At 43.2% G+C, this 72089-nt stretch overlaps 2 protein-coding genes across 3 annotated transcripts; both read right to left on the bottom strand.

The window, feature by feature from the left end:
- Positions 1-14242: 14242 nt before the first annotated feature.
- tfap2b (transcription factor AP-2 beta) lies at positions 14243-24362 on the bottom strand (the record flags this gene model as incomplete). 2 transcript variants are annotated; one of them, XM_084031124.1, is made up of 7 exons in its annotated part: positions 14243-14671; positions 17903-18044; positions 18830-18948; positions 19256-19475; positions 20352-20403; positions 21636-22094; positions 24241-24362. In XM_084031124.1, the coding sequence occupies 7 exons, from the start codon at positions 24286-24288 to the stop codon at positions 14383-14385; spliced, it is 1329 nt and encodes a 442-aa protein (XP_083887250.1). In that variant the 3' UTR covers positions 14243-14382. The 2 variants fall into 2 exon arrangements, with proteins under 2 accessions (XP_083887250.1, XP_083887251.1); XM_084031125.1 differs by lacking the exon at positions 24241-24362 and adding an exon at positions 22382-22408.
- Positions 24363-31236: 6874 nt separating this feature from the next.
- tfap2d (transcription factor AP-2 delta (activating enhancer binding protein 2 delta)) lies at positions 31237-44353 on the bottom strand. The gene is made up of 8 exons (XM_084030431.1): positions 44187-44353; positions 42870-43388; positions 40030-40090; positions 35204-35369; positions 33786-33904; positions 33555-33696; positions 32831-32944; positions 31237-31695 (listed from the first exon to the last, which is right to left on the bottom strand). The coding sequence occupies exons 1-8, from the start codon at positions 44223-44225 to the stop codon at positions 31479-31481; spliced, it is 1377 nt and encodes a 458-aa protein (XP_083886557.1). The 5' UTR covers positions 44226-44353; the 3' UTR covers positions 31237-31478.
- Between the last annotated feature and the right edge of the window lie 27736 nt (positions 44354-72089).

Below are 72089 nucleotides of genomic sequence, written 5' to 3'. Positions count from 1 at the left end.
TTACTGATACAAGGCTGAGACCATAACGGGAAACTAAAGTGATTTATGTCAAATGAGTCCTGCAGCAGGTTCTAATAATAAAAAAAAACACACTGCTTGGCAAACAACGCAGAATCAGACACATTAGCGATAAATGAGTGCAAAATCAAATAACGCTCACATTCTGCACATTCCTGGTAGATTAAATCTACTCAATATGAACTAAGTAGTTGTACTTGTTGCCTTGCGATTGCTGATTTGTATTATATTGCAGTGTCTTGTCTAGAACCTGTCACTCAAACACACCTCCCAGATCGTTTCACCTCTGTAAGCCATCGCCGTCCGTCTGTCAGGCTGTTTATATGCTACACTGTGTCCGGGTGTGTGCATGCGTGTGGTAGGAGGGGAGAAATTGAGTCTAGGAGTGTGTGTGAGTCTAATTAAAACGATGAAAATAATTACTGATACAGGCTGACAGACAGCCTCGCCCTCAGACATCCTCAGTAATTAGTTAATTAACCAAACGCAAATTAGCAGCAAGAATTAGTCAGCCAGGCTTAACGGAGAAGATGGTGAGCCTCCTCTCGCTTTCTGCTTTGCTACTCCGCTCCGCCTTTGAGAGAGAGAGAGAGAGAGGGAGAGAGAGATACAGGGAGAGAGAGAGAGAGAGAGAGAGAGAGACAGGAAGAGAGAGGGAGAGAGAGATTTTAAAAACTTAAGAAATAGGGCATGTCTGCTTTATTACACTTTATCACTACTTTGCATGACACAGTCGCAACATGGTTTGTCATATTTTTATGCCCAAGTCAATTCATTCAAATTACAAAGTGATTTCAGGATAATGAGGCAGTAATTTTCTCTTTTTTTTTTTTTTTGCCCAACATAACAGTGTTACACAGTGTGAATGTTTGTTTCTGTTCCACTTCAAATCCCCTCAACTTGCATTTTTATTTCAACTCAAAGCTGAAGTTTAGCCATAAAGTCATCAAGGACAGAGCAGATATTCTCTCTATTGGAAACAAAATATATAAAAAAATAAACAACTAATACTTCATCCCTCCAGCTCACATGATCCAAACAAGCCACTGTAGTTGGTCTGCAGCCCTGCAGGTCATAAGAACAAGCCCTCAGATCTACCACGCTGAAGTCAGAATGATTACGTGAGCGGGGATGAATATTCGCCCACTGTTGGTTCCAGCGGACCCGTCGAGGCTCAGTGCTGCAGGCGGCTGGTATCCCTCTTGTTAACACTTCCTTTGACTCGCCTGTGGGTCATTTAAGGAAGATCTGAGAGGAAACAACAATCCCCAATCCTGATGCAGCATGGCCACATACAGTATGTACATGTGAATTCAGGATCGGCCTGATATCACATATTTATTTCTTGTTGTCAACAAATCCCACCAACAGACCAAAGACTGTTTTGGTCTTTTTATGGGATTTCTTTTCCTATCCTTTGTTCATTCGCATTCAATTTTGCAGCCAGTGTTCGATCATTTTTAGGGCGACAGAAACATGATCATTCCACTGTTAAATTTCTGATTTTTTTACAACAGAAGTTCATGCCGTGGTCAAGCTGCAAGAGAGAGTGCTTTTAATGTTAACAGGCAGACTTCACCGTAAAACCAGGGCGGTGATTGAATGTTTAGGATGTCAAAGTGGAAATAAATTAAAGATAAAATCAAGTCTATAAGCTGTGTCTAAAGGTTGTTACTAGGGGTGTAATCGTACACAAAACCCCCCATTTTGGTGCGTACCTAGGTTACTGGGTCATGGTTCAGTACAATAGGGAGAAAATAACTGTATTTGTTTTGTTTTAAAAGAAAAAATGCATTGTTTTATGTTCTTGTTCCTGTAGCAGTTTGATCATATCACTGCTGTACTTAAGGTATCTGAACAGCTACTTTACTCAGATGAGGACCACTTCGCTCTTATTTTATCTGCAATGATATGTTGTGGTTTCTTTCTTTAGACAAATGTACTTATTGTAAGTCACTTTGGACAAAAGCGTAAATGCTAAATGTTCAACATTCAACAGTTGCTCATTGGACATAATTCTAACTTTAAAAGTTAAGGCACTCAAATACTGTCATATTGTCAATAAAATAAATAGCTCTCATAAATAAACAGCAGAAATGTTTAATGTAAATGTAACCCAATTGAAGTGAACATATTTGTGATTGTGTGATGCTACATCCTTAGACCCACTGATAATTCTCCACTGGGCCGGAGCTCATATGTTCATACGAGGAAGGAGGCACAACAGACTGACTGATGCTGGTGTGACACATTGACACTTTAACCATCCGTGCTTTAGTTCTGTAATGTCGACGATGGACTGCAGTCACATAACATCTCTTAAGCTTGTGTTAACCACGGGCCTCATGTCAGGCAAACCCATTCAAATAAGGAGGAGGGGGGAGCCATGTGCACATTTAGGTCACAACTGTCAATCATGTCCAATCTGTTACTTAGAAATGTATGTCCTTTATTCGTGGATGGGTTTATTTGCTATAAAAGTAAAGCATATAGGCTACAGTAGGAGATAATGATGTTTTTAAATCATGACTGTGCAGGATTTCAATATATATTTGTAAAGTTAAAAAACACATTAGAATATGAGGGTCACCTACCAACTGAACGCTGGAGATCAGACTGGAGACGTAACCACTTAAAAGACGGGTGATCAGTTGTTGCCTTCCGACGTTTTTACTTTTGAAACAGAAAACATGTTTAATATTGTGATATTTGCTGACATACAATAAGACAATATCAAGTAAGAACATTTCAGCCAGCTGCCAGCTTGTTTGGGTTTTTCTTGTGAAATGAAGAGGGTCTTAACGATGACGGTTCCTCGTCCATTGCATGCTTTCAAAGGAAACCACAGCATTTTGTGCATTAAATGGCGTGTTAAAGTGCTGTTATCCCAGCCAGTTAGAGTTAGATATTCAAATAGTAAGAAATAGTAAAAAAACATTTAATTGAATGGCAGTTTTATCTAATTTTGATCCTTACTCAGTCTTTCCAGAGATGTTACATCCTGTCTACTATCAGAAACTGCTGTATCATCATTTTATATGTAAGCCTTGAATGTAAATGATCTCCTCACCAAACCCACGATGCCTGTATGTGAGTGTTTGAGCACAGTGCTATTTCCAGTGTTGTTTACAACAGTCAGGGGTTTGCGTCCCATCTCCTAACATTCGTCAGTGTAAGCTTCTATAAAATTACCAAGTAGTTTTAGGTGCCTAAACTTTACCGTAAGTTAAACACAGTTGTGTCTTAGAATACACCGACAAATTGACATACTCTGTTGTTGAGGTGCGAGGACTTGTTGGACTGAATAATTGATCTAAGGTTACCTGTCAACTACATGATGCTGTTGGTTCACATCCACTTGGATCTTTTGTTTATGCCATCTTCCCTCTTTCCCATCTTTCCTGTCACACTCCGCCGCGTATCGCTTAGCAAAGCTAGAATCCCCTTAAAACAGTCTGTAAACAGCACGGTTTCTCTGGTGGGAACGTCTGACTGCATTTTCCATCCGCTAAGCAGCCAGCAGCCAAAGAGCTGGCACAGTGGGATTCAAACTTTTTCTCCAGGGACCCGCACTGGAAGCTCATCTACCCAAAACACAACACCAAAACCTAAAGTAATCATTTTTGACAGTAGCTAAAAAAAAAAAATATATATATATATATATATATATATATATATATAAAAAAATATAAAAAAAACCCAGGGGGAATGTGTGTGTCAATATTTTTTCTGAACGGTATGAAAATGATTTTGTAGTCATTTTTTTCTTAACTTTTGAACCAGAGGTGAGACGCACATGAAGATGAGGAATCGTATCTAGCACTGCGTTGTGTAGCTCCCAAACATGAACACACACATCTGACAAGGACCTCGAGCCAACATGTGAAACCACATTGGAAACGGTGTGTGGCGTTCTCTCCTGTCCTCACTTTCTCATGGAAATGATGACGTGCAGCTTATTTTCAACCTGCAGTTGTAAGATTGTGATTTGTTTGTCTTATGTGCTACTAGTGCCCTACGTAAGCTTAATTAATGATTGGGATAATGTTGTGAATCACAATTATTCTGGCCATTGTAACATGATTTCATCATGTTGCCCCATGCCTAACTCAGGGTGACGAGACTTCATCAAAAACAACTTTATTGGCTCTGCCGTCTGAGATTCATGACATTTCCATGAAATCATTTCTACCAGAAAAACAAATACTGAGAAGAAAACCAGAAATACAGGGTCAAGTGATGATTTGGCTTCACCGAGCACTAACTGCCTTCTATATGTGGTTATCCGTTATCCGTGAACAGCGAGCGCCGAGCCAATTTGATCTGAGGCTTTGTTGGCATGCTCAAAAAACTACATATAACTGGAAAATAGGTGTTAAAGTCATGTAGTGTGGCCATCTGAGAGGGCCTCTTCAATATAACATAGTTTCATTTCCTGTTTATTCAGCTTAGGTGGTGTGAAATATAATCGTAGGAAAACATTTTCATCCTCAATCTGGCAAATTCCACAATATTTCACATTTTTATCATCAAATTCCACGATTCCGTCTGCGTTTTCCGCACCAAATCATAGCGGGCCCTACCCTCGACTTTGCCCTAATGTCCGAGATACGCCGTGACCTGCAGGCATCTGTTCTCCTTCCCTCGAAGCTTCTCATACATACACCCATCATAGGCATCACACACACCTTTTTGCAACGCACACTCCCCACACCCCTGTCTTGTGGTATTTCTCGGGTGTCCTCGTCCTCTGTCCTGTGGTGTGTCTCCTGTAGAGGAGGGTATGTTTTGTTTATGGTCAGTGACATGCACAAGCACTGTGGGGCCTAACTGAATGTGAGCACTGTCAGATGAGATTAGAGCCGTGTGTGTGTGTGTGTGTGTGTGTGTGTGTGTGTGTGTGTGTGTGTGTGTGTGTGTGTGTGTGTGTGTTGGCTAGTTGACTGGTGGGGAGACACCAGTGCAGATGGGGGCTTCAGATGTGATGAGTGTCATGGCCAGGCCTCCTCCTGTCCTCTTGGTTCAGCATCAAGAAAAGCCCTGCTGCTGCCATCCAAACCAACCCAAGCAGCCCATCGGCCACACCAGCGTCCCCTTTGTCTCCTTGTCCCTTGTTCGTACACACTCACTCACAGACACACAGTTGCTTCAACTGATACGGGTGTTCAAAAAAGCCAAAACTGTAATTTTGAGACTGAGCCAGCGGATAGTTTCTGTCTTTATACCAAAAACCCAGATTTTTAAAAGGTTAAAAACAGATTTCCATCCAGAATTTACATTCCTAATGCTTCCCATACACTTATTTGTAGCCGCCCACCACAATATCAACAGTGACCGCTACATTTTAGAAATATACTTTTTTTTTTAATGCGAGTAAAGTGCCTGTTTGGAGTGCCAATGCAGTGTTTCCAAGTACCGCAGTTAGGAATTTCTTTGGTTTCTACCAGTTGTGGAAGAAGTACTCAGATCTCTATTTAAGTAAAAGTACTACAACCATGATTTAGTTTTGCCAGTAAAAGTGCTGCATTCAAACTCTTACCAAAGTTAAAGTATGCAACTATATAATCAAGAAAATGTATTTTAAGTATATGTACTCACTATGCAGCCAGCAGGGCCCTTTAGTTGCTACATTATATGTCATAATATTAGATTGATGCGGTAACATGAAAGATGCATTTTAATGTTGCAGCTGACTGAATATCTAATTTTACTCATTTTATACACATTTCATTTGCTCACTTATTTAATAAATATAGTGAAATCAAAAGTTTTGTTGACAACATAGACCTTAAAGAAAGACTTTTCACAAGCTGTCATAAAACATTGTTAGAAAGCGCAAGATAAGAGTTTTTCCAGAAAAAAAAGGATGTTAATTGCAGTTAGGGGTTAAGGCTGGTCTTTAAAAATGACGCTTTCAACCATTTTCTAATATTATGTTTGTTTTTTCATTTCAAAAATAAAAACAAAATGGTTGTCCGTATTTATATTGATAAACACTAATAAAACAAAATAATATGTATTCAAACAAATTGAATACCAGTACCCATCATATCTGAGCTGCCAGAGAGATGCTGGCCCTAACACACACACACACACACACACACATACACACACACACACACACACACACACACACACACACACACACACACACACACACACACACACACACACACACACACACACACACACACACACACACACACACACACGTGTTCTGAGGGTGGGCTGGGTTATAGGGGTGGAGGTTGGTTCATGGCCTTGCTCACTCAATCAGACTAGGCATTTTGTTCAGACACTGAACAGAGACCTCCATCGCCCCGAGGGCATCTCTCTCTCTCTCTCTCTCTCTCTCTCTCTCTCTCTCTCTCTCTCTCTCTCTCTCTCTCCCCCTTGCTGCTTGCTGTCTCACACAGTCTGTGAGCCAAAGCAGAATTTCTATTATACCTGTATCAAACAGACAATACGGTTTGTCTGTTTTCTCCCTCATCATCCCATCCCAAAATACATCACCCGCCTCCCTCGTTTCATCTTTGATCAGCCTTTTGTGTTTGCAATGCATTTACATCACGTACATAGACATCAAGATGCTATGAGATCACTATGAAGGACAAAAATGTACTTAAAGTGTAAAGTAAAAAGTATCCCTATTAAGTACATTTTTATGGCTGTTTTTTTTGCAAGGCTAATTGAATCTCACTCATAAAAACATCAATAAGCCTGTTTTGAAAATGTCAGCTGGAGAAAGTACAGATATTTGTTTTAAAATGTAGGGAGTAAAAGTAAACAAAACTGCAGTAAGTGCCTTATCATATATGTGTTCAGAGTTGACTCACATTTGATCCAAGGCTGTGTGGAGTCACTCAGTTATTTTGATCTGAAAAGAAGGACTAAGAAGATGCAGATGTAGCTTTTGAAGGTAAATCAATTCATGACACGAGTTGGATTTAATGGTATTCAAAGGGGTCAGGCGTGCTTCCTGAAAAGTGGAAACAATACTTTTGCTTTTGCTAATAGCATCATTAGTTGCCGTATTCCTCCTCCACTGTCTTCTCCTCGGTTGGTGAAGCATCTTTGACGGTTCTTGTGTTCGCTGGATTGACCCGTCTGGAAAATGGATGCGTTTTAGCCAAAGTGTTCCTCTTTCTCTTCCTTGACTTGAAATCTCTTTACGTCAGCGATCGATACTCTTGTCTTCATGTCTGACCTCCCACTGTGACACCGCCTCCCATTCACAGGTCAGGTGTTTGGGTCTGTCAGTGCTATGACCCAGCATGCCTCCAACAATAAACGCCAGTATTAATAACTGGCTCTCACAGGACCGTGGAGGTAAATGTATGGCACAAGTGTGAATTCAATAGTGTTGGTGTACATATAGAAATCCCCCCCTTTTCTCTGTAGCTGAAACCTGCATTGATTTGTCTCTTGGTTGAGATGAGATTGAACTACCAGTGTTCCCTCATATCTCTCTCCGTTCTCTCCAGCTTATCGTTAGCAGCAGATTTCATACCCACGGTGAAGCGTAAGAGGAGGTGAATTTCAAGGTCAACGTTAACGAGCACTACTGTACGATATTATATAACCGTGAAAATGTTTTTGTTTTTGGGCTAGTTTTAGAAAGATCTTAGGTCACAAAATGACTCGTGTAGAAATTTGACACTGTTATTTAAAAAGACTTTGTTTGGCACATTAAAGCGTGAAGGCCAGATGAGAGCTGTTCAACTGTTAACAAACAAAGCTACTCATTAACCGTTTTGTTGATCTGCTCCGGTTTGATGAAGACTAAAACTACTTGGCTATGTTTAACAAATGTGTGCTTGTATCAAGGCAACGAACACTGCTTGGTTTAGAGAAAGTTAATTGTCCTTGTGGTGTCAGTACAAGATGGAGTGCAAACTTTGTCTTCACGGTGAGGTTGCCAGGCAACCAGCAGAGAATCCAGGAAGTCAACAAAGAAATAGCTCGAAATACTCCATAATACCATACATTGATTTTACAACACATTAAATGAACAAGATACAAAGTGTTGATTCGTGAGCCGCTGGAATGTGTTGGCTAACTGTTTCCTGTCGTTATGCTAAGCTAAGTTAACCATCTCCCGGCTGTAGCTTCATAGTTAATTTTTTATTTAACTTCATAATAAATAAGCGTATTCCCCAAAATATCAAACGAATCTGAGCAGATGCAAAACACAAGAGGCTACGCGACAACCGCGCGGGGGAAAGTTCATATCGTTAGCCCTCTTTTAACACCTCTAGAAGCCGTCCGATAACCTGTTACGATGCAGTGTATGAACCCGTGAAGATCTCCACACGTGTTCGACCTCGGTGGCGAAGAGAGCAGCGCTTTGTATTCCTGCGTTTGCATGCGGGGTGTCTCAGTGTGTAAGCGAGAGCGAGGAGCTGCGTGGCGGCAGCAGGATTCTCCTCTGCGTAACCTTGACCCGTCTGGAGAGGCAGCCCTGCCTCAGCATCGGCAGCAGCAGCTGTGTCACTTCAACTCAGCGTCTTCAGTCCAACCTTAAGGGACCCGGACTGCCCGTGTCCCTGCCCACACATCCACATCCAAGACCCCCCCTGATAGAACAACCTGCCAGATCCCCCCCACCCACGCCTCCTCCTCCTGCCAGCAGCAAACACACATTCATGCACACTGCATACTGATAAACGTGCTCACTATCAACAGCGGCAGACAGTGGCGAGGATGCTTGAGTGCTGACAAAGCCCAGACTCAGCCTGCCTGGCCCTGTAGACACAAGAAGAGCGGCGGAGACAAACTCTGGCCTCCAGCCTCTCCCAGTCAGCTCTACATATGTCACATGCTAATGACATCAAGTCTGTGGCCACCCACAGACCGCGACATATACTTGAGGGCAGCGATTCCAGAAATGAAGTCGTTTCTCCTTGGAACGCCGGCCTTATTCTTTCGGTGTGGCATTCAGCGTCAGGACTCGAAGGCTTTAGCCCGTTGCATTGCTGCAGGTCTCTGGTCACCTTTCTCCACCTTCTCCAGCCACGGACAACGCAGTCTCACATGGTGGGGTTTGGTTACAGAGCGATTTAGCATACAATGTATTTGTAGAAGACAAATATATCATTCAAATATTTATGATACGTGTTTTTCTTCCTGTGAAATAATGAATATTTGTAGCCTCGAGGCTTCATCTGTTAATTAATTAAGTGAACTAGACTGAAAAGGGAAAGTAAAAGTCATTATTCTAGTGTCGGAGTTCATCCTTGTGTACATATTCAAATGTTTTATGGGAAAACTCAAGTAGTTACCCCTTTGTTCTTGTAGGGATTTGAGCTAAATAAAAAAAACAAATAAACGGGGGCTGTATGAGCCAAAAACACACATTCAACGCTGTAATCCTGATCCCATTAGTGGACTCCGGAGTGAGAGTATCGTAAAGGCAGCCATGCTAGACTCCTCCATGTGCAGAAAGGAAACAGCGCGGCGTCTTTTGTCAAACATGACTGATTCACGTTTGCCTTTTGTGTGTGTGGGAGCTTTGCCTTTCATATCGATCACGGTTGTGCCAACTGTTTGTTTTTGTCTTTTCATATAATGAACCCTGGGCCCTCGGTGAGGCCCCGGCGGAGCTTTGCTCCACGCTAAAGGGCTTTTTGTGAGACGGTGTCACGCTCCCTCGTTCCGGCGAGGCTTCGCGTTTCTTATTATTCATGGCTCTCTCCCCGTTTGTTGAGGAGGCCGGGATCAAACAGGCCGATTTGCCACGCCTGACACCCACTGCTGCAAGTGTGTGTTTTGTGTGTGTGTGTGTGTGTGTGTGTGTGAACTCGGCTCAGGCTCAGTAATGACAGGATTTGTTAAACAGTAAATTAATGAATAATGAAATATCCAACACGCGCCTGCCTTGCCTGGAGCACAGTGCCCCGAGCAGGAATTACTCCCGACCGGCACTCGGCTGTCTGCATTCTGGATAACCTGTGTGTGTGTGTGTGTGTGTGTGTGTGTGTGTGTGTGTGTGTGTGTATTTTGGATAAGCATTTTTACAGCCCATTGCGTGACAGAACGCTGAGGGGCTTTGCTGCTGGGGGCCCGCTCTCTCACTTCCTGGCAATAACGACAGACAGCCTGACAGAGACGCAGACATAACTGCATATATACGAGGAAGGACTCGCCAGTGCCGCTCCTCATACTGCACACGTCAGATATTACCAATGTGTTCATGAGCTCAGTCCATGTTCATAACCGGATTACCTTCCACCGGTCCCTCTCGTTGAGGTAACGACCCGTGACGTTTTTCATAAAAATAAAATTTGCCTCCCATTATCACCAATTTATCAAACGGCGGTAATTCGTGTTGCATCCAGCTCCCTGATGAACACTTCGCAGCTGGTGGACGTTTCCCCGGTGCACAGGAAGTGGTGTGTTTTCTGCGGGATCAGCACGATGGACCTACAAAAACAGGTGATCTCACAGAGCATGTTTTGTACATATTATCTGAACCAAAAGAAAGGAGGAAATGACGTCACCCCCGTTCAAAAGCCACATCATGGTATTCCATCACGGCTCACTGTAATGGTCTATAGAACTACCAGGGTCCTCCAGGGAGTAACCCACCCTGACCTTTTCTGCTTATCCTGCACCAGACATTTGGTTTCTTTTTGTGAGATTGCATCAGAAAAACTCAAGTGACTCCTGTGTGAGCCTGGATTTTTTACATTATGGCATTAGTTCTCTGTAGGCAGGATTTTGTGAGGTGAGCTGATGAACACACTTTTTTGTATGTGATTTACATGAGGTTAAAAACTTCCTGCTTGCGTTGATTTCTGGAATCAGTATCCGTTGAAGAGCTCCACAAGTTTAAAAGCATTTCTTTTAAAAGCGATACTTTTAAATCCTGTAGGCCAGGGTTTCGCAAACATTTATTGTCCTTCGTTGACTACAGGTGCATGAAACTAATCTATAAAACACAAGTGAATGCACAACAGGGTATCATCTGTTATTATGAATGAATGTCTTTGTATTGTATTTTGTGTATGTGACTGAATATGTCATATCTTTCATGACGGATACAAATCATACAACAGTATTTGTTGTTTGACATTTTTAAAAGCAGTGTCTTTTACTGTCACCTGTATCACAGATATTTTTTGTATATTTTTTGTTAGTTAGTAATTAAGTGTTAAATATATCCCGGCACATTCTAAGCCATATAACTTGGAATATTTTTGACCTTATGAAGAAAAATGGGTAAATTCTCCTTAGCCTTCCTACTAAAGTAAATTGTTAATAGCTTATTTATAATAACATTACCAAAACATGTAATATTTGCATGATCTTGGAAGACAACACCAGATATTTTCATAAATGTAGTCTTCACTACACAATGAAGATTTTCAAGAGTCCTGAGGCTCAATAAACAAAAATGAACTTGTTGAACTGTTGGCAAACGGACCATAAACCTGCACCAGATATTAGTTGGCCTACTTGTTTGGGATCTAAGTTTGAGGAGAGAAAAGCAAATAAATGAGCAGTCATAAAAGAACACCTGCCTATGAGATCATTGTTGTCCCACAAGAGGAAATACGTTGATAAACATCCCATCACTGCTACAGGTATAGGCTAATAGATAATAGTTCAGTAAGGAGAGGGTTTCCCCCATTCATTAATTGCATTTTGCTATCTATACTAAAATTTTGATTATTATATATATATATTTTTGTCTTTAACATCCCAATATCCATCTTTTTTCCTATCACTCAGCTGAATCAGTGTAAAAACTTGCCTCATTCATTTGGTATTAATTAGCTACACTGCCTATAGTGATGTTCCTCCTGTGAGTTTATTTTAAAACATTACACTGAGCCCTGCATGCTGTCTGACGGACCTACACGAGTTTGTATTGGTTGCCGACTTCTTTTTAAATCTATTTATATAACGACAGCGTCGCTCGTCCTCTTGATGAACGGATAGGTTAGATTAGTCCGAACGCGCGCGCTTCTCTCCCGCGTGTGTCGCTTTATTTCCTTCGGCTTGTTTGTTTTATTGTTGCAGCCAACCTGTCGTGGTTGTAGCCACTGATGCTCAGCAGCTTCCTGTCTTTGTTGAGCGAGAATCGCTCGCGGACATGCGGGTGCTGAACTCTGCACCTGCGTCACGCGGCGTTCCACTTCACGGTTCGCGCTGAGCCCGCGGGACACTACCCCCCACCCCCTCCTCCTCCTCCTCCTCCCCTCTTCTCTCTCCCCCCCTTCTCTCAAGCTCCCTATTTTCTTTCTCCCCGTCTCTCTTTCTCATTAGCTTTCTTTACCCGTCTCTCTCTCTCCCTACTTTCTCTCTGCGTGTCTCGCGCCGCTCTCCCGTCATTAGCGCACCGGCGGTAGCAGCAGCGGAGCCGCCAGGCACGATTCTATTCCCCCCGCGCGCGTGCGAAGAGAGAGAAGCCTCTCTGACTGAAACGAGGCCTCGCTGGCCGGAAAATACAGCCAATTATCTCCCTGGAATAAGGCAGTATCCATCATGGTGTGTGCGTGCGTGTGTGCGCGTGCGCGCGTTCATTCCAGTCTTCCCAAGACTTTACTACTGATATTTTAAAACTTACAAAGCTAAAATAGTGTTCTTATTTGTTTTTATTTTAATCTTGCACTATACATGCCATACATTTGTCAACAATCCCACGAGGCTATATCTTTAATTCCCATGTTAGAAATAACAAATAGGCATGCAGCAACTTTTGGCCTTGGTGATGTATAACTGAAAAGTTTGCTCATGCATATAAGAGTCTTGTTTTCGCAAACATTAAGTTTAACAAGCCCAACCAAAAAACACCAATGACTATGAATTAGTTATTTTCCTTCAATGTGACATAGTTTTTGTGTTTGTTGGTGGGGTTAATTTCTTTTTTTTAATTTCTTTCTTTTTTTTACATTGAATCAAAGACTGTTACTTTTAAATATCTCCATTTCTTACGACTTCCATCGACCTTCAGGAGGACGGAGGACTAGAATATTATCTCCTTCAGACCGCTGTTAAACTGTGTTGCTTATTTATAATGAATAAAACTAACTATTATTAGTCCTGTTTTGTTATTGTCTTCACAATGATCGGAAATGCTTTGTCTCTGTGAATAATGGGTTTAAATAAAAAGTCAAATTCATTTTTCTGTTTTTTTTTATGCTGTTGTTTGTCCATTAATTAGATCTTAATATTAATATGTGTATATATATATATATATATATATATATATATATATATATATATATATATGTATATATATATATATATATATATATATATATATATATTTACACTGGTAACAAACCAGGAAGACATTTAGATTTTGATGAAGAGACAGCAGTTATTTAAACACTAACTCACATTTCATTCAATCAGAATGACAAGCAAAGACAGCCGGCCAATACCATGATTAATAAATTACTAGTGTTGGGATCCAACTCCAATTTCTTTCAGAAAGTTGCATTTTCTTTTTAATTCCAGATGCAAACTACTTCCCTTTCATGTGTTCATTAATATATCACTGTAGTAAATCAAGGCAAATGCTCTGACGTCATGAATCTGACCCCCGAACCTGAGTGAGACTCTAGTGGAGAAACGGCGCAGGCTGCACACCTCACATAATAAAACACATGGTTTATTATCAATGTGATAGAAATGAAATCACTGGACAATTAGAAGCATGTCTACCCATCATCAGTACCATGACAACAGCTCTATAAGAACAGAAAAACACTGCATGAGTCCTGCACCCCCGCCGGCTCACAAAGGTCGAATCACAGAGAAATAGGCCTACTGCAAAACAGCTGGTGCACCTATTTACACAACCATCCATTTAAATTAATATAAATAAATATTTACACATAAATTAACACCCTCCCTCCTCGTACTCGTGTTAAGTAACCAGACAAACCTGTTTCACAGATAGAATGCTCATCACCCAACCCACAATGCTTTTTCTGTGTGGGGACACACACACACACACACACACATACACACACACACACACACACGCACACACACACACCCAATGTTGTTTGTTGGCCGCTCACAGCATCTCAGTCTCACAGGATGCAGGCAGGGGGAGCGAAATGGATGTAACACAGTAACCATCATGTCCTCGGGGGAATGAAAAGAACGTAACACAGATGAAACATCCCTCTGTGCTCTCTGACACTGGCCCACAGGTGTCTTCCTCTGCCTCTTTCTCTCTCCCAAGCTTTCCTCTTCCTCCTCCTCCTCCTCCTCCTCCTCCTCCTCCTCCACCTCAGCCCTGTGTGGCCGGTCAGTGGCAGTGGTGTAAAGCTAGAAGTAACGGTGTTGCCTCTGTCCGTTTGTCTGCCTCCCGTTCGGCTCTCCGCCATCGTCCTCCCCCCTTCTTCATTTCCGCTGCTTCTCCTCTTTGTCGGCCTTGTTGCCGCCGTCCCCGTGCCGGCTGTTGGGAGGGTTGTTGAGAAACATCTTGTCGAGTCCTTTGAGAGCCTCGGTGAGGTAGTTCTGGAGGGTGGTGAGCGCGGCGCAGATGGCGGGCGAGCCGAAGCCGTGCGTGATGAAGGAGAAGTGGGAGAGGCAGCTCTGGATGCCGGGCTCCAGGATGGGGCTGGGCCTCGAGTTGCCCAGGGGAGTCCTATCCTGGGCCAGCAGGTCTGTGAACTCCTTGCACAGTTGTCTGCAGGGGAGAAGACACAGCAATACGTCAGGGAGGGAACTTAGGATTTCCCTAAAGTAGTAATACCACTGCTGATAGGGGACATTCGGTGGAAGTATTCAGTATCTGTAATTTCAGTGTTTTAAACTCTCCGAAAACCAATAATTGTGTAACTTGCAACAAAAAATAATGCCTACTTGTTTGTAACATGATCCAAACAGCTCGTTGAGTTGCCTCCAGTCAATGTGTTAATTTGCAGAATATCAGATAAATATTAAATTTGTATTAAAATGCCTATAAATCCTGGCCCTGTCAGCAAAACACTGTAGCCTACAGTATGCCAGAGTTTCAGAAGTACAGACATTCTATACTCAAGTAGAAATACACTTATGTTCAAAAAGTCTCTGATAAAAGTAGAAGTACTGATTCAACTTCTTTATTCAAGTAAACCTGAAAAAGTACATGCTCTGAAATGTACTCAAAGCATGAGTAGCAAAAGTATCACTTTAAAGGACAAATTATAATAATTATGTCATAAGTATCCCTATATGAAGGACATTTCTACGACTGTTTTTTTCACATTATGTTAATAATAAAAAAAAAACAATTCCCTTCAAATGCATTAAAACTAAAGTAACCAGCCTGTTTTGAAATTTAAAGTAGAGAAATTAATAGATAGAGTGCAGTAACAAAGTATTTTACTTTGTTACTGCAAAAGTATTTTACTTTGTTACTTCCCACTCTGCAGTATCAGCAACCTCTGCCTATCTTAAGACCTCAGGACCACCACCATCTTACTGAGATGCCTCTGTGGTGAAACCGCCTCACGAGATGACGCTGAGTGATAATTTGCAGCATTAGTTTCCGACGTTCCTGCAATAACACTGAATGCAACCTATTGAAAAAACCTTACAAGGCAGGTAAAATATGTTCAAATCTCACACTTCACAGCACATTTCACCATTCTTTCAGATGGTTCAGCAGCACCCCACCCACCTGCTCACTGGGATGGGATGCTAATGCAAAAGTTTATAAAGTTTATACATTATAATTCCTTAAAAATACGTCATCTAGCTGAAGTTATGGTCTGTGAACCTGTGAAGACGTTTACACCTTTTTGTTGTGTTCCTTCAAAATCTAAACCAATTCTTTGATTCTGAAGGCCTCAACAAAGTTTCTGGTTCTGACTCTGCTGGCCACCCTCCCTCAATCTGTATAAACTCACTATTAAGTCATTTATGTTTATGTAAAAGCACAGCACTTTAAATGTAAAATACATCCATGTATGCTGAAAGCCAAAAATCACATAACATTTCAAAAGCCGCTGATATCTGGAAACTGAGATGAAGGCAGGAGGCAGAATGTTGTATAATGTGAGGCCTCAACATTAATAGCCAATCTGTTCGTGTTAATATGTGTCATTTGAGACACGAGGTCATCGAACGGATTTTCCTTCTTCACATGCAAAAAAACAAAAATCATAATAATGCAAAAAGAGAAAAACCTTGTTTTGCTTGTGAAATTTCAGCAAATCATCCTCCGGTTTTAGGCCCACATTTTATATTCAAGAGACCTCTCTCTCTCTCAAATTTGTACACACACACACACACACACACACACACACACACACTATGAGCGGCCTTAGGGCAGAGCTCCAGCAAATGAGTGACAGGCTGTGCAGGCCGAGCCCAGCTGGGGTTAGGGGAGTAGAGAGGAGAAGCCGCCACCCCGGGCTACACTCAAGGCTCTCGCTGTTGTTTTCTGACGACTTGAAACACTTCACTGCTAAATAATGAATTTCTAACAGGCAGCACCGACACACAGTATTGGAACAGGTTTGAATCCGAGCATCAAACATCCACCACCTAACACACCGCACATACTGAGTACATTGGGATGCACACACACACACACACACACACGCAGGGAGGCAGATGGTTTATGCAGCGCAGGCCGGCAGACAGCACTATTTATGCAAGCTAAAAATACAAGCTTCCTGAAGGGATCTTTGTTCGATAGTTTACAGCTCCGTTTGCAACCGTTTCATCTAGAAAAACTCATTCAGGGGAATAAATGAGCATAGAACAGGACTGCTCATTAATTGGCAAAAAAAAAAGAGGCTTTTTTGGTCATTGTACAAAAGAAAAAGAGGGGCAAAAATCCAAAGCAATCCTGCGATTTAATCCACATTCATACATCCACATCACCTCTCCTCCCCTGGTTTCTTTTAGAGAGAATCTTGCTCGCTTTGCCAAAAGTAATCAGAAGATCCTGGATTCAATTCCACAGTTTAACAGCCATAAAAAATGGATTAATATAAGTAACTTCAGGAGGAGAACCAGTAAAAGGGATCGCTTCTAAGACCAGAAGCAGCGGTCAAACACGCACTAGAAACCTCCGAGCTCGTATTTAATCACGTCTGTGAGCCATATAGACCGCATTAGAGGAGTCCTGCATCATATAAGGTGGATGTGAGCTAAAGGTTACTCGGTTGGTGCAAATGAATGCCTTGCCCACTTTGGTTTATAAGATTAATATAAGATCACGATCAGAGCTCTGCTCATTTCTTAAACGGTCGGATTGAATTTAACTGCCCTCGTCTGTCAGCGTGGCAATTTTTCAATCAGCCATTTGCATCACAGGTTAGATCCATATCTGGGTTTGATGGCGTTTCGTTAAGAAAATCTCACCCTCTCTCTTTAAATGTCAGTGCCATGTTCGCCGTGGCAATACGGAGTAAAGCGCAAGGCATAGAGGCGAGGTCTGCAACCCCCCGGGGGGGTCTTCAAGAGGGGCCACGGAGGCCCCGGGAAAGAGGCTTTCATTTTCAAATAATTTAATTAATCAGAAATGTAACTACTTGCAGAAGAAGAAGCGTGCGTGACAATTGTGTGATTAAACTCAGCAGCAACAAAAGGTTTCCAAATGGCGCCCTGGAAGCGTTAAATTGGTCAAACGGGAACCCAAATGTTGCATTTATACACAACAGACTGAACTGGAAATGTCTCAAGACACACTGAGTGTTTTTGTTTGACGGGCACGTTGCTCTCCAGTGCTGTTATCAGGGCCCTGACCTTTGTCCTCCTCATCTCCCATGATGCAGTTCTCCGGTTGAATGTACCTAAATGATTAAACTACAGCTACTCAGTGCGTGTGATGTCATTACCGCCGGTATCTCCCTTTATGCTACTGCAGACTTTGACATCCTAGAAACACTATAATGAATCCAATCAAACGCTCCATCACACTCACTTTGTCGCCAGCAGCATGTTTTTCCGCGTGTGCAGCTCGTTGGGGTCCGTGTGCTGCCGGTTGAGGTACTCGCTCACGGCTTTGGTGGGAAACTCCGTCTCGCAGATGTAGCCGAAGTCCCGGGCCAGGTGGACCGCTTCACCTGGGGGGAGGCGTGGTTTCAGTCAGCGTCATACAGACGAACACACTCTCGTGTGTTTGTTGCTATATTATTATCAAGCATTCGTTTATGTTCTGTGGCAAGTCGATTTCCTGCGTCTACAGAGAGGTTAACCTTTTACGCACTATTTTCCCTTCCTCTCAGGTGAGGCAAAAACAGTAGAAAATGGCACATTTCTCACTGTTATATCGGCATATTAACGTCAGGTGCTTATAACTTAATGTTCGTGGTTATAACAACAAAGGAGAATATTTTTTATTAAGTCTAAAAATGTCTGCTCACTTGTTCTAAGCAGCTCTGTGAGTTTCTGAGTAGAAGAGAAAATCCTGTGTCGAATAAAAATATTAGATTTTTTTTATATATATTACCTTGTTGTCTTAATTGGAATAACCACATTTATGGGGAATATTAAAGTGGGCTATGAGGGTAAAAAAACAGTTTGCACACAAGGCCCAAACTGCAGCCTTTAATCAATCAAGGAATTGAATTTAATAACCCCATCCTCTCTCCACTCATTCACTATTGGATATTAATGTTCCTGTTATTATGTTGTTGCAGCCACTTTGTGAATACGGGGTCATTCGTCAAGCCTGTAAGGTCGTGACCTTTGCAGTCCTGTATTTTATCCATGTGTAATTGTTGGTGACGTTTAAATAATTGACATGGGGAGCAAATCAAAATGATTGCTTTTCGTGACTCTGTCTCGGAGTAAAGGATACATTTCTTCAGTTTCTGTAATATTGAGTTAAAAAATAAATAACAGTCACCTTCTACGAGAGATGTTAGTAATGTGACGTTGGCAGCTTTGCGTCTTCCAGCTGGTAAATTGAGTCCAATCTTCTCCAGCTTTTCTCTCAGACATTTCCCACCGTTTTTGGACTTTGCTCTGTGGGGAAAAAACGAAACTAATTAATGTCAATTGAATATTTGAAGAAGTAGGGCACATCTTTTTAGAGACATTTTTAAATAATATTACAAAACAATCCTCTCGAACAGCATTATATTAATAAATGGCCAATTTCAAATTGTGGAAAGTCATCAGCTTGTTTGTCTCCAGAGATTTTCTCAACGTTAAGTAGAATCTGTGAGGTCGAGAGGCCTTTTCCTCGCAGCTCAGGGTTTAATTATACAGATCCCCGAGCCAGAGCTTTTTTTACACATCTGGAGATTTAATAATGCGTCAACATGCGTACCTTCTCAACACGCCCCCCAACAAGGAGGCGTTCAGGCACTCGGGCGGGGACAGTCTCCTCTGCACCTCCCCTACGGTCACTTTGTACTTGGAGGTGGAGCTGAGCAGCGACAGGCGGCCCGGTACCGAGCAGAACACCTCGTTTATGTTGACGGTGATCCCACCGATCAGGCCGTCCTTGCCGAGCATCAGGGAGCCCATGTTCTTGTGTGGCATGGGAACTGGAAGTGGAAGGTCAGAGGTCACATGAGTGCTTCCCTATACGTAACACACACACACACACAGAAGGATGCACCCGTTCCGCGTTCCCATGCGTAAAGCTCATCCGTCCAACTTCGTTAAGAGCATCTCAGAGGGCGGGCCTCCGCCCCTAATGAAGCGCCCACGCGCCGGGCATTTGCTGTTATTTAATGTCGCGCGACATTCTCATTACAATATTATCGATTGTTGATTGGCTCGCGCGCTCAAATCGCATTAACCACCTCCCCGTCTTTTCTCTACGGCCGGTTTAACTCACCACCGGCAGCACTGGCTGCTCCTTCATCCCGCGTGTTAATGCGCGCGCTAATGGTGTAAAAAAAAAAGGCTCGTGCGTGCATGCGTAGGGGGCAGTTTTTTTTTGATGGCTCCGCGGGGGATAATACCGCAGATTAGCTCTAAACGAGCTCACGAGATCTCCGTGAGCGGTGCCATTTATTACATCAGCGGCTTAAATGCCCCGCGGGGAGCTCAGTCACTCAACATCCCGTAACTAAATCACCGCACATCATCAGGGCGGCGGCGGCCTGTCAGGGACACGCCGCCTGCTCGAGTCACTATACCGGCATCGTTAACCCGGTGTCGGGGGGGGGGGGGGATCATAATTCATAGAGAAGAAATGATACAGTAGTAAATGAAGAAAGATGAGCAGCTCGACATATTGCCTCAAACATGTCAATGGTTGTTGTTTTGGAAATATATTTGGTATTTATATCCCATATTAATTCATTATATTGGTAACATTACTGTGTGTGTGTGTGTGTGTGTGTGTGTGTGTGTGTGTGTGTGTGTGTGTGTGTGTGTGTGTGTGTGTGTGTGTGTGTGTGTGTGTGTGTTACCTTTCTTAATTACTGATTGATCCAGTATGTTCCCGTTGGTGTCGTCAATGGTCTGTTAGAACCGAGATAAATAATACAATTCATTACAGTCTGCTTTGCTCAAAAAGATCCATAGTTTGCACTTAACGAGCACGTGGAAGTTTTTTTAAAGAATTTTCAGCATGAACGCCTTTTAAATGACGTGTTTCCACAGAGCAAATGTACAATCCAGCCCCTCTCTGCATTCTACTCGCACACGTTTAAAGCCTCATTCGTCAATCTCGTTCATCACCCTGCGAGATAAATTCCTCTTTGAACAGCCCTGCTGTTGTCGTCGCTGCTGCTGCACGCTCACAACACAAGAAGGGGAAATAGAACTTGTTTAAACATATTTAAACGGGGTTAATAAATGCGTGACACAAACACGGAAAGCCAGAAATGAGAATCTAATGTGGAGGTTAAATTGCAAACAATTCGTGATGGTTGTACCCCTGGGGGCAAACGAGGGGAAGATGAAATCCTCTGTAAAGTCTATTTCACCACGTGAATATTATTTATTATAATATATGGTGTAGCTTAATATATGGCAGCAAAACATTATATGTAAATCTGTATTATCCTGTTAAACAAAAAATAATGCTTAAAATAATAATTATTATTATTATAATAAAAATGCAGAAAAAAAAACACAAAAGGTTATTTTTCTATAAGTGAAAGCTGATTTTAGGATCTCATAATCATGATATCAAGGGCTGAATTTTGATTCGCAGAAGCAACATTGGAGCTCCACGCAGCAAATTGTGAATTATTCCACATATCAGCATCTTCTCATCAAAGAAGACCTCAGCTCTGTGAAGACGGCTCGTTTCGCTGTGGGCCATTTGTGCTCATGGCTACAGCTGCTGAGAGAGTCCAGCCCCCAGGGAGCTGCTCCGAGTTCACCGACCTGAACTCGGAAGGCGCCGAGACAGTGAAGAAGACAACTGTCAACAATTACCAATCCGTTTGTTTCTTATTCGCCTTCATCTCGTAGTATTTCATGCCATCCCAACTAAACATGTTGACATGGAAATGTTTATCAGTCTAACCGGGGATAGTAAAATTCTGGTTTATCCACTATGGAGATAATACATTTGAATATTGTCGTGGCATATTCCATATGTTGACCAACAGATCTGGACTTGCAGTTGACCTTTCTCGGATATGGTGATCTGAGCATCATTAAAACACTTAAACCACTGGAAGTGGAACATATGTTACATGCACTTTAAGTCTTGGATATCTCAACTGTGATCTGTGACTCACCTGAACATCCTCCATACCATGCAGCCCCTGCAGCAGTCCGTCGCCCATACCGGAGTCTAGTCCCGGGTGAGCGGAGTGCAGCAGCACATCGGGCCGCCGCACTCCGTAGTCCCGCCGCGGGTCCAGCCCGGACAGCTGAGGCAGCGAGGCCCGCGGTTGCGCCAACAGAGCCGAGGTATCCATCCGATCCCCGGCGGCGTCCTGCCGCTGCCGCGCCCCCCATGCGCTCTGCTGGCTCTGGTGCAGGGAGTTCAGGGAGTACGGGTCGCTGACGTGGGAGTACGGGTCCTGGCTCTGGTAGTGAGCGAGCGGCTGGTACGGTGGCGGAAAGTACGGAGGCTGGAAGTCCGACGATGGCGCGTGAGACAGCGGCGGCGCGCTGGAGTAGGGTCCCGCGTGGGATACCGAGCCCAGCTGGGACAGGCGCGAGCTGTGGCTCGACACACCGTCATGCCGGTCCTTGAAGATGGGTGCGGGGAAGAACAGAAACAAATCAGAAGTGGAACCACATTTGAACGAAATGAAAGCACACGGAGGCCCGGGACCATGCTGTATTTATTGGAGTATTGCCCCCGGTGATGTAGCCAAAGCAGCCTAACTGCTTTTTTTGTTCAGGAGATCCAAAAGTCATAAAGGAAAAAAAAAATGTAAGTCTAATTTCAAATGTGTCACAAACGAAAACCTCCTTGCATCGTCTAGTTTACGGAAATGAATGGTGAAATAGATGGTGAGGGAAGGAGACTCACCGCGGTGGAGTAGGAGTGAACTAACATTTTGTAACCTCTCTGCTGGCGTCACGAGCGGGCTTACGGTGAGACAGCGGGATCGTAACGATAGTGATGGGCCGGGATAGCCAAGATCACCCCGCGTTAAAAAAAAAAAGCTGCTCGTTTGTTATCTGCGAGGCACGGCCCTGCTCTACAGCTCCATGATGAACCTTCCTCCGCCCGGAGCTGCCGCCGCTCTGACTGTGAGCACCGAGAGCGTCCCGCCTTCTACCCCCGGTGTACGGTGTAATTGTTATTCATGACTGAGACTTACAGGAATATTAATGTGCGCGAGGCAGGGGGACTGGCGACACATGGAGCGTGAAGGCTCTCGCGCAACCGTGAGTGACGTTTTAAATTCCGTGGAGAGCCGAAACGACGCGCGAACACCAGGAGGTAGAAAAGAGGACTGTCTCTCTCTCGCGCGCGCAGGAGAGAGCAAACAGGGTGACCAGAAGCAGCGAGGAATCCCCCATCACAAAAAAACACAAATTTGGGGTGCATTTTTATGCGCAAAAATGTGCTCTTTCTTGCAGCTGGAGACACTTTAGCATAAAACATTTCTGCGCAAACAGGCGTTATAAAAACCAACACAAGTCGAGTTAAACAGTGATTTCTCTAAAGCTCACTGGCTCAAGCATGACACTGAAAACCACCAGGGTCAAAGCCTCTGTCCCCACCAAACACACCCGGGAAAGGCTTCCACCAGTCAAATGCAGTTTCCCCGTCTGATTGAGATATTCCTGCAGTCACTCCACATTCCACCCCGACGCCAGCCTGTCAGCAACACTGAATAATACACGCTGGATACACGGTGGCTCGTGCAGTGTTGCAGCTGCCTTTTATTAGCCTCCTGGAGGAAAAAAAAAACCCCCACACACACATACACCCGTGACACTCCAGGGCGCGCGGGGGACTCGCGTGAATGGTGTCACGAGTCAAAAGAAGCGATTAAACTTTATATTGTGGACTACGACGGCCCCTCTTCGCCCTCTTGGATGACTTGTTTAACAACATTATGGCCTCCCTCCCCTCGCGCCGTGGGAGAAATGCCATGTGCGGCACGAGACAAGGGTTTCCCACCGGGCTGAGCCGAGGGGCCTCGCGAGCTGCCCTTTTTCTTCGCCTGCTTTGTGCTCGAGCCCCCCCCCCCCCCCCTTTCAGCGCGAGCCGGAGCAGCGTTTCGCCCCCCGCGCGCGGCGGTATTTCGCCCCTTCCTCTCGCTCGTTTTTTATTTTTTTTTAAATGATTGTTCTGGGATCAAAGCCAAATGATTTACATCCTTCAAACACATCACCACCCTCTTCTGAACCAGCGTGTATTATTGCTATTTTGCTGTAAAATTGTGCATTTTTATAACACATTTTTTTGCAGCATCACTGGTCTTTTTGTAAATACAATTTTTGAGAAATGTATGAGCTACATTTATTCCAAAAAAACAATTATCTTAATTTGCTTTTAAACACGAATGTGTTCAAATACTCTGTGGCTAATTTAAAATATACATGTAGAAATATAAGAAAAGCTGAAATGCAATTATCTATATCCAATGTAATTTTTCTCCCGAATTTTAGCTTATGACTACAAAAAAGGCGCGTGACCCTGCACCGTAACCTCACGCAACATGACATGTTGTCACCACTTTAAAAAGCATCTGCGCGCAAACCAACCAAATATCTCGCCGTGGATCCAAATGTCCTCCAATTCACATTAAGTCAACCACATCACACAGAAACGGGCCTAAAGCCTCCTCACCCAACTTAACGCTTCATTATTCCCGCATAGCAGCATTTTCTCACAAGTCCTCAAGAGCACAAACAGTCGGACGGCAACGTTACCTCATAAATATCTTCATACTTGACATTCTCAACTAGTTTCCACAGCATGGTCGCTTCTCCGGTGTCGGTAAACCGAATGCAGCCAAGTGAGGAAGGGATGTCTCAACTCTCTCTCTCTCTCTCTCTCTCTCTCTCTCTCTCTCTCTCTCTCTCTCTCTCTCTCTCTCTCTCTCTCTCTCTCTCTCTCTCCCTCTCTCTCTGTATCTCTCTCTCCCTCCCTCCCTCCGCCCTCTGTAAAGTCAGGCAGGCTTTGTGAATGGGGAACCCCTGTAAAGACTCCACTACTGTTATAAGAAGAGCTAGCACCACCACTATATGAGCAAATAGATACAAAGAGAACAGGATTTATGAGGGTGCATCTCTGTCATTTACAAAAATAAAAGCACAGCCAAATTAGCAAGAGCCTTTCATGCACATTATTTTAAACAAAGATGAATAAAGGGTGACTTAAATCACTGGGATTCCAAATAGCATGACATTTTTATCTTACAATGTCTGATTTTCTTTTCCAAGAACAAAGTGAAGCAAAGACTGATAGAAGTGAACAATGATAGTTGGAATCAAATCAATTTCTACATGAGTGACCAATAACAACAACAACAACAACAAAAAAATCTAATATAAAGTCCAAATGATATCTTCTAGTGCTTCTTATGTCTGACTCCCAGTGCCCATCATTGTCTTGATAAAGGTTGTTGGACCGGTGGAGGAGTTTTCCTGACAAACATGTATAATATATAAATAGGCAGAAGAAAACCAATCATCTTGGCACATCAGCTCTGGTTCTCTTTACTGGAGGGATGAACAGCGTTCTTCCATAGTCATTCCCTCATGTCGATGGTGGTTGGTGGTGGAGAGCGCCGGTTTACCCAAAACCCCCCGTGGTTGTTCTGCTGGGTTAAGATCTGGTGACTGTGAAGGGCCACATGATGTCAATCATGTTATATTTTCACACTCATCTAACCATTCAGTGACCCCCCCCCCCCCCTTCCTGTGGAGATCTGTGCTTTTTTACTCTGTTTATCTATTTATTTATATTTTATTTGCATGACATTTTTGCATTTAGAACTACTGCTGCATGATCACAAGGACTCACGTTGGCGAGGGTGTGCAGGAATTAAAAATCATAACTATAACTGGTGGATTAATGAAGTGGAATGCAGGATGGTGCTACTTCCACACATACATGAAGTATGATATCACTCACTGTTTATGTTGTACCAATCTTCAATAATCAATACTTGGTGGTGAGACTGATTTTAAATCTGTCAACTACATTGTATGGGTGTGGGTGATATATGGACAGAATATGGCAATATTGCACTATTATCTCTATTAATATGTGATGACAAAGTAAAAAAATTGAGTAAAATAAATCAATAAAAATTAAATACAAAAAATAATTAACTGAAATAAAACCTATTATTTCATATAAGATGAATGTTAAATATAATAATATTTAAAAAATGACATTTAATAATGGGGTCTAAGCACAAAGCAGACTAATATATACATATAATATTTAATATAATATGTTCTCAAGTATGCAGGGGAAAATAGTAAAATAGTGATATTGTCAATATAATTTTGGCATTAAAAGATTATTGTCTCCTGCATTCACCTGCGTGTATATTCAATCTTATTAATGAGTCACGCCCATTTTTGATGCTCAATACAGTCTCTGTGATCATTTTCTTAATGAAGAGTAGCTTCACATTGACAAGAATTGTCTGTTCCATATTCTAGTTTAACACATTCGTGGATGCCTTTGCTGTACTCGTATTCCCTCCTCGCGCAGCAGGAAACAAACAAGACACAGATTTAGTGTCACTCTTTAAATGGACTACATATTTAAATCTATCCTATCCTCCTCGCACAGCCCCCATCTAATCCGTCCCTGTGCGACTTCATCCAAGTGTTTGTAAACTGCTCCCCCTAGTGGTACGAGAGTATACATGCACCCATCCGTCAAAACTGGACTGTAAAATCGTGTCCCATTGTTCCCCATTCAAAATGACTCAGTAAAATTGGTTTTAAGGGGTGAAATCGCCTTATTTTCATTTAGTAGATTTAAAATGATCGAAGGACTCTAGTCATTCATGTTATTTACACAACAGGAAAAAATAGATTAAGGAGGGAATACACATTTGTTGGTGTGTGCACACAATTACTGTCAGGAATTCCATGTAGTCGTCTTTATACTGATTAAAAATCTGTGCTTTCTATTCAGTTCGGGCACTTAAATGCGTTTTTGGATGTCCACCACAGTATATATATCCTCCATACAATCCTGTATGTGTAGGTTTTTCTCTAAAATGGGTGCCATGTTTCAGCTCCTTTTGATGTATGATGCAAAAAAAAAAAAACCTGCCACTGTGGATGCCAGACATGAATGTTTAAGAAGCACGGCTGTTCCCATGTTCTCTGGAATGACCCCTGCCAAATATTCACTCATCCTTTCTCTCTCTCTCACACACACACACACACACACACACACACACACACACACACACACACACACACACACGCTCATTGCAGGGACATATGACTGTCAGCGATGACAGATGTCCTGACAGTCTGCAAGTCTAGAGGCATGGTTGTGGTTGTTGTCCTGCAGGGCTTTGACACACGATGTATCAGCATACATTTACACACACATGTCACACTAATACTGCTCTGTGTGCTATTGTTCACTACCGTCACCCCCAAAGTGACATATTTTCACTTTTTACTGGGATTTCCGTCCGGAGGAAGGTGTTTGATCTCACCTGCTCCTTGTGCCATAACGCCTTCATTCACATACATGCTGCCAGTGCATCATAACCCGGGCTATTGTTGAATATGACTGAATATAAATCTGAAAAAGGTGCAATAATCCTTTGATCATGTATACTTATGATAGCACATGAGGAAAAACACACGGAATTAAAGTTTAAGTAATTAGAGGGTTCATTATTAGGGTTGCTTGTGCACATTTTCAACATCACTCACTGTTTTTTTCTGTAGTTACAACGGCAGATTTCTTCCAGTTATCAAGATGTAGTGTAGTATTACTGTATGCACTACTTTGATCATAGCACCAACAAAATGGCTCGACAGAACCCGGCAATATTTAAGTGTATAGAATTGGAATGGTTTTAAGTTTGTAAAAAAAGTTAATTATTCATTCTTCAGTATTCAGTAAATGCTCGGCCAATGACTAATATATTTTGCTGTGGACATAAACGTCTGAAAACCAGGTTATGAAAATAATTCCTTTATTTTCTTGAATTTTTACTGTTTGAAAAAACATTATGTGCAGCATTTGGATCTGCGGTCTTTTATGCTCTCCTATAGTCCATATGGACTCCATTCATTCATTCGCCATTTATTATAACATCTTAAGATATCAACTCCGTTCATATGTTCATCAGGATCCCCATTTTTCTAGCCAGTGTCACATTATGTAGTGTAAAGTTATGTGGCTGCAGTTCGGCTTTCGGCCACTAGGTCGCACTAGAACACCACAAAAGAAAAGAAAAGAGCGACGGAGGCCAAGAAATGAGGCAACAACATGGAGTTCAGCACTGAAACATGTACATGTGAGTAATTAATACGGATTACTCGAGGAAAAGGTCACAAATCATCACACCATTGATGAGATTTAGAATTTAAAGAATAGAAAATATACAAAATATATAAAAAGGCCGACTATTAAACAATAACAGGCTCAAGACTTGAATGTTGTCAGACTGATGATTCTGTAGAGTGGCACCAGAGCACTTGTACACACTAACACCTCAACCAAAGTCCACTGTGCTTTAGTACTAAACCAACTGCAGCAGAGGTGGATGATCACTAAGTGCAGTAAAGGGCGTTCCTGTCTACTGTGCACACGGGGAGAGTCAGGACGACAGCCGAGGAGGAGAAGAAGGCCTTGAACGTTCCTGGGACTTGAGCGGGATCAGGACCGAAGGAGGAAGAGGTTTTAGCAGAGAGGCAGGGGAGGAGGAGGAGGGTTACGGCGTCAGATGAGACAGACTGGAGGAAGAGGGGGCTTAGAAGTTGTCAGAGTTTGCTGTTCGTGACTCAGTCTGCAGGAGTCCCGGTCCCTCCGAGACCTCCGGCTGTCTCATTCACCTCCATGTAAATGGAATCTCTGGGCTGCAGATGTACACTTGTGTGTTCTGGGACTTGAAAGCTCACTTTCTTATAAATATCTGCACTGCACATTAAATATGATGTATGGATCACATTATGCGTCGCTGATTGTCGAACTTGTGATTCATTCTTGTCAATTCGTCAATTTTACAGGCGCGAATGCATCGATTTCCCATTTCTCCAGCTCATCGTTGATGAAGCTCGCGCCTCCATTCTGATCCGGGGTCAGCGGGGATCACGTGTTTAGCATCCGGCATTGACAAACAAAAGCGTGATTGAGTTGCTTTCCCCGAGTGGTGTGTTTGCATACGTGCGTGCACGGCGTGTATGCGCGTGCACGTGTGTTGCTGTCGTTGCTTGTTTCCAGATTCTACATCAGGCTGATTCAAGGTGATTGAAACATGTATGATAAAATAAAGCTCGCATGTATGTTAGTCTGTAGCCATAGCAACCGCCATACAAATACTGTCAAACTGAACGTTTTCTGCATAACCCCCCCCCCCCCAAAAAAAGTAAAAAGTTGAGCCGTCATTACAGTCCTCTGAGTAAATGTTTCTCAGGCAAACCAGCAAAAGGGTGCCAGATATCCCAGATGATGATGATGATGATTGATAATAATAATAATAATAATAATAATAATAATAATAATAATAATAATAATAATAATAATAATAAAAGCTCCTGCTTGTTAATGAGTAAATAAAAAAATGCTGCTTCTTGTAAAAGAACCCAGACGTAAAGAAGCGAGTATAAAAGCAAACACAGACTGTACATTATTATTGAAGTGAAATGATGATCATTCGGTTTTAATCGACGAAATGTTGGGAAACCGTGTGAACTCACAATTACCCAGAACGGAGATGACGTCTTCAAAGTGCTTGATTGTGACGTTTTTTGCACGAACAATAAATAAAATAAAAAAAATAAAAAAAAAAGCTAAATAGGTGATGTGGTCTATTAATCAAATTATAGTTCAAGCACTAAATCAAAAGTTGGCAGTTGTGTGATGGTTTGGTTTTATTGTTTATCATATTGGATGGAAACACCGTCATTATAAGGTGTGTTCACGGACACCTGCAGGTGGTCGCACGCGCCACAGATTTGTGGAATAAATCGCTGTAACAAAACAACAATAACAACCTGTTATTTACCACTTGACATCATTATTTTTGGCATTTCGCAGTTCATTATCCTTTGTCTCGACTTGGTAAAGCATCGACTGCGCGTGCGTGTATAGTTCTGAGATAACACCATCTGTCAAAAAAAACCAGACCAGACAATCAGAAAACCATCACCCGTGTGTCGCACGTCCTCGTGCAGCTATAGTGCGTTTCGCACCCATGGGCGCCGCTTGAACGGATGCAGGGTGACAAACCGGCGCGTGAACGCATCCTCGTCTGATTCTTTTATTGTTGTGCTGTGCAGTGAACGTGACCTCCTTTTAAATGACTGGAATATTAAAGAGTAAACAGAAGCCTCAGAGCCCGGATGGAGACGCCAACAGGCAGCTGCTCCTCTCTCTCTCTCTCTCTCTCTCTCTCTCTCTCTCTCTCTCTCTCTCTCTCTCTCTCTCTCTCTCTCTCTCATCATCGTTTTTTTTCACAAGCAGAAAATCTGACACAAGTCGCTCAAACTGGAAGGAAGCGCACAAAGGTGTCTTTTGAACTTTTCTGTATAGCCTTTTTTTCACAACATTAAAGAGGAACCCTGACTTCCTTTTTCTAATTCCAACACTGTGAACTCGTATGGATAATTCACACTCGCTGGCTTTGATCTGTGCTGCCTCTTCTTAGTGTCTGCTCGCTCTTTTGCCACCTTCTGTGTGTTTACACCTGGCGCGTGCGTGTGTGCGTGTGTGCGTGTGCGTGCGTCATAAAACCAGAGTAAATAGTAGAACACGCAGCAACTGTCTTTATTGAACACCAGAATTTTTTTTTAGAAGGTAGGGATTTAACATATATATAGTTGAAAGCCTACAAGAAAAAGTAATTTAAATATTTATATATATCTTTACAAATGTTCATGAGCGACTCAGAGAGCTTGTGTCGGCTAAAACTTGCGATCTGGGGAGTGTACAAAGATAGACATGCACAGGGAAGAGGGACGACGGCAACCGCCAAGTCACCTTTTACAAAATGGCTGGGTTCAACCTCTCTCTCTGTCTCTCTCTCTCACACACACACACACACACACACACACACACACACACACACACACACACACACACACACACACACACACACACACACACACACACATTTTCCCTGCTGCCCACATGGTAAACACATTACATTAAAATAAGTCTGCTGGGGGGTTCAGGATGTAAAGGTCTGAGTGCTTATGTAAGGGTTTGGTTGAGGGTGGATTTTTTTTAACGATGTTTAGAAAGTGACATTATTTAAGATCTCTCTCAATAATTTCACACAAAGCGAGTTAAATTAACCTTCAGTGGACCAGTTTAGCATTTTCTGCAGAAACATCCGAATTAGCTGGATTGAGATGAAAATTGCCCAAAACCCTTAAAGAGTGTGTGTGTGTGTGTGTGTGTGTGTGTGAGTGTGTGTGTGTGTGTTCGGAGTGTGTGTGTGTGTGTGCGATATGTTGGCAGTCACTGCCCCTGTCCTGGAAATCTGTGATGTCAGCGTGTCCGTGTTTACTTCCTGGTTTCAAAATGAATAAACAAATGAAAGGCTTGGATGAGCCATGGTGAGGCCCCTCATTGTCATGACACCCGCACACACACACACACACGCGCACACACACGCGCACACACACGCGCACACACACACATACACACACACACACACACACACACACACACACACACACACACACACACACACACACACACACACAGACACACACACACACCTAAATCAGGACGTCTCGTTTGGGACAGTTCAGGGTACATTTCAACATAATATAAATAAATAACAATAAATATGAATCGTCCCAAAGAAGACACATTAATGCATGGGAGTTAAATCCTTTCTGAGAGTGCGCACACACACACACACACACGCACACACACGCACACACACACACACACACACTCCTAAATGCGGCGCTCCAAGGCACGGGGACCGGATGGGTGTGGGCTACTCAGTCTTTTCTGTTTTCCCGTCTTTGCTCTGGGGCTCAGCTGTTTTCCGGAGCTGCGTCTTTTCTGAGCTGCTGTTGATCTGCTGGTCGGTGGGTCCGCTCGCCTTCCCGCTCGAGTTCTTGTCCAGGTAGTTGAGCATCTCGCTCAGGACCGTCTGGAAGGTGCTGAGCGCCGCGCAGACCGCCGGCGTGCCGAATCCGTGAGTGATCAGACTGTTTTGGGAAGGGAGGAGGGGACAACCATCAGAACGGTGACGGAGTGTTGTTTCATTCAGGTTTGAGAAAAGAAGAAAGAAATCAAGTGGCTCAGTTTGGTCTCCTCTTGGTTCACTCTCCTCTCCCTGCTTCACGGAGCTTCTAATCCTCCTAAAAGAGGGACTTTAGCTGGGCTAACCCTGTCAGAGCGGAGTTTTAATGTCCTGTGATGTTCTAAATGCTGCTCCCGCCCCGTTTCTATCATCATTTATAGGACAAAATCCAATACTGTGACTGTTTTAGCCCCTGAATATTGTCACGGTTGGACATCAATTTATTAATTATTCGATTACTGGAAAAATAACTAATTTAATAGTCGATATTTCTCATCCCTCGTTCTACCTCCCCAGTTGTGGGGATCTGCTGCTTGTTATTTGTCTGATGTGATAGTAAACTGAATATTTTTAGGTTTAGGACAGTTGATGAGACAAAACGAGACATTTGAAAATTTCCCCTTGGGCTTTTAGATGTTGTGATGGATGTTTTCTCTTGCTATTTTCAGACATGTTACAGAATAAATAAATAATCTAGAAATGTCGTTGCAGCACTAATACAGGGAGTATCATACATGATCGCCCCAAAACACACAGCAGCTGTATGGGACCCAAAACCCATATTCTATTTGTTTATATACCATCGTTAATTAAAGCCGGTAAAAATGTGAAAGCACCACAAGACTGCAGGATAACAAAGATGGTTTGATAATCGATTATTCCGATATGATACTGGTTAGATACTGGTTATTGCTGAGGCCACCTCCCAGCTAGCAGGAGGATTTTCTGCCCAGCACATCTCCTTTTTGGGGGGGATTTGATAAAACTGTATATTCTGCGAAAGGATGATGCCATAGATGTGACATTTCTGCTAACAAGCCGCTGCTCACTCCTCCTCTGTAATTTGTGCCAAATAACAAACTGCACAGCTGCATCTTTGGAAAATGGCAGCGCGGTCAGAGCCACAACGGAGAGCAGATGGCCTCCGCAAGAAAACTGTCTACACTCAGTAGTTTCCATCCATTTCCAGCGACTCCAGATTGGGAACGTAGTTAAACAGGAGTGTCCGTTACATCTGTGTGAATGTGTGTGTGTGTTACCTGAAGTGTGTGAGGTGTCTCTGGATGTCCATGTCCAGGATGGGGGTCGGTCTAGAAGAGCCCAGAGGAGAGCGGTCTTGGCTCAGTAAGTCCTGGAACTCCTTACAGATTTGCCTGATGGACAGACGGAGGGAGGGGAAGAGCGTTTACCATCTGTCCCCAAAACAACCGTCACAGTTTGTGTCTTTTTCTTTTCTGTTTTCCTCCTCGCACCCGTCCTCTTCATTTTGGATCAACCCACACATAAATATCCTCCCAGTAAGCAATCGAAAGGAACGCTAACAAGCATGGAACTAAAAAGTTTGGAACATTGGTTTTATTCAGCGCTGGGACGATTTCATCGGAAAAATAAAATCAAACTTAGCGGAGAAAGAGTGGGAGCTGTTTCCCCTCAGCACATCCAGTACTCAATGTGCAATAGTGCCTGTAAGATGCTGCTCACACACACACACACACACACACACACACACACACACACACACACACACACACACACACACACACACACACACACACACATCCTGAAACCTTTGTTAAAGTCTGACCCTCACAGCCAAAAACAGCACAAACGTGTTGGTTCAAGCAGTTTTTGTAACATCAAAGCTTCTGTAGACACACATCGACTTACACCCCGACCTTTTGACCTTTTTTTAAATGTGTGAAAAACAACATCAGATAAAACATACTGAGTTTTGTCCGTGTGCATGACTGTGTGTGTTCTCACTTTGTAGCCAGGACCATTTTCTTGCGTGCGCTGGTTTCTTTGGGCTCACTGTGCTGCCTCGCCAAGTGTTCCCCCACTGCCTTGCTGGGAAACTCTGTCTCGCAGGTGTAGCCGAAATCCCTCGCCAGGTGGAGCGCCTCACCTGAGCATAGAGACTTCAATATGAAAACCTGGACTATATCTGATAGCTTATATATATATAGTGGTGTGTTTTGGACAGCGGCCGCTCACCTTCCACCAGGGAGGTGAGCAGTGTGACGTTGGCCGCTTTCCTCCGTCCTGCCGGCAGGTTGAGGCCGAGGCGGTCCAACTTCTCGCGAAGACAGCGGCCTCCGTTCTTAGACTTCGCTCTGTGGGAAAGTCAAACGTCTTAAATCACACTGTGTCATTTTCTAGGACTCAAACGTTCTCACATCATCATTCATCACCCGATGATTACTTTTTTTTTTTTTTTATTGAACCAAAATACAAATGAAATCTACAAAACCTCGAGTGCTTCATTAAGTCTTGAAAGTGAGGATGGAAGGATATAGATTTGCTTTGATTTGACAAAGGCACCAAATTAAGCGTAAAATCAAAGGGTGTGAAATTAAAACATGTCAGCTCGTTGTATATTAAATATACTTTTTTTGACGCATAGATATGGTCGCATGTCCCCTTGAGTTTCCTCTGTCATTGTTTGAGCGTTTTGTCTCGGAGAAGTTCTATTTTGGAAAACAATGGTTCCTGTCATTTCTCTGATATCTATTAAAACCACGCGTGCTTACTTTCTATCTGATAAAACTCCCAAAAGATCATTTTGGGACATTTTGGTCGTGCTTCCTGTGGATTTTTTAGTGAAAAGACACTTCATTCTCTCATCTGCTGGCATTATTTCATTGTGGATGTGATTTATTCTGCTCCAGATGAGGGTCAACACCTCTATTTGCACATGATTTCTGTCTTTTTGTTTTTTTTACATTGTCGATGCCTCATCTTGTAGGACCAGCCATATTCTCCCTCCTCTTCCTCCGTCCCCTTTCGCTCAGCCTCATCAATAATACAGCGCTGGCAACTCTTGCTTTCCTCTGGTTCCTCTGATCCTGGCATGCTTTGGCCCGGGTCTCGCCTCCCTCTGGCTCCCTGGGCATGGCGGCGCGTGTAGCCTCGGCCCTCGTTCGCCTACAATAGTCTTTGTGGGCGCTACTGTATATCCTCCGTTTCATCTGAGGGCCTCAAAGACTCAGGCAAGCGCGCTCCAATGTTCAACAGCCAGATTTACGCTTTAGAAAACTGGGCTTTCAGTAAATCCACATTTGTATCGACTGCACCTACAAGTTGTTGATTTATGAAGCTAGGTTTTGCGTCGTTTCACTATTATACCTGCACACCTTTGTTCTAATATAACCCTGCTGATGCCAGATGGAGTCTGGTTATTTTTTTGTTTTTTTAATGATTTGTTTCCTTTTCACGGCTTAAACCATTGAACTTTAGGTCTGAAAAAATTCTAATGATTCTAAATCCTAACGTAAAAGGTTCTCTGCAGCATCAAGATACAACGATGGAGCCACAATGCTTTGACAAGATGAGATGAAATGTAAAGGACTGAAGGACTCAACACAGCAGTACTCTAGAGTATTTAGGCCCATTAAAGAAGCTGGCTTACTGACCTGCGCAGTATGCCGCCCAGTAGGGAGGCGTTGAGGCACTCTGGTGGGGACAGTCTTCTCTTCACCTCGGCGATGGTGACTTTGTACTTGGAGGTGGAGCTGAGCAGCGACAGCCGGCCCGGTACCGAGCAGAACAGGTCTGTAGGATTCACCACGCACGTCCCCCCTGCACACAAACGCAATGTTACAACAATGTGGAGCGTGAAGGAAACGGCAATACACACACTAAAGCAATAGATGGCCAAAAAAAAACAAAAAACAAGTACAGACTGGTTGTTGAAAACCACGTTTCTGTTTACAAAAATTAGAGATGCAGTGTATTTTGATCTTCAGCGCTGTCATGTTAAAAAACAACATCTATCCCAAAAATGTCACCTTTTCTTGAACTAAGAAAAAAACACCCCTTTATTTTCAAATAATCCAATGGGTTTTTAAATGGTTAAGACGTGTTTGATGGAACAGTAAATAACCGGCGCTGGCTGCATGTTATTTCAACAAACAAACTGTGTTTCAACTGATATAGGAGCGAATACATAATTGGCAAAGTATTTCTCTAATGATGCCGCGTGTCAACAGACAAAACCAGAACGGAGCATGAAATAATGCAGCGCAACGAGCCATTAAACAAAGAACTGTGGAGCAATCTGGCAGTTTTCAAACCTTTTGCTGCTTTTTTTTTTTTTTTTATAGATTAATGGCGGATTGTACTTTGCACCTGTTACTTCTGTGTCTGTTGCAAAACATGACACACATTTAAAGCAAGTCACCTTTTGACCCCATTTATTGATAATTAACGGAGTGAAGAATATAATATTTATGCTATTTTTGGAAAGCCCATATGTAGACTCAAGCTGCATAGTGCAGGGAAATTGTTCAGGCAGGTTTATCGATTATTTTAGTCATGCTCATTTGAAAGTACATCAGAATAAAAACAATATTCAGACAACAGAGATCACTTCACTTCCGCATTTCAACGTGCACACAGGACGTCACACCAAACTTCTGTCAGCACACATAGATATACAATATGCAGCCACACAGATTCATAGTTAAATGTGTATTCTCCAATTTGATTAGATACCAAGTGTCAAAGGAACAGAGATATAAAAATATAATCATAATTGGAGCCTGACAAGAAGCAAATGAATGCTGTATGAAAACACAGTGAGATGACAAAAATCACTGAAAATATTATAGGGCATCCTTTGAGGAATAACTCATGTTGTAATGAATTCTGCAAGTAATGAGAGGATGCTTTTACTTTATTTTTAAGTGTGCTTTCAGGTCTGTACCGCATGTAGCAGATAAAAATCAATTTAGACCTTGACAAGCCGCGTCTCATAGAAAATACATGTACATTTTAGGGAACTAATGCATAAAAGTATAAATGTATCCTCAACCCTCCGAGGACGGTTAGCTGTGTGCAAACTTTGCATGAGGAAGTCTCTTGTCTCTGTGTAACGAGTGCAGCCAGTGTGCTGTGGTGAATGGAAATGGATAATAACCTCTAAAATCATTCATCAAATTTCTAATTTTTCTGTGTCACATGCAGTACGTTAATCCACATTTCTCACTGCCTCAAATACTTTACATCCAAAGCTTCAAATTAAGGAAGTGGTCTGTTTTGACGTGAAAACCAACTTGTCACGACTTCATGAGCTCAGATTTTTTTTTTTAAAAGCAGTTTTTGTGACTATGCATTTTTCAGATAATCCAGTGGATTAGTAAATGATGTTTAAGACAAAGGATAATTATTTTAACCCTTTATAGAACAATAAGTCAGTTAGTTCATCTGTGTATCAGTGTAGCTGACATGATATGTTTAAATCAACTTCAGCCAGAAAAAAATAAAAATAAACCGTCATAGCAAATTCACACTCGGCCCATAAAAATACATAGAATCAATATTTTTCAATCAGTGCTGGTGAGATCAATGTGTTTTTGCTCAGCACTTCATCAGACTCCCTTTCACTAGTTAAATATTAGATGTTTGCTAACGTACATATATTTATATTCCTGTTCCAGCTCAATATTTGTCTGCCCGCAATCTTCCATGTAATCCTTTCTTTAATCACCTTCTGCCGACCGCCGAGCTGATTTCATTGTGTACTTCCAGAGTGTGCGAGTTGTGATGGTGAAGGCTCTCGCGCATTATTAATTGCATCTGGATCAGTGTTACCGGATCCTCCTGGAATATATCGACTGCTCTGAGTAGGCCTATTATTATTAAACTTTCACTTGAACTAACGTCCCAAGCAGCTGAAACGCAAGGTTTCTGTCTGATGTACTGTAGGCTATATTCTATTATTCATCTGGCTCATTATCAAATCTAACAGCAGGGTGTGTCGCTTTGTTATTAGGGTCGTGCTGCATGATGGAATGAAGAAGAGGATGCCATTTAGGCCGCGTACAACAACGCTGCCGGCGAAGATTGCCTGCACACGCCAATCTTTTTTTCTTTTTTTTTTCCGGGGCAATGTGGACAATTTGGCCTTAAACGTGTAACCTATATTCTTCCTCTGACAATCTATTATTCAAGCAGCAAGAAATGTGCTCGTTTGGTATCCGGCGGGCAGTTAGACCCGCAGCTTCAGAAACGCGTCGTCCGGTTTCAGCACCGTGGACAGCGACTGCTCCCACCTGTCGTTTCAGCACCTGGACAGCGGCCGCTGTGTGACGTCATAGCGGCGCGGTAACAAAAGCCCGTGGCGGTGTGTCAAACGACTGCAGGTCGAGGGAATGGATTGATACTATATTGGTTAAGGAACTCCTGTGTGTGTGTGTGTGTGTGTGTGTGTGTGTGTGTGTGTGTGTGTGTGTGTGTGTGTGTGTGTGCGTGCGTGCGTGCGTGTGTGCGCACATGCATGCGTGAAGTCCGGCTCGTCTGTGTGTACGCGTGACACGGAGCCGGCAGACCTGTCTGTCAGACTCACGCGCTCTGACAGGGGCGCGCGTCTCTGAAAAGCCGCGGGTTCACATCATATTAATTCCCCTAAAAATGTTTTGATTCAAAGTAGTTTGTATTTTATGTTGCCAAGGGCAATCGAAAAGAGCTATTGCCGGTAGTGCAGTCAGTGGAGCGCGCGGGCCCAGAGGCGATAACGGTATTTAAGCAACGGAGAGTAGCCTCGGGCGGCGGCGCGAGCGGCGGGCGGGATCACACGCGGAATCAAGCGCCTTTTACGAGTTTGCCACGAAAATTAAAGAAAAAGAGACACGGGCCAAATGTCATTCTCCTCATATTTTAACAACAATGTTTATAGCTCCAATAAAAAAAGCCCGCCAATGTCTTGACAGAATAGAGAAAGAGAGAGAGAGGCGCGTGCACGGGCTAGGGGGGGGGGGGGGGGGGGGAGTGGGGCGCGCATGACAGATCAGCTTGATCTGCGAGGCTGCCGCTCGAGCTGAACTGGAAAAGGGATAGCGGGGGTGATTAAAAACACAGACGACTCCTCCTAAGTAGGATCCGCGTTTCTTGAGTGATTTTCTTTTGAAAAAGGTTATGTGAATATTCATGCCGCCAAAGCCGCAGTCAGAAAGAACAACATTAATATGATCTCGGCTGAATCCGGGGCCCCGCTCGGCATTAGCATATCAAAGCGTCCGCCCGAGGCGAGAGAAGCTATCGATACGGGAGCGGGAGGTAAAGCAAAGATTATTGGTTGTGATGGTTGCAGCGGCTGAGCTCAGGGCCAAATACGGCGCACCATTAACCGAAAGTGATAGCGAAGGGATTCCCGCGTCAATCCGAGAGAAAAGCCCCAACACCTAGGCAGAGCTGATGAAAAATTAAACTCGAGACACAGCCTTCCTGTCTGCGTGGAAAACAAGTAAAAAAAAAACACACACACCAAAAAAAAATCAGGCTTTGATGGACCTAAAGCAGATCCACAGCGAGGAAAGCGGCTGCCCTCATATATATGTTGATGCAGGCCGAGACTCCACATTCTCCCCCTGAAGAGTCGAACTGAGCCACATTCACCTTAAATTAATTAAATTAACACACACACATACAAAAAACTATTCTCCTTAAACAGTTTTTCTGTGACACATAAATATAATATAATAATAATCATTATTATAATACAATGAATTGAAATCTGATCAATCTAGCAATGCTGAGCAGCTAAATGCCCTGAAATTACCCTTTTAGTTTCAAGTAATTTTCTGATATAAACGTATTAACACACAATGATGCCTACAATTTAATGTGCTTGGCGATTAATTTGTTAAATTAAGCCCCACAGCCTTTTACATAAAGATTGTATTAGTTGACAGTTTATTTGACACATTTATAGGCTACTAAAATGTAGCATAAATATCATCAATATAATATAATACACTATTTAATGTTTTATCCCAGGAGAGATCATCAACAGCAATGAAATATCCTATTCAATAAGTGTGTTTGTATAACGAAAACAAAGGCTGTTTAAAATGTAGCCTTCAGATTCGACTTCAAAGTGTGTTGGAACATAAATATTTCAAATGCATATGTGAGAGGTCTACACACCATCAAACCTGTGCCATATTCATTCCTGGCTTTGTTGACATATTCATTTCCTAAAACAAAAACAAAAATCCCCGCAAAAGACAATGTTTAGAGTCACTGGTAAAACACAACAACCCGTATGTGTTGAGTGACAGACCATTTCATACTGGGAACGGGGTGCACCGTGTCTTGCGCGTGTTTAGTGTTTAAACAGGCGAGGAGAGCGTAGCGCGTTGACAGCAGACAAGAGAGGAGCGTTTCTGTCTGCTCGCTGTCTTGTCGTGTCGAGCCTCCGGTGCAACAATAGACGGGAGAGAGTAAACATGGGCCTTACCTCTCCGGATGACGCCCCCTTGGCCGTTCAGCACGAGCCCACACTGCGCTTCCACGGAGCCCTGCGGAGACACGCGCTCATTAGAACCATGTGCAGGTGAAATCGCTTCACCAAGATTTTTTTTTTCATTTTTTTTTTAAGAGTTGAACCAGCTGTCTTCAGCAGCACCTGAAATTAATTACGTGTGTTCCATCTTTTTTTTTCTTTCTATTTTTTGAGATGCGATGAAACACCGTTTGTTTGGCTGCTTGGACAGAAATATTATAAATGAAACAAACATACAAAAACCCCGCTGTATATTTACACAGACATGTTATGATGATGGCAGCACTGATGCTGATTCAGAACGCCCCATAAATCGAGTTATTAGAGGTTCCTTTAGGCAACACCATCAGTAGCCTACCGTTTGACTTGTTGTCACGTGTTTAATTCAGTATGAATTACTCCTTTTAACCCATGTTGCTTCACTTGAATACACTTTCAAGCCCGAGGATATTTAAGCCAGCATTTCGTAAAAGAATCGTAAAAATCTCCTATAATTAAAAATGTCCTATAACCCTTGCCATGCATCTTGCATATATAGGATCATTTATTTTACCGTAAAGTTTGGCAAGCAGCGCGTCCAAACGTTGGCTCTGTTGCCCTTTTTTGTTAGAAAGTGTGCGTCACTCAGCAGGTTTGGAGTAAAATCGAGGGCACGTGAAAATAATAAAGCTCATGGCTTAACGAACTTTATTTGAAAGGCTGTCCGCGTGCAGACTGAGGAATGAGCACAAATGTTTGTTGCGGCCACCAACCTGTTGGGGGGGGGGGGATCACTGTAGCGTCGCGTGCACACAGCGAGCTGCCTATATGGGTCTACGTGTGTTAAGGAAACCTGTTAGCGCCGCCATTTTGGTCCGGATCAGACTCGCGTGCTATCAACAATGTCATCAAGAAGGAGAACACGCGCTTTTTTATATTCAGAAAACGCTTAATCCCCCGTGCGAGCCTCGAGGCCTGGCCCTGCGCAGAACCCCCGATTAAAATAGAAAGTGGGAGAAAAAGGAGCTCGTCGACGTTCTTTCTTAACCAGCTCCTGCTCCGTTTCTTTTCTTCTATTGCGGAGCTAAAGTGATTATAAAATCAATATACAAAACGCAGAGGTCTTGCATGAATTAGCTTAGCGACGGGGAGAAAGGTGTGGCAGCTGCTTTTGTTCAGCATGAAAATCTCTTTAACGCGCTGAAAGATGCGACCGGGCTGCACGAGACCAAGGGCGCATCTGTTCCGTTCATGCGTCCGCCCCGTGCACGCTCAGGTTCACGAGCCGTTTCATTCTTTCGCTCAATAAAGGGTCAAACCTGCGCTCTTTTCAAGTGCCAGCAGCTTAAGATAAATATAGTGTTGGCTATGACAATGAGCAACGGCGAGAATAAAATAAAATAGAACTCAATAAATTGAAATAAAATACGTAATGTAATGTAGCAACAAATGTTACGTTAAATAAATGCAAACTGTTGTCATTATCACGAAATTAAATTATTAACGTTTTAACAGCATAAATCGTATTGAAAACAATGACGGTGAGATTAATACAATTATTAATAAAAATAATACAGGCACAGTTATGATTCCCAAAATTCGCGTCAATATTAAGTGACAATTCAGGGTTATTTGTATTTAATAAACATAATCATCCTCAGGCTACAGGCTGCCACACCCTTTAAATCAAGTACAATTAATAACTTTAAAGAACGGATTGCTGGTATAATAATAAATACAATTCAAATGCTGTTATTTATCGTCGTTCTATATATATGTTGTTATTATTGATGCCGTTTAAACGCGGTGTAAACAGTACGACGCGTGTCAATAAAAAGCCACTGTATCGAGCTGAACTCGAGTGAGTTGGTAAATAGTTAACGCGACTGAAATCATGTGTCGCCGTGTTAAATTGTGTTTAACTAGAGGCGTGTTTTAAGCGGCTCAGATGTCGCTGCATAAGCAACAAAGTTGATTGACGTTAAGTCGGTAATTGGATAAACTACGGTGCTTTATGGTGCTCGAGCAGGGCATTGTGCCCTGAACCCCGATCCGTTAATCCGCCCTTTACCGGAGAATAGAGCAACCAGCGGCTTTTCTTCGCCTCAGCAGACAGCCGGACACACACGCACGCGCGCGCACACACTCACACAAGCGCGCACAAGAGCCGTGCGAATCCGTTTTCATCTCGACCATTTCTTTACATCGAAAAGAATTATGTAAAATATGGGTCACGTGCGTTTCTGGAGAAAGGGGAGAAAAAAATAAAGGGCGGATTTCACAAAAGGATTGTATAGACTGCCAGTCAATTAACCTTTGAGAAGCAGGCCCGCCTTTCGGAGGCGCGGCGCCGCGTGGACTTGACATCTACTCAGCCTGTTGTTCGCTCACGTTTGGTTCGTGCAACAGAATTATGATCATAAAGACGATATCCAAGTTTATCTATACTCCAAACACAGGCCGGGGTCAGTGGCTAGGATAACCTGCAGGCCAAGTGTAAGACAGCCCCGTCAGTGTCACACACAACAGGCAGATGAAGCAGACAGGGCAGACAGACAGACATCTGGCGCTGTCTTTCTGTTCAATATTTTGGAAATGCTGTGTACAATGGGGAGGGGAGGGGTGGGGGTTCAATAGTAGGCCAGTGGGGCAGGGAGACTGGGTCCTATGGCATAATGGTCTGTATTATTATCATATGGAGCTGTGTTAATAAACGAGGAAATAAAGGGGAGTTGGATATTTGGCCTGGAGGTGATGGGAGGCTGTGAATCAGCCGGTGGGGGGGGGGGGGAGAGAGCAATGAAGGCCGCCGGTACCTGCAGGTCGTCGGACCCGGACGAAGCGAGACCCAGGCCGGCTGCAGGCAGCAGCCTCTGGTCCGCGTGGTGCATGCCGACGCCGTAGGCCTGGGAGCCGTGTGACGTCATCAACGACAGGTCGTGGCGCCGGTACGCGTCGAGGCAGCCGAGCTCGCGCCGCTGCTGCTCGTCCAGGCACGAGGACTTGAGGGCCGAGCGCGCATTGTGCAGGTTGATGAAGTCGGCGGGCTCTCCGTGGTGGATCTGCTGGTAGTACTGGCCCGAGTGCAGCGAGTTGAGCCCGTAGGCCTCCGGGGCCACGGCCGGGTGGGAGTGCTGGAACTCGTAGTGGAAGGACTGGTGGTGGAGGGGCGTGTACTGGTGGTTGGCCGAGAAGTAGGGCGAGGCGAACTCCGTCCCCGCCGGCGCCGGGTAGGTGAGCGGGGAGGAGGAGGAGTAGGCGACCGAGGAGTTGGCCACGGACTCGAGGCACCCGAGCTGCATGAGCCGGTAGCTGTTTGATCCGTCGTGACGTATCTACAAGATAATAAAGAGAAGAGGAAATATATGAGCCGTGTCATTTAGCATCAGCCGCGGTGTCTCCTTCTCTTTGCCTCCCCAAACACACTCAAAAAACACAACTCGCACACTCAAAGCGGTTTTTTTCCCTCTTCTTCTTCTTCCCACTTTAAACCACCTGAAGGAGATGTCATTTCCACACGCCCGGGAGGGGAAACGAACGCACGGCAACAGGAGCCATCGGTATTTTTTTTCTCTCTCTCTCTCTCTCTCTCTCTCTCTCTCTTCCTCCCTCCCTTTGGCATGCCTGTCACTCTCCTTGCAGCGTTTTTTAAAAGGCGTGCTGTTATATATTATTATTATTACCGAGCTGCCGGCAAATTTACTGTCCCGGCTCTCGCTCATTCTGGATGGGAGGTAAGCGGTGCGAGACACAGCGGAGTGTTCCGCCCTGAAATGTTCTAATCACACACTGTTACCGGCTCTCACACACACATACACGAGCCTTCATTTGCTTCCACACACTAATAAAAAAAAAAGCCCCGCTTCTTTTTTCCCTCTCTTCTTTTTTTTGTACCAGTAGCTGCAGTGAGATGCATGCTCATTTCTCCCTCCATGCATATTCTTTTTTTCTTCTTTTATCCATGCGAGACAGCATATTCCAGCTCGAGACTCCCCGAGAGCAGACGCTGTCTCGATATGCCTCCGTAACTCCGTTGAAAACCCCGAGCAACATTTACTCTGCCACTGCTGTAGTTTCGTAAATTAAAAAAAAAAAAAAAAAAAGGATGTTTAAAAAAAATTAAAATCACCCACCTCTGCGTCGTGGACAAGTCCAGGGAAGGTCGCTGACATTGTGCTTTCTCCAAAGTAACCCGTATTTTTTTTTTCTCTTCCTTCCTCCCCTCCGCTCTCTGGCCCGATCGAATAATAATACAGAAAAATGCGTTAAAATCCTCAAAAAGCGAGAGAAATGGAAAAGTCCCCCCTCGCGCGCTCTCGGTAACGGCAGGAAGCTGGCGGAACGCGAGCGTCTCCCCTCTGCACGGACGGGGCTGGCTCACGGATTTTGTACTTGCAGGGTATTTCTCGGCTGATGTCGTAGGTCCCTTGGTAATATAGAAGTTTTGAAAATTAAGCATCAGCACTGAGGAATGGGAGGACAATAGACGGAGCGGAGCATCCCAGGAGACGAGGAATAAATATTGTATCTTCGCCTTAATAAGGAACCAAGTGCTTCTTTCAACATTTTCGACGCTTTTGTGGACATTTCCCCCTTTTTTTGACCCGTTTGTATTTTCACAAGGTCTTCTTCTCGCTATCGTCGTGTTATTCTTTTTTTATCCACATCGGCTATGTCGTTATTTTTTTTATTTTTGCAAAAAAGAAAAAAAACAATTATATGGATTTTCAACGGAAATGTAAGTTTGCTTTGCAATATTTTAAGCTAATCTCGACATTTTTTAACGGAATCAAACAGAATTTTCGTTTGTTTCTTGAACAATCTTGTGAATTTAGGGAGCTTCGATGGGGAGATTTCGTTGGGTTTTCGATGCTTTCTGCATGATTTTTCTAGCGCTGTCTTGAAGGCATTTTTAATATTGTGATTTAATACTGATTTCATCATGATTTATGAACTCACGTTTACGAGTTTCATACGATATAATCACAACGGGATTGATGTAATGATGTATAATCCTTTTAGTGAGTTAATGAATTAAAATAGTAATTAAAAAAAACAACTTCTCGTATAGTAATTATTCTAACTTATTTTTTATTTTTATGTGCTCGATTAAATTAACAACGAAATAATTTCCCCTCTGTTTTGTTATTTTACTTATCCGTGGAATACAGCTTTAGCTGGTTTATTTTTGCTTTTAATGGGGGAGGGGGTCAGTGTGGTTGTTGCCTTTGTGAAGAACCGACAGAAACACGAGTCCTTTCCTCTTTTCCAACCATGTGGGTTTACGTGTGACCATGGTCGAATTAAATAATGGAGGATGGCTGCTTTCCATTATTATTATTATTATTATTATTATTAGCCTATTATTATCATTATTATTATCAATGTTTTTTAATGTATTATACATTGTTATTATTATATTTGGATTGGCAGAACAGAACTGGGACTATTATTTCGGTCAGTCGGTCATCCTCGTGACCCCTCTCTCTCTTTCTCTCTCGCTCTCTCTCTCCCTCCCCTGTCTCTCCCTTTCTCCTCGTGCTGTAACTCACCTGAGCACGCGCCCTCGGGGTGGTCCAGCCCAGCTGAACAGAGCCGTTGTGGTGTTGTAGAGGATGATAGAAGAGTTTTTTATTTTATTATGTGTTAGTAGGCTATTTATGTGAGGGGGAAACGACATGACACAATCAGGCGGATCACCTCTTTAACACAAACACCGTTTAGTTTAATAGAAGAGTGAGAAAGCACCAGACAGTAACAGGTGTACACAGCCATCAAGCCGATATATATGATCAGCACGGATGTACAGCACGCAGCCTATTGCTGCCTTGCCCTTAGGCCACCCGGGAAGCAACAGGGATACAAGACGTACAACCAGAAGCCCAAAGCGTGTGGTCACAGCCTGGAGAGGAGCAAAGAGGAAATAAAGGAGAGGGGAGGAGAGTCTTTCACATTTGCTGCCATTCAAAACAAACCAGCCAACACACAGAGAGGGAGAGGGGGGGAGAGAGAGGGAGAGGGGGGGAGAGAGAGGGAGAGCAGAGATGAGCCCTATAATCAGTCTTGTTTTGGATGTTTTGTTTTTTCTCTCCTGCTCAGCTGTAACTGTAACCAAAGCGACTCCCTGATATTATTAAAGTGCAGACTGTGACCATGCTGACGCCGGGACGCCCGGATTGACTCTGCACTTTAATTAAGCAACTATTTCCCCTCCCATCTGTTACTACATGCGTCTCTCTCTCTCTCTCTCTCTCTCTCTCTCTCTCTCTCTCCCCTCATCGGTAACAATAATAACACATAATAATAATAATAATAATAATAATAATAATAATAATAATAAGGACTCACTTGTAAAGATTAGATTGTTTTGTAATTTATTACAAAGGTATGTTTTTTGCTCTTTTGATTATTTTGTTATTGATTTTTATTCTCCCCTCATATGGCAGGTTATAGACCCCCCCTCCCCTCCAAACAAGCCTAAATATTCCACAATAGCTTCTTTCTTTTCCTCTTGATCAAGACTGTTTAGCCTATTGCAAAAAAAAAACAAAAGGTCTTCATAACAAACACAAACGGCCCAGGCGGAGACGCGGGCGGTGCAGGGGCCGCCTTAAATAGCCTCCCTTGAAAAGTTCTCAAGGCCTTTTATATTTTAATTAACCGCTACCGATTGTTTTGCCTCGGGGCTCGACGTGAAACCTCTGCACGACTAGAACGGTGAAGGCCGGTTGTCGCACGCCAGGTATTAATAAACGAGAGGGGGAGAACGAGGGAAATATGGAGAGGGGGAGAGAGAGAGAGAGAGAGAGAGAGAGAGAGGTGTGGGAGAGAGAGGGAGGGGGTGAGCGGGAAGGCCACCGGGCAGAGCAAAGGGATGAGGGAGCGAGAGAGAGAGAGAGAGAGAGCTTTGGCGTCAATTAAGACGCCGTAAATGTGATCACGTGATCAGGATTCTGACGTTTTAGGGCAAACATCAAGAAAGACTTTTGTAGGCGGTTTGTAGTCAACATGGGCAGGAAATCATAAACAACGACATCGGACATGAGGCCTGAAAGATACTGATAATGTAGTTCTGCAGGTTTGAGAGATAAATAAAACGCTGCTATGTCTACTTTGTCCCTAAAAGTGCGCGGATGCAGCCAGCCACCGCCGAGCCGAGGCACCAGTTGCACGGTAGACGGTCCTGATTGGGCGTAATGCCGACGAGTGGCCCCGCGTTTACCGGGGGCCTGGAGCGCCGCACCAGATGCGCACTGATCTCCGGACAGGAGCCAGTCCATCTGCCGCCTGACGAGGCAGGGAAAGGCCCCCGAAAAAAAAACAACAACCTCCGCACAGAAACAGCCCAGAGGCGATAATTTAGATCAGCCCCGAGGTTTCTGGACGGACCGCTGCTCCCGCGGTTATCAGGGGCCCCCGGATGTCATATTTCCAGAGCAAGAGTGTCAGAAAATAAGACTGCGTTGAGAGGCCGGAAGATTAGGATCTGAGCTCGCATGCTTTTGTGCTACTCGTGCAAACAAACGCGACCTTTCGTATTGCAATCCAAGAGCTATTTGTAGAAAGAAAGACATTTATAAACTATCACGTTAGGGAGTGAAGAGCACAGTTCCCTCAAAAATCAAAACCGTCGGTCACTTTTCAGTTTCCCCAGAATATGGAACAAAATAGCTGATCGTCAGTTTTGGCACTTTTGATGTAAATCAAATAAATGAATTGTTTCCAATCTAAACACACATGTCCCATTTGTTGTAAGCGTGATGTCACCCCTCCCTATCAGCCGCATGGTTTAAATGGTTTATTAACCACAACTTATTCTTAATAGATAGCCTGCAGTCATTTAGATCCTTTATCAGCGCCTTTAGGTGTATTGTGTCGTGTTATGGCAAGTGGTAATGCGTTGAATGGGTGTATGCTCCGCTTTGCTGTAATGAGCCTATGTAGGGTCTATTTTCCTTGCACGCCTCGCACAAACAAACTGCATATGCGCACATATATTTGTATGTGCAATTACATTTTTCATTAATCATCTGCGGTGTGAAGTTGGAGCAGTTAGAAGAAAAGCGTTTAAACTCTGTCTGCTTCCAGTCTGCGCGCACATGTGTTGGCCTTGTTTGTGAGTCTGTTTGGGTTTTAATCAGCCACCGGTCAGACACCGGCCTCATATGGCCACGAGCGTCCGTTAACTCGGTCCTAGCCGATCTGTGTGTGTGTGTGTGTGTGTGTGTGTGTGTGTGTGTGTGTGTGTGTGTGTGTGTGTGTGTGTGTGTGTGTGTGTGTGTGTGTGTGGCTGCACCTTTCCTCAGCCAAAAAAACCCCGACTGACATAATGAAGAGCCACCATAATAAACGGCCCAGAAGATGTTTGTCCTCCACCAACAGCAAAAGCAATTAAGAAAACGGTGTCTGACCTACATAAAGGATGCGCCTCGGAAGGAAGCACAGGTTAATATGCTAATATGGATCCGCTAATTGAGGGGGATTTGCTCGTCGGTTTGCTGGGGGGTGGGGGAGGGGGGGTCCGGGGCGTCACTGCCTTGTTTAAGCCTTCAAGATTTTGCAGCAAATTAATTTCTCCCCATGTCTAGTGCGTGAGGTGAGGAGAGCATGAGGAGGCAGGAAACAGGTGGTCGCTGTTACAAGGGAGGGAGAGGAAGACCGAGTCCGGATAGTCCAGACTGACCCCGAATCTGGATTCATATTCTCCCACTTTTCTTCCATTTCCTGACATGTAATGTCCCTATACTCGGGGATTAAAACAAATATATATACATCCTGTCAAGTGCACACATTGTATTAATTATTATCGCCCCGGGGTGACACCCCCACCTCAGCCCAACCACACACACAGCCCGCAGAGCCGCGGGACATTTGGGCTACTTCAAGGACCCTCCTCATCTCCAGGAAACAATACTTTTTAAGAAGGGGGAAACATGCAGGAATAACATGGCTACCTGTCACAATAGGCAGCCACCGGGTATCATCGCCGGTTTGCGTTGGCAATTAGCGGGTAAATAGTTGCTCTTTTGTTGCTGTAATTACTCCTGGAGTCAACTGAGAAGTTCAACTCAGGGCAGACACGTGTCAGCTGCTGCGAAAACACGAAAGAAAAGGCCAATCTGCTGCCAACGGACAGCCACTCACCAACATATTGGACATATATAATCCTTAGGCCTGTACATGGCAATAATAATTATAACAACAAAGCCCTGTGTTTAGATAATGCTCCCTTTTGTCTTTTATTATTATTATTTTTAGTTATATTATTATTATATTTTTCTGGGTTTTAACATTTCTTACTCCTACATCTTCCCCAATGTATGTTTTCTTTCAATAGAATAGAAGAGTAAACTTAATAAATATAAATAAAATCAAGCCTCTAAGCAAAGGGGATGGCAGTTAGAACGCGTCTCCGTTCACACAATCAATGTACGGCGAGTGATTAACAATATTTGAAATAGCCGATTAAAGCCATCACTCGGCCATAACTGATGCTGTAAAATTGATCTCTCGAACTTAACTTCAGCAGCTGTTGGATCAAGCTAACTGTGTGTGTGCGCGTGCGTGTTTGTGTATATGCGCGCGCGCGTCGATCGATGTTCATTAACTTCTCTTTTCAAGAGTTTCTGAAGTGCTCTTGAAGATCACACGAAAGCTATAAAAAAAAGTCTTTTGACTATTTCCCATCCAGTTTATTTGTAACGCACTGATGGGAGGAAGAGAGCAAAATGTACTTTTATATTTTCATCATCTCTTTCCCCCCCCTCTATCCTCTTCCTCACCGTGTTTCTTCCTCCAGTCAGAAGATTAAAGCTACATGAGATGCAACAGGCAGCAAAAAAACAAAACCACTAATCAGTGAATTCATTGGCTTCTATATGCATGTTCAGATACACTTCTGTGGGATTTCACATGTTATGTAAATACAATGTTTTTTTAAGGAATAGTATAATAGTTAATTCCATGTGTGATTACCTAATATATGGCTGCGGGCTTCTTCCGCGTGGTGCGTTCAAAGCCAAGAGTCAAGTGGGTCTTTTGACCTCTCGGCTTTATTCTCACTGCAGCCAGTTTCTTAAGGCTGTCATGTGTTTACAATGCACTAATCGCAGCTGCAGCAGTGACTGTAGCTTCCAATACTGTTTCTAATGTGATTTAACCTCTGAATACTGCCACGGTTGACTGGCTGTTATTGTAAGCGGCGGGGGAATATTGGTGGGATGATGAATGCAACATCAACACAACCAAGTATTCCCCACAAGCTGCATGCAGGTGAAGTCATCCAGCCCTTCTAGCTCTACTTCCCCACTATCTGCTGAATGTATATCCATCGGGAACTTTGCAGAGATCGCTCTGTACCACTCTTCCTTTATGTTCTCTGGCAACCCCTTAAAGCAGGATGTTTCTTCTCACATGTCTGCTGCTTGTCAACCAAAGAGTGTTTTTTTTTCTTTCTTTGAATCATTTTTTTAAGAGACCAGAAGTAATTCACAAGATAACATCAAAGGATGTTGAAGAGAAACATTACTTTTCCTCTTAATCGTCCTCAGACTGCTCTGGTTTATCATGTGACCCCCTAGAACCGAGTGTAAGAGCTTCGTTGACTGTATGCTGCTCTGATCTGTAACTATTAACTGTGACGGCCATTTACTTCCTTGAAACCAGCTTGTCCGTCTCATTAAAAGGTGGACAGTGTGCACATCCAGCCCCGGCTGGGTGGTGCAGGACACAACAACAGCAACAAAGGAACAGCAGAGGCTGTCCACGCAATTTTCAATCTCCCAAGTTTTATTAATGCAACGTTCTGCCCTGCAAGGCCTTTGTCAGGCAGACCATTCATTAGCTCGGACATTTCAGCATGCAGCCTCCTTTCCCTTTACTGTATCGTCTCATCTCAGCTCCACGGCCTCCATCCTGTTCAATATTTAGTGATTTTCATTCTTTTTTTCCCCTCTCTAACTCAACACTGGTTAGCAGCTGACATGTGTGGGCCAAGTTGTTCTCCAGGCAACCTGGGCAATAAAAGATCAGCTCAGAATGAAACAATCTTTCAGTTTGTTTTTTTTAATCACTGTGCTCCTCCTCTGCACATGTGCATTTTAACAATCTGTAATGCTGCTGTGTTGCACAAATGTCCAAAAATATGTTCTTTTACTAGAGTGTTTTCCCCCCAATTCTGCTGTTCTTGTCCCGACCAGCAGAGTGCGCCGCTTTGGCAGCGCAGCCTGAGGGGAGATTAACCTGCAGGTCTCTGAGAGAAGGGAGGACACACACACACACCTACACACACACACACACACACACACACACACACACAGCACAAATTTACACCCTCTCTCCGTTTGGAAGAAGTATACACATGCAAGGGGGGGCGACGCAAGTTCAATGGCTTTGATCGTGTAATTCCTGTGTAATCTCTGTAATCTTTTAAAGCAGAGCTGTTTGAATGCATGTTGTATGTGTGTGTGTGTGTGTGTGTGTGTGCGTGCGTGCGTATAGTGTTCATTGGATTAACAAGATGAAGCAGAGGCCGAGACTACAGTTAAAAGAAAATCTTTAAGAATCAAACGATCTGTCCAGTGGCTCCTACAGTTTTACACTCCAGAACCAGGCTGGAGTTTCTACTGTGAAGCTGTGAGCACAGACGTTCAAAGTTTTAGCAAAGTGTTTTCGGTCAAGGTGTCTTCTTTTTCCATCGTAGGGATGTGAATGTCAATCGACAGTGAGACAGATATTATATATATATATCCTCAGGACTTCACGGCCACCTGCAGGACACTTCCAGGCCTCCAGGCAGCACACTTTGACCCTTTTGTATCGATTATCACAAAGTTCAACAGGACGTAAGTCACTGCTGATGTTCCTTCCATTTGTTGCACCACTACATGCTAAAGCCCATCATATACATGTATGTCTATACGGAGTCAATGCAGAAATAAAACATCCTGAGCATGAGAACTTTGAGCTTCATGTGTCCTCTTTCAAAAACGCCACTATTCATGAAAATGTAATTGACTGCAGGTGTAAGTGTCAGACTTTGATGAAATCAAGCCGTAACGTTGCATTGTTGCACTTTGATGGGAAACAGAAGCCGGTGTCCGTTAATAAACAATGCCCGGTATTAAAAACTAATCTTGGGAGGGTTCAAGCAAGGCCAGCGGACCAAAAGCCTTGGTGTCCAGACGATATATTCAGTTGTTTCTTCCGCTGTGGCCTTGAAGTGATCCACTCCGCATCACACAGAGCAAAATGATCTTCAAGCTAATGGATTTGGACAGCAGTGTGACCCACACATTTATTTATTCATCCTTTTCTTGGAGACTCGAACAGTCGGCTGTAAAAACATGTGCAGTTTTGCCTTTTATTCAGCAAATCTGCAGCTTTTAATCACAACTTTTTAACCTGGATCGTCAGTATCGTCTGAACACTTTCTACGACACACGTCTTAAAGCACAACTCTGTTATAATGGAGCCCAACGGAGGAGCTCGTTGTGCAACTAAAACGACCAAACCAAACTAAAGCACGAGGACCGGAAGTCATGTATTGACGGTTTTCAGAATTAGAACGCTGTCGGACAGAATTAAAGTGAATTCTGCTGCAGGAGAGGTTTCTATTTGCATCTTGAACCACATCTTTTATTTGAAACTTGATGAGCCGGCCACAAACCTTTTACAGAAATTGTATAGAAAGCAACAGGAGTGATTGTCTTGAGAGTCAACAATGTAGAGAAGAAACGAGGCCGGGATCGAACCATGGACATATGGTACATAAATGGTATTTGAGTCTTTATTTTCAAGGAGCTTTCAATACCCCGCTCATGTTTGTTCACTAAAATGACGCTACTGCTGGTTAGCTTTGCACAATGACTACAAATATGGGGACTTAAAAATGGCTAATTGACATTTTTCTACTCACCAAACAGCATTTTTAACATTACTGAGCTTTCATTGTGCCGCTTGGTCGATTTTGTTACCTTTGCCCAGAGTCAGGCGAGCCGTACGGATATGAGAGCGATCTTCTCATCTATAACTTGGCGAGAAAGCAAATCAGTGATCTTTCCAAAATGTGGCCGTCCATTTCTTGAAAGTGCTCACTTAAACTGTAGAGTCCAAGTATATAGCCTACCTGATGCTTGTTCTTCATTTCAAAATGTTTACTAGAAGAGTTTCCTCTGGAAAAATGGTGAAAATGTATGCAAACATGATTACAGTGAACATTTTGAACGGCGTCACAGTGGACCGCCACATAGATGAGTGACAGATGCACTATATTTCAATGTATTTAAATCTCTCATGTCCTCTCGTGTATGATGCAGAAAATCAGCAACAACTTGACCAAAGATTTCCATTCTGTCCCTCACAGGCCACCATTAGCCATATTGATTTTGTTGTCTGTCTCACAGTGTTGTCTTTTTTTGTTGTTTAGCCTTTAATGCTTTTGGTTATCCTCAGACACAACAGAGGCAGATCTGAAACGGGAAAAGTGCAGATGAAACAATACTCAAATCAGAGAGCAGCGAGGACTGAGAGAGAGGGAGAGAGATGCTGGAAAAGTTGAAAGCAGAGTTGGTCAATTATAACAGACTCCTCCAGCTTTGAGCCTTTGGTCGACTGTAAGCTCATACGTTGTTTTCTTAAGTCATCCGCTGCCAGAGAAATCCTGTTTACCGTGTAACAACCAATGTGGATGTCAACCGCGGCGTACGCCTGCACCCGAGATCACAGACCTGCTGCTTTATGGCAAGACAAACAGCCACATTACACACCGCAACACGCAGGAAGCACACCGCATCAACACGGGTATACGACCATATAGGGAGGGGGGGGGGGGGGGGGACATGTGTGTCTGTGTGGTTACTTGACTGCTCCTGTATAATTACCAGGGAAGTCTCCTGATGTGGAACCTTTGCTGTTCTCACAATGAACCCATTTACCGCTGCAAACCATCAAACACCTGCCAAACACACACACACACACACACACACACACACACACACACACACACGCTCAGAGGCTGATGGTTTACATATACCAGCATGCACACACACACACACACACACACACACACACACACACACACACACACACACGGGCCTAGAGAAATGCACTCACGCACACACAAACCATTTCAAACGAATACAGGGAAATAAACAGAGACGAGAGCACACAACCCCTTCACCCCTCTGGGAATTTTACTATTCTGCACTCCTCTGCTTCTCTCATCCCTCTCTCTCTCTCTCTCTCTCTCTCTCTCTCTCTCACTCTCTCTCTCACTCACACACACACACTCTCTCTCCCTCTTTTCCTCTCTTCGTCTCTTCCTCTGCTCCTTTGTCTCCCTGATTATGCAGTCGATCCCAGGGTGCTCTACTCACTGAGATCATCCACCTGTCAATCTGAAACACACACACACACACACTTTTTTTCCACACGCACCATTCCACCAGTGATATTGATACAGAGGAAATATTAATGACTTCACTCACCTGCAATACACCGTTGTATCTTGCACTTCCAACAATGGGCCATGCAATTCATCAAGACACAGTTCTGGAAACTCTCCTCCCCCCCCCCAAAAAAAAGAGTGGTGAAATAAGACTGAATGCTTTGTCCCTGAAAACACACACATACGGAGAGAGATGTCGAAAAATCGTCGCTTCAAGTGGTGAAAATGCAAGATGACGTGTGATTTTAGCTTCTTTAACATACGTCATGCTGTTTTCGGGATAAGTATCTCTTTGTCGGGATGGTGCAATCCCAAATCACATGTTGTGTGTTTTACAGTTTAAATCTTCACATGCAGGAAAATACTGAGGCAGTGAAGATGGGTATGGTAAAAGTATGTAAACAAGGTATAAATATATCATGGGCGTATCTTCTTAGTCGTAGCTTTTCAGTGCATGTTGGAATGCCACATGCACATTTTAAGTGTATTGTTTATTGTAGCATGGCTATGCTTAACCTAAGTGTAAGTGCTGCATCCTGAGCCATCACACTCAGGATGTTTAATTAGCAAAGAAGGTTTGTATCCATGCATCACTGTTACCAAAGATTTAAAACCAGTTTAATCAATGTTTTTTTTTTTTTTTTTGAAAGAGGATATAATGGATCAAAGGATAAAGCTTGCGATTTTCTATATTTTTGATATTTTTAATAAATCCCACGAAAAGACCAGAAACCATGTTTTTGTCTCTCGGTACTTTTAAGTCTGGGCTGAGTTGGCCTCAAGCCCACTCGTTATTATTGAAACATTTAAAATATGCTTCAAAAACAGAAAAAGATCATTTCCTAAAGGCCCACCAGCTTTTTAAAACTTAAACTGGCAACAAAATCAATTAACTCAGAGTGAGCTGAGGGGATCAACTTTGATGAAAGCCATTTTGTGCCATTGACCAATAGCAATCCATCTTGGCTGTAATGACCTTTGAGGGTAAAGTTTGCAGCAGTAAAGAGAAAAACAAAAATTCAGAGAGCGTTGTGACTGCTAGCATACTTCCAGCTGGGTTGTGCTCATCGGCTACGCTAATTTACTAAGAGTCACTACTTCACCGAGCTTCAGGATTATGCAGTGTCACAGTCCACGCTGCTGGAGGCCCGTCCATCGCTGGAAGAGAACCACGGGAGAACCAAGACTCAGCGGGACAGACTGTGTAACCGTGGTGCAGAGAAATTAGGAGACACTACCGCTTTTGTCCACAGGCGCCGCCAAAGTCAACACAAAATGAAGGTTTCTTGTAGTAGCTTTAAATCTGTAATTATAAGCATTGGATGTTGTTGGCTATTTCCACACCAGGTGTTTTCTGTAGCTAAGGCCAAGAAGAAGCCCTCATTAAAGGAAGAGGAAGGTATCGACTATCTAAAAATGGGAAATCCTGTTTCTCTGCATACATGAGAGAGCAGGCATGTCCTTCACATTTGGATTCATCACAGGCAGTCGTATGGATGGAGGGATGGAGGGGTGGATATATGGATACACAGACACACACACAGACGGATACACAGACAGATACACAGACAGACAGGTAGCATCTCGTCTCTATAGCTCATTTCATTCCTCTGTCTAACTCCATCACTCTCTCTGAGATCCTGAGGCCTTAGCCTCATGTGCTCTGATGGTAGAGGTTACCATGGCAACGGAGTGCTCTTGTGGCCCTGGATGTGGGCACACACACACACATACACATTCCCTCTTCCTCTCTCCCTCGATCTCTCCCCGTCTCTTCATGCATACATATTCGGAGCTACAGGTGCCCCCAAAAGTATCATCCTTCCTGATTTTGATTGACACACTCGAGGGGCGGCGGATCACAATTAGTGATGGTGCTAATTTCCCACAATGCCCTGCAGCCACTGGGCACCCACTGCGCCTGCAGCCAACTCATCAATATGCATGAGCCATCTGATGAATATGCAAATAGTGAGCCGCGGCGGCGTCCAGGTGAACCGCCGCGGCTCACCAATCAGAGGCCGCCGTGTGCGCTCCACTTCCAGGGGTGGGAGACGTGGCGGGAAACGGCATATCAGGACATCAAAGGCAACTCATCGTGATTATGATTCTAATTAATGTATAAAATCTTGATCATAAACTTTGAGATCTAAATTAAGGGAAGCGTTGCATCATAAAATGATCCTAGTTTTAATTGAACTGATTTTAATCTGTTAATCCTATAAATCAAACTCCCTCTTTGTATTTTAATCCCATATCTAGTTACTGGCTCTAAATTACAGTAAACGTGATCCCAATCCTTTAACCGCACACGAAACAAACGTTAACCTGAATGCTAATCTCGGCCGTATACGCCATAAACCTTTTAGTGGTGTCATAATGAATTATAACATGTATCGTACACTTCTTGTAATCTCAACCTCTTGACTTGGAAATCTAACGTTTACACTAAAGCTCAACTTTCTTAATCTTAATTTCATGGATTTTAAACCTGATCCATTGGATTTTAATGTTAATCCAGATTTAAACTTGATTTAAACGTCAACCCTCGTCTTAATTTTAAGAACATGGAAGAATAATTGTGTCACAATGTAGATAAACATCTTTATTGCCAGATGTTGAGCTGTAAAGGTTTAAAGATTAGAGTCAGTGCCATCAGTATTGATGCATACAGTGAATATGTCGACTGACATCGCAGCTCAGAAACGCCAAAGAAATTTGTGATAAGAATAAAAACAGGATATTTCAATCATTTAAAAAAGGAAAATCTGCTGATATATTGTTAGTTTGAATATCTGTAAGCAGGAAACGTGAAAAACACATTTCAATACAATTTGGATGACAGATAGGATTTCACCCAAGGCACAATGGAGTCAATTTCGGTGATGAACTTCATCTCGAATTTCAACCATTTTTTTTTTTTCTAAAGCATAAAACTAACAGAGCTCTTCAGTCCTAAGGGGTTGTTTGCAGAGTCAAGGAATCAAACTCACTCTAACGAACTGAGGTGACAAGAATGACATCTGTGGGCGTAATATATTTTCTTGTTTACACAAAGTCGGTTTCAGCCTCTAGTTAAACCAACCGTCCTTAATTGTTGGAGGTTGGAGTTCAAGAATATATTTACGGGGTAAATGTAGCCTGCTCGCCCTGCAACAGCGTCTGCCTTGTTGTTGCTCCATCCTATGAAAGTGTTTTCTTGGTGTTCAAACATATGATCATGCAAACGCACACACGAAGCCACACCGGGAGCTGCAGATCTGGGAGGAAAAACCAAAGCGGACAGATCAGAGCGGAGATATAATCAACCCTGAGTTCTGAGGAAAAAGCATTTCGCTTCCTTCCTTCCAGTCCTCCTTTACTCTCTCATCTCAGTACCACCACCTCCTCCTCCTCCTCCTCCTCCATCCTCCCCTGTGTGGAGCTCGGTGCGGCGGCTGGTGATGCCGGCACAAACAGACCCGGTTCAGGGTTTGAATAGTCAAACCGGCAGCATGGCGTTGCTCAGGACCCACGGCACAAACCTGAGATGGAGCCCACGTCGAGGCATCGCTCCGCTGTAGAGTTCAGCTAAACCAGAAGGTTTATTGCTTCTGTAGGTGTGTGTGTGCGTGTGTGTACATGTGTGTGTGTAGGTGTTATTGAGAAGCATGGCTTTCCCAAGAGAGATCCTCCATTAATTGTGAAGTGAAGGAGCCCGAGGGCGACACCAGGGACCTCCATTAAACACAGACAGGCAACTGACAACCTCTCTCTCTCCCCACTTTCTTTTCCCTCTCACCCCTCATCCCCTCCCTCATTTATCCTCTAAAAATTCAAATTCACATTCAAATTTAAACAAGGTTCATTGCCATGAAAGGAGCAAACTAATGCTGGCAAAGCAATAACAGCACACAAAAGAAAATAGTTTTGTTGATTCTGGGAGGCTGGAAGGAAGGAGTGTATCACCTCAATGTAGCGTGCATGCATAAGAGATCGGCTTCTTGCAAATACCGAGCCGCAATTACCCTTGTTAAACAGCTTTTTGTTGTGCAGGAATCTGTTTGTCTGATTCCATCAGCGGAGGTTTCTAATTTCCTTTACCACACACACACACACACACACACACACACACACACACACACACACACACACACACACACACACACACACACCTCAGACATTAACAACTCAAGAGGATTATACTTTTAAAACATCTCACTCTGCTTCATCGGCCTGTTTATTGCTCAGATTTGTCTCGTTGCACACTGCGGCGTCGTGAGTCTGCAGTCGGCGGAGATAAACTTTGTCTCCTCAGAAGCGAAGTTGAAACTTACTAATGGTGTTGGTTCTGTCCTCGGAGCCTGCCCATACTGTGGGTGCTTCTTGTAGCAGAGCTGCGAGTCCCTTATGAACTTATTTCCAGAGCAGTGTAATTATTGCAGGTACAGCGCCTCAGGATGAGAACCTGATTCCCAACAGGATCTGCCCGGACTCCTGAATAAGGCCATATTGAGATCTTCTCCAAACTGCCAGTCAGCAGCAGAGATCTCCACCAGGAAGCTCTGCTTTCTGGTCCCCTGGTGAATCTGCAGCTTCTAAATGTGCAATCACTGCCCTGAATATAAAATAATACTTTAAAAATGGCCACCAATTAGCTGTCCTTCTTCTTTCCATCTTTCAGGTCTTTTTCCTCCCTGTGTGTGTGTGTGTGTGTGTATGTGTGTGCGCGCGCATTTGTGTGTTTGTTTGAGCAGTGAGGTTCACCAGCCACTAGAGGGAGCACCAGTAGTGTGGAAAAGGCTCATATGTCAGTCCTCATTCACCCCCTCCATGACTTTGACCAACACGCACACACACACAAACACACACACACACACACACACACACACACACACACACACACACACACACACACGCACACACATATACAGTATATGTACATACTGCTGTAGGCAAATACCAATGAACCTAATGGAGTCCACCTTAACTCTGATTATCAATGAATTGGCCGGGGCGAAGCAGTGATGTGCATTTTATTCACATGCACACTCAAACACACACACACACACACACACACACACACACACACACACACACACACACACACACATATACACATACGCTATAGCAGATGTTAAGGATTAGTGTGTGTGTAGTGGTGTGTGTGTGTGTGTGTGTGTGTGTGTGTGTGCGTAGCCTCAGGCACTGTTCAACAATGCATTATTCCTGAGTGCACCAGTTAAGAGGGGCACTCCGTCTCCATGGCAACCACCCCGGCTCTGATGTAAACATGGGGGTAGTTGAACGTCAGCCCCAATAAAGTGGAAGGTTTGCCCCCCCAGATTACAGACAATACAAGAAAGTGTAAAAACATCAGCGTTTCTTCGACAGAGGTGTGTGTGTCGTCTGTGTGAGGGCAGTCGGGGTAAAATGGGGGTCAAGTGATGCCATCGTCGGTAAATATTTTCTCCTCATTTTCATCCAAAGAAGCTTTGAAAACACAGACTGTTCAGCTGAGAGCGATTTTGGCGAAAAGAAGGTCAAATCAAACCGCTCAAATCAAGTATTTTCATCCAAGCCTGGTTAACTGAAATCATAGCCTCCTGAAAGTCTTAATCTTGGATGTAAAAAAAAAAGAAATCCCACCCAAAACAAAGCCACCTACTTCCTAGCTCACATCTGAGGGAACCCTGCTTTGTTATACAGCGTATAGACGGCTGCCAACTTTAGGCAGCCCGCAGAGAAGAATGGTGGATTTCTGGAGAGATTAGTCTAATCACTGGAGTCCCACAGGGGCTAAATATAGGTCGACCAGAAGCAGAGAATCTAAGCTAAGAGAGGAGTAGGTGCTGGTGGCCACGGGCAACATTTTGAGGCAACGTTGCAGGGCAACTGTGACCAAAAGTGTGTTCTTCCATTACACTTCTTTTCCTCAGGACAGATTCTGTATGATTACTGTGGGCTCTATTTTCACCCGCAGTCTGTTGATACATCATCTATGATGCCGATGGCCATAATGCATTAAAAACATACTTAAAATGCACTATCAGCATAACAACTAGGGTTATAAGCAATCATAAACATGCTTTATTATTTTAATCATACACATTGCAAAGCATTATATAATGACTTAAAGGGTCAAAGATCGGAATCATTCAGAAAATACTGCTCACTTCACATCTTTTTGTTGTGCAAGTATCATAGTGCGTTATCATTTTCCATAATTTTAATACATTATAACCTTTTGTTATGTGATTACAAGGAACTCTAAGTGGTCATTGCTTGCTTTAAGTAAAACTGAATGTATGCGGTTCTTTAAAAAAAGGTTTAATGACCATTTTCGTGATTTTATTTCAAAGCAAGATGAGATGAATTCTTAACGTAAAAGCTTGTAAATGAGTCTTCCTGCAGAGGAAGAGTAGAATTATGTCTCTTCTGGATGAAAAAGGCTCGATAAATATTTGATGGTATTGTGTCATCTATTTGTATTACACTATCACGTTCAGTTAAACCATACAGCGTAATAGTATTTGTGGCACATTGGTATTGCACTGCACCATTTTGTATCATTTATTGTATCATTTTGTACTGCGTAATTATACAGCGTTGTGTGGTGTTGATTCATACTTAGATTTATGTTTTTTTTTTGTTTTTTCATAGAATAATTTTGGCTTTTTCCGCACATTTTCCTCCCCCTTGATTCAAATGACTATATTAATTGATTAATCACAACAGGTATAAAACTTGTTTTTGTTGCCCAGACCTGAAATTCGTTTTATTGCAGACTGAGAAAAAAAATGTGGTGCAGAAATGAAAGAATCTTCCAATTGAAATAAATTAATTTGAATTTTTTTTTTAAATTGAGTGTAATCTTCCTGTTTTAATAAGTGAATAATCACTTGAAAGTAAGAATTGAAACCGCCGTGTTTCTACGGTAGCCCAAGACAGACAAAAGACTGACGTATGTTACCTGAAGGCCACCGTAATCCTCCAACATGCCTGTGAAACCACGGTAACGTGAGCTGTGCAGAGCTAAACCGTGGTACCGCCAACTGCTGTCTGACTTCCGTTGCTCCTAAAGTAGTGTCATTACGGTAAAGGTGGCCTCTGACGGCACTCGGGTATTCAGTTTGTGGCAACCTGCAACCACAACAGCCATCAAATCCTCCACACTGGCCCTTTATCTAATTCCTCATTAATCACATCCAGCATCCACACGTAGCATCCAGCAGAGCTGTGTTTATGTCCATAGATGAGCACTTTTCATTTATCGCTTATCATGAAAAAAACAACAACAACCCAAACAACAAAATCTTGTTCTGTGGTTCCCCAGGAAACAAACCGATGAGTGTTGAGTCAAACCCACCAAACCCAGCATGTCATGTCCACCACCTCACCCAGGCACAGCCATTACTGTCTGGAAGCCACACAAGCAGAAAAGTAGGGGCGACGGGGTTATAATGCTCATGAGTGTGGTTATAAGTGTGTGTGTGCGGATCCTAAACTCTCTCTCCATTGGAATGGGTTCTAGTGTGTGTGTGTGTGTGTGTGTGTGTGTGTGCGTGCGTGCGTGCGTGTGTGTGTGTATCTGACAGCTCAGATGAGGACTGGCTGCAGGCAGCTGCTTTGCTCGAGGCCACATTCAGTTCCGTCGCACTGCATTAGTCCCCAACCAACCTGTCACCCCTAGCAAGAGAGTGATAGCACGCAGCACACACACCCCCCCACACACACACACACACACACACACACACACACACACACACACACACACACACACACACACACACGCACGCACTAAACACGTTTCCACACCTTCATCAATCACCAGTTTCCCGTGTGTTCGCAGGGACTCATCCAAAGTTCACCTAATGTAACGATTAAACCTCGCTTAATCTCGCGTTGGTCGTACACGGTCGCGTCGCCGCGGCTTCCTGCCCACTCTGTTTATTGGCCGGGGGGTGGAGGTGTGGGTGTGTGGAGGGGGGGGGGGGGGGGGGGGGGGGGTGTTAATCAGAGCAACTATAGCTAAAGTGCATTGTGTGTGTGTGCGTGTCTGAGTGTGTGTGTATTTGTACGTGTGTGCAGTCCGTCAGTGCTGATATGCTAGTGAGGGGGACTAACCGGAGTTGAGTGGAGTCTTTTGTAGCGGAGGCGAGGCCCTCAGGCACAGCCCCAGACCTAGATCCCCCCCCACTACCACCACCACCACCACCCACACACACACACACACACACACACACACACACACACACCACATGCATATGCCCTCGGCCGTCGTGCTGTAGATCTGATGTGACAACTACAGTGGGGCAGACTTTCCCACCATCACCCTGCGTTTCGACAGGATGTGACCGCCAATGTGTGTGTGTGTGTGTGTGTGTGTGTGCAGTGTTGGTGGGGTGGGGTTATATGAGGGGTGCCATAATGAGGCTTGGTTTGGTGGGACAGATGTTGGGATTCGGAGGGCATCGGTTGAGACAAGGAAGTGATGGTTCATTAGTATGAGAATCTCTCTCTCTGCCTGTCTGCTTCCTTGTGTTTCTCTGTCTCTATCACTGCCTTTCTTTCTCTCTCTCTCTCTCTCTCTCTCTCTCTCTCTCTCTCTCCCTCCCTCTCTCTCTCTCTGGTATGATTTCCTCTGCCCGGAGCCACTGACAGAGGCAATTCTTCCCCACTCTGCTGCAATGGTGCATCTCTGATTAACTTTTAATGACTTCACTATAACTGCCACACACACACACACACACACACACACACACACACACACACGGAGGCCAAGAGATACAGGCTGGGGATGAGATGAATCGAGCGAGAAGTTTGCACTTTGGCTCAGCCGGGCTAATAGCCCGTCATGGAAGCGATACATCGGAGCAATCAGATAGGATGGAGAGTTACGGCTCATTCATTTCTTCTCCTTCCTTCGTGCCCTCGGATGAGAGGAGGGTGGTTCGGCAACATTGCTCAAGAAGTTACCTCAGCGTGGATGAGGATCTGATCTCTAACAGATATTTAACACTGTTTATTGCTCCGTCCTGGTACTGCTGATCTAAATTTACTTTACGTTTTGGCGGAGCTGTAAACTTTACACATGAGACGCGGTTGGAGTCGGAGATGAAGGGGAAACACGAGTCAATTTGGAGGAGGAAGAATATGCAGCCTGAGTTTCTGGTGTTGGTATCTTCCAAATGAAAAAAAAGGAAGGCTGCATTATAAACATGTGGTGTGGAACGACCCGTGAAAGATGCCGTCGAGTTGCATTATGAGAAGTGTATGATCCAGTGTAGTGGATCTATTCTAGGGACTCAGACTTGTCTCAAATAACCCATGAGGTGACTCGGACTCAGACAAATGACTCAAGACTTTGCTTGTTGTTTTCTCAAATTTCTTAAGATTTAATTTAAGACTTTACAAACTGACGATAGCCTATTGTGATTTGTCTGGGATTACTTTAGACTTAATCTGGATTTAATCTGGACAGACAAGTCTCAAATCAAATGATTTGAGACTTGAAATTCCCCTGACAATTTTTTTTGTCACTTATGTCTTGAGAGCTACTCTGACAGACTCGGGACACGACTTGAAATGATTTGAGAGTTGAATTACTGACATATTCAACACTTTAATAAACTTGCAGTTGACTGCATCGTCTTTTAAATTGTCATTTGATACATTATTGCAAATAAAATATCACCTATAACCACATTAAGAATTCAATTTGACTGTACCTTTACCATAACATGTTCACGTTGCCCCATTTAAGTCAAGTGTACTGTGGCCTTTTATACTGGGAACACTGGGCTCAGGTGTTCCCAATATAAAAGGAATTTAGTTTTAATTAAAAGCAGGCAAACGCTTCACAATATTACCGTGATCGTAAAAACAAATGTAAGGAAATGCCAGAGAAAGAAAGCAGAGTTCGGGAGATTTAGCCTCATTGACACAAATGGAATCAACACTTTAATAATATTCATGAATGCAGGATTATATTGAGCATCATACGCTGAATAAGAGTTTCTGGACTTTTCTTAAAGCACCTAAAACTCACCGATGGTGTAAAGCTGGAGCTCATCGTTGAACGATTTCTCGAAATCCCGATCAAGAGGAAACTTTGTCAAAGAAATTACAAACAGGCGCATACTTTTATACCGTAATCACCGTACGTGTCTGCTTTGCATCGGCTCTGCTCTTCATGTACTTTTGTCAGACGTTCGCATGCAGAGAATCAGTGGGGAGAAAAAAAAAACACGTTTCATTTTCTCCTTGCGGCGGAACATAAAAAAAAGACATAATCATAAATCCCACATAAAAGAACAAATGCAAATAAATTAAAACAGGATGTCTTTATGAAGTGTGGCGTCTCCGTCTCCTTTCCCCCGCTGCGTGGGCGTAGACCCGCTGAATAGGCAGGCGAGTGTTGTCAGGGTATTGATGAGTTCAGCCATTTTGTTTTTCTCTGGGCAAAACTCTTCTCTTTCATGTTTCTGATCAGAAAGAAGGAAAACACTTATGAATTAAACATGCAGGCGAAAAATACCTCTGCCAAATCCATACCTTACTGCACTTCCAACAATGCTTTTTGAAGTCGGCCGTTTTATGATTCCCCCTCTCTGCCTCGTCGGGAGATTCTCCAGGCTGCTCCGTCTGCTTTCATTAACAGGTTGTGTAAATGTGCCACGCTTGTTTCGTGTAACAGGTTGTTTTCAGCCCCACTGTGCGACCTTTTGCATTTTTTTAGTCCTCGAGTACCATTTCAGAAATATCGCCGTCAAAACGTAAGCTGTTTCTGAGGTTACGTTGAGTCAGCGTTGGCTTAAAGTTGATTTTCAGAGCTCTTGAATTTCACCACAAGGTCCGTTAAGCAGCTCTTCTGGAGCTTTTGATCGTATCCCATGATCTTCTTTAGCAGAGTTCAGAGGAAGGTTTCAAATTAGTCAGTCTTTGTGGTTTCATAATGTTCTTATTTGATGTTAATCATTCTAGTCGTTTTATCAATATTGATGCTTTTGAATTGAAAGTGATCAGCTCGATAAAAACAACTTTAAAATCTATTTAAAAAAAACTAAAAAAACCTCCAGGAGCCAATAAACCCTTTGACATTGATGTGAAGCAGAGAGGGAATGCAAGAAATGATTCGAAAGTCAATTCAGGCAGCAATATTGACTCGTTTTAATAAGATATTTAGGTCTTGATTTACGAATGGATGCAGATTCAAGCAGTGAATAAATACAGACTTCATCCTAAATTTCATAAAGAGCTGGTTTTACACATTTGTCAGCATCTTTGGCGATTCAAGGGCAATTAAATTAATTTTGATTCAATATTATGTTCTGTTCAATTCAAAGCACATTTCAGCAAATAAAAGCATAATAAATCATATGAATTAAATTATTAATAACAGTGTATTTTGAATGGGTTCTTATGGGTTGAATATTGAATATTTACTGGGCAATACGGATGCACATCTCTCAGTAAATGACAACCATCAAGTAAATAGCCAAGCCGTGGTATAATGTTTTATAACAGATGTCCCAGTGTGATACACAGGGAAGTCAGGTGTGAGTGTGTGGCAATGGCAAATGATTGACAGGTAGGAGGGGCCCTTAGCAGAGTTTTTGCTCAGGGGCCCCGTGGAGGGAGGTCAGGGCCGTTTCCCACCTCCGCTCTGAATGTAAATGGTGCGCCACAGAATCATCCGATATAAACATATCATTTCCTGAAGCGGTCATATCCCATCACAGCATTTCCCCCCACACATATGGATCTTCTTCATTCAGACTAAAGGACAGAGTATTCAATAGGTCTCTGGTGTGGAGGGGCGTATTGCACACACTGCTCTTCTTTGTCTTTCTTTCTTTCTCCCTCCATCACCTCTCGGCTAACGAGGATGATCATCCAAGGCCAGCTAGCTGTGTGTGTGTGTGTGTGTGTGTGTGTGTGTGTGTGTGTGTGTGTGTGTGTGTGTGTGTGTGTGTGTGTGTGTGTGTGTGTGTGTGTGTGTGTGACTGATATCGCAGTTTCCTGAAAACAAACCTCACACCGCTTTAATGAGAGTTTCATCGTGAAAATACAGCAAACGTATTAAAGTATAATAAACACCGCAACAGGCTGCAAATGCTAGAAGCTGTGGATTGAAAAGAAAACATAAAAAAAAAAAAAAAGAAGAAGTCTCGGTGATGTTGGAGAAAAATGCCACCAACTTGACTTCTGTGTCTGTGTTGTGTCCGGCTGGTGTTGTGTCCCTGTGTTTCTGTGCGTGTGCGGTTGAGTGCTGTGCTGTGTTGCATCTCCCCGCGGTGGAGATGGAAGGCGACATGGCGGGCTGCTCTCTGTCAGAGGAAGGCGAGTGTTAATATTTAACCGAGGGAGGCTCTATTTAGAGCCCCGCCGCCTCTCCTTCTCCCTGGTGGACAGCACAACGCCGACGCCGACCGGCCCCGTTATGGAGGAAAGCTGTAGGAGGCAACCGCACGTCACTAAGTCTCCCTGACAGAATCAGTTTGCAGATGAGCTTTAAAACGCGTCGCGCTGTTTTCCATGCCTGCATGTTTGTGTGTGCGCGTGTGTGTCTTGACAATCTCTAATTTAAGAGTTTCTCCTCGGAGAGTGTTCATGGCGTCCCAGCATGCATTGCACCCGAACTCACATGCTCATCGCAGGGGCATTTGGGTACAGCAGTGTTCCCCCCCAAAAGTGCAGAAGCCCACAGACTGAAACGTCTCTTTCATCCCCTCCGTTGTCGCTTTAAACCGGCGTAACCTCAAGTTTCTCCTTCCGACATCTTGGACTCTTCTTCCACATCTTGGCTTCGCCCAGCGTGTGAAGGCCTGTAAGCGTCTCGGTTTTGACTCTCAACCTGGTTTTGCTCGCATACAGAAACGTGACATTCCACGGAACAAAACGAAACCAGGTCATTCGATGCTTCTTGATTCCTCAAGAGCTCAGCCATTCATTTCTGTAGCGACCGAGATGAACACAGTCTATGTTCCAACCGTTTTACTGACGTGGCATCTCCGTCTAATCACTGGTAATGGAGAAAAGAGCAACAATACAGTTTATGTGCTCCCTCTCCGTGTCTAGTCACACACACCTAAGCCATGCCCTGTAGCTGCCAGCAGCTCCTCGTTATCTGATTTCTTAGAAAATATTAGACAAATCTCACCCAATAATAGATTAACTGCCTGGTTTTAGTGCTCCTTTGCTTGGAGAATGTACCTAGAAGGCAGTCCCGCTCTCAGATTATGTAATTTGCTGCATCTGTAGGAAATCAGACACTAATTTCTACACTAAGAGCTAAAATTGAACTTTTTATAAACTGGCTCACACGCTGTAGTCACTGATTTTAATGTATCTACAAATTAATGCTGGATGGGTATCTTGGATGTCTTCACCTAAATGTCTTGGGAGACTTCCATAAACATTTTTTGTTTTTCAAATTTTGAGGAAAACCTCCCAAAAGAACGTTCAGAAAAGCACAGACGTTTTTATCCAACGTGTTTTGCAGTTGAAGTCGAGGAATCCTATGAATCCCCAGGATTCATCTGCTCATTACGTGTACAATATAGAACAAATGTCCATAAGCAGCATTAATAACATTCTGTACAATGTACTGACATGCTCTCAATGACATAACACAGATGTTATTAAAAGGGCAGGTTAATGTCACCTTAATATGGAATCTAATGAAGTGTTGAAACCCCGTAAACACTTAAAGGATGAGTCCTGGTTCAGGCTTCCTGGAGGAATGTCTACAAACTGTGGAATGTGGAGGTCGGAAGTGGCCTCTCAACCTTTAACCTCCAGCGAGAGACCTTTTGTCAAGTGCTGGACAAAAGCCTCTTTTCAGCACGAGGAGACCTGAGCTCAGTGCCGACCCCTCCCTCCCTCAACCCCTCCCTCTTCTGCCTCCCCCCTTTTGTTCAGAGCATTGCAGTCATATGGATACGACGTGTGACATTGGGTGGGCACTTGTTCTTTTTTTTTTATCTTAAAGTGTCCTTGAATATATTTAAATTCTCTAAATAATCCCAAGATAAAAGCTGGACTTGAATATGAACCTGATCTCAAATAGTAGCTCGTTGTCTGGGATGAAAGAGTGTGGAACTACGGGTTAAAAAACTGTACTGTATATTGTGAAAATCTGCATATTCTACATTGAACTGCATTATTCCCTTCAGTACAATAATTCAATAATGTCTTCATCAGAAATACATAATTAATTTCCATCCTGCTGTTTTCTGATTCAGAAACATCACATAAAACATAATAAAGGAGAAATGAGGTGAAAAATCTTTCTCCAATCTTTAAAAAAAAAGGCCTGCTCCTCTCTACAGTTGAGATAAATAAAGCCTCCAGCTACTATTTGTGAATTTATGGTACAGAATAAATACGTGGTACCTCCAGATAGCAGCTGCCTTGTAGGTAACTGGCCACAAACCTGAACTCACACCAACTAATCCTGCAACAAGCCACAGATGTCTATGTTTTGAGTAGACACTCATATGTTAATCTACATGTTAATCTGCCTTCATTTTCCAACCATATTCTTATTGCTTTCAATCTGACTCGTGATGTAAAATGTGCTCTAACGACTCATCCAACAACGCATGAAGAATACACTCTGCTGAACTTCTGTAATGTTCGAGGCTAGCTCTGGCAGATTTAATTAGCAGATACAGATAAAGCATTTGTGTGTGTGTGTGTGTGTGTGTGTGTGTGTGTGTGTGTGTGTGTGTGTGTGTGTGTGTGTGTGTGTGTGTGTGTGTGTGTGTGTGTGCATGATCTGATGGGATCAATAGTGGGTTTGGAGGCCCAGTTGGCAGCTGTTAAAGGCAGGAAACAGGTGCAGACATGGCTGCTTGATGTACAAGGCGACTGAAATGAGATGAAACCACTTGACCCCCAGAAGAACCAATTAATTACACTAAATCTCGGGCAACGGTGAAACTACGAGCTGTGTGGCAGCCCCCTAAAAAGTTTCCACGTATCTGTTGGAATAAACAGAAAGATGACAAAGTTAACCGAGGAAAGCAAGAAGAGTTGAAATGTTTACTATCTGGCAATTAGCTGCATTTTCCAGTGATGTGCAAAACGTTCCACAAACGAGCATCGAGAGAAGAGAGAGAGAGATCGACAGCTACTGAGAGGATTTTCATCAGGGTTTTTCCTGAGAGTATTGTGGGGCAGCAGCCGAGACGTTAGGCATGCTAATGCTACTGCTAATTATGCAAGTGTGTGAAACTGGCCAGCAAAACATTCAGACACACACAGCAGCACCTCAGAGACTAACAAATTGGCCAAAGCAAATACAACAGATAGCTAGTTAGTGGGATATTTACAAAAAAGGGAAGGGTATCTGGTGCGGATGCGATCAAAAAGCATGCACCATGTTTTCTTCTTTGTTTGATTCCATGATTCATGAAGCAGCTAAGATTTGTGGCAAAAACATGACAATAAACGGCTGTAGTTCAAGTTCGGATGTAACATTTAGTGGGATCTATTGGCAGAAATGGAATATAATACTCGTGACTATGTTTTCGTTGGTGTAAAATACCTGAAACTGACATTTATTGTGTGTTATTAGCCACCATGTTTCTACAGTGGCCCAGAATGGACAAAACACTCTGTCTTCTTTTGCATTTTTCTGTGACCTGAAGCCGCTGTAGTTCACCGACATGCTCGTGAAATTAACACATCTTCATGCCGTCGAACTATCAAAACAACAGTGCTTTGCTTTGAGAACCACTGTGACTGACCAGCGTTAGCACGCTCTCGGCTAGCTAGCACATTAGCCGTTGGCTAACTAGCTACAGTAATTCCTCTTCGCCAAGCTTCTAGAAACACATACTGTGTGACCAGGGCTCATTTCCTGAGACGGAGACCCAGAACATCTGAATCCAAACAAAACAAACACAGGATTTTATGATAGCAGAAATGTGATTTTAGCATGATTTCGTAATAAATCCATCTGGTGATCATGACATTTGTTCAGGAAGCTTTCATATTTATTTAAATCCATTTAAGCAGGTATATTACCTGATTAATTGGTTAAAAGATCAATTAAAAAGTGTGTGACAGTGATCCCATAGTGATACATCCCCTACTGTAAGTGTTTTGAGGATTTTTGCAGCCCTGTCTCTACATTACCCGTCATTACATGTTATTTTCAGTCAAATAAAGAGTCCCTTATTGAATTGTTAATCAAAGAACACCTGAACTAAAATGCAATAATGTAGCCTATCACGTATTCCCCTGAACTACAGGTGTGAAAGTAGCCTAAGATGCATTTGATTATCTTAGCAGCTGATTCTTATCAGTTAGAAGGGCCAATTATACCAGGCAGGGAGAAGGCAAAACCAAAGAGGAAGGCAAAAGTCTCCCAGAAAAGTGTAGTAAAATAAAGCTAGATTTACTCGAAAGCAAAGAGCACACGAGGTAAAACAATGACAATCGGACAGGTATAAATTAGATGGGTGGAAGGCAAAATCAGGAGCAGGTGTTGAGTGCAGGTGTGGTTGATCAAGGAGGCGGGAAACCCACAGGGGCAGCAACTGAAACAGTAGAAGTGTTTCCCAACAAAACAGGAAAAATAAAATGCACAGATTAGCATAATATCACACTCAGTGGTCAATAGAGGTGTAACGATTCATTCGATTAATCGATGAATCGATTGTCAGTCCTATAGATTCTACTAAATCGATCTGCTAAAATAAATAAATAGAATGAATCATTTTGGCTTCACCAATAATCGATATAAATGCATTTAAGCGGATGAATCGTGATTCTTACTTATGATTAATGTTTTAATACGTTTAAGACACACTCTCCCCTGCCAGCATGTAGTCTATTGAAAAAAAATGTTCAAAATAACTGAGCAATGTTTAATTACATTTTTGTATTCAGCATAAAATATTATGCAGGACTACTTTTTTCTAGAATAAATATGTTATTTTTCACCTTTCAGAAGAATACAGATAGTCTCACTCGCATTATTGCATGTTTATTTCATGGATATAGAATTTTGGTTACAAGTTACTGAATCGAATCGTGGTTTACAGAATCGAATCGAATCGTTACAAAAACAAAATCGTCCTTGAATCGAATCGCCATCTACTGTATCGTTAATCGAATCGAATCGCTGTGAAGCCAAAGATTCACACCCCTAGTGGTCAACAATCTGACTGTTTCTGACTTAAACCCTGATTTTAGGTATTTGAAATAAAAGGCAAAATAATAAAAATCATATAATAATAACGGAGATATTTAGTATACCATTTTCCCATCCTGAAGTACTTGGGGAAAGAATGTATATTTTGAGGGAATTTGACACGGACAAAAATAATATGACATTACATAACATTAAATATAAGCATAATTTTCTTCAAAAGCCATGGAACCCTCTGGTGTGTCAATCAGCAGTATAGGAGGAGGATGTCTGAGGTGTATAGGTATCAGGTGGCCTTCTCTTCTGAAGCACCAGGCTAAAATTTTGAACGCTGCCCTAATTGAGTGCCCCTCCCTTGGCCAGCGTGGTCCCGGTGTCCCCCCTCCTGGGGCCCGGGGGGCCGGTGTGGCCGTCTAGGGGGGCCTGACCCCAAAACCCTGCCCG

Source organism: Eutrigla gurnardus, assembly GCF_963514095.1.
Source record: "Eutrigla gurnardus genome assembly, chromosome: 16".
NCBI lineage: Eukaryota > Metazoa > Chordata > Actinopteri > Perciformes > Triglidae > Eutrigla > Eutrigla gurnardus.
The sequence above is the reverse complement of the archived record's forward strand: the minus strand, read 5'-3'. Positions and strand labels throughout refer to the sequence as shown.

Coding starts and splice junctions, on each gene's coding strand:
- tfap2d (XM_084030431.1), bottom strand. CDS start 44,225: ATGTCAGCGACCTTCCCTGGACTTGTCCACGACGCAGAG. Junction 40,091..42,869: donor CCGGGTCCGACGACCTGCAG/GTACCGGCGGCC, acceptor GTGTCTCCGCAG/GGCTCCGTGGAAGCGCAGTG. Junction 33,697..33,785: donor GCTCACCTCCCTGGTGGAAG/GTGAGCGGCCGC, acceptor CTCTATGCTCAG/GTGAGGCGCTCCACCTGGCG.